This window comes from Leptonotus elevatus, chromosome 10, assembly GCF_054856555.1.
Source record: "Leptonotus elevatus isolate MCC_2025b chromosome 10, RoL_Lele_1.0, whole genome shotgun sequence".
Classification (NCBI taxonomy): domain Eukaryota; kingdom Metazoa; phylum Chordata; class Actinopteri; order Syngnathiformes; family Syngnathidae; genus Leptonotus; species Leptonotus elevatus.
This window is the reverse complement of record NC_141248.1, coordinates 1,735,634-1,802,407: the sequence shown is the minus strand read 5'-3', so window position 1 is coordinate 1,802,407 and position 66,774 is coordinate 1,735,634. Positions and strand designations below refer to the sequence as shown.

At 40.1% G+C, this 66,774-nt stretch overlaps 2 protein-coding genes across 4 annotated transcripts; both read right to left on the bottom strand.

Annotated features, from left to right (window-relative positions):
- Positions 1 to 6,504: 6,504 nt before the first annotated feature.
- On the bottom strand, positions 6,505 to 24,138 carry LOC147166727 (transcriptional repressor scratch 1-like). 3 transcript variants are annotated; one of them, XM_086086594.1, is made up of 4 exons: positions 23,008 to 24,138; positions 21,575 to 21,662; positions 14,124 to 14,288; positions 6,505 to 8,082 (listed from the first exon to the last, which is right to left on the bottom strand). In XM_086086594.1, exons 3-4 carry the CDS (start codon positions 14,278 to 14,280, stop codon positions 7,316 to 7,318), a joined length of 924 nt encoding a protein of 307 aa, XP_085942720.1. In that variant the 5' UTR covers positions 14,281 to 14,288; positions 21,575 to 21,662; positions 23,008 to 24,138; the 3' UTR covers positions 6,505 to 7,315. The 3 variants fall into 3 exon arrangements, 2 of the variants coding, with proteins under 2 accessions (XP_085942720.1, XP_085942721.1); XM_086086595.1 differs by lacking the exon at positions 21,575 to 21,662; XR_015096253.1 differs by lacking the exons at positions 6,505 to 8,082; positions 21,575 to 21,662; positions 23,008 to 24,138 and adding an exon at positions 11,613 to 11,756 and having other exon boundaries at positions 14,124 to 14,268.
- Positions 24,139 to 24,300: 162 nt separating this feature from the next.
- LOC147166726 (ubiquitin-conjugating enzyme E2 variant 2-like) lies at positions 24,301 to 38,946 on the bottom strand. The gene is made up of 4 exons (XM_086086597.1): positions 38,863 to 38,946; positions 35,079 to 35,227; positions 27,282 to 27,407; positions 24,301 to 25,615 (listed from the first exon to the last, which is right to left on the bottom strand). Exons 1-4 carry the CDS (start codon positions 38,882 to 38,884, stop codon positions 25,472 to 25,474), a joined length of 441 nt encoding a protein of 146 aa, XP_085942723.1. The 5' UTR covers positions 38,885 to 38,946; the 3' UTR covers positions 24,301 to 25,471.
- Between the last annotated feature and the right edge of the window lie 27,828 nt (positions 38,947 to 66,774).

Sequence of the window (66,774 nt, the reverse complement as noted above, 5' to 3'; positions counted from 1 at the left end):
CAAGACTAGTCAGCCGACATGTACAGCTCCAGTAGCAACGGTCCGTCTCTATGTCTGTCTGTCTGTCTCTCTCTCTCATCGTAAAAATTGTATTCCCCATTTTTAATAAATGTACCTGTAATCTGATTACATGTTTTTTTTCCTGTAACTGTAACGGAATACAGTTTTTACAAAAACGGTAATCTGATTACGGAACGGTGATACATGCATTCCGTTACTCCCCAAGCCTGCTGACTGCAAACATGTTTTTATTTCAATTAACGTAGCAGGCTTGGTGGCCCACTGCTAAGCACAGCCGTCTCACAGTTAAGCAGTCCAGGGTTCAAATACAACCTTCCTTCATACAGCCTTCCTGTGTGGAGCTTTCATGTTCTCCCTGTGCCCACGTACATTAATTGAACACTAAATTGTCCCTTGATGTGGTTGTGTGTATGTTCATCTATGTGTGCCCGACAATTGTCTGGCAACCAGCTCAGGTTATGCCCTGCAAAATTTGTTTCTACTGAATCAGAAATTCGATTTGGGGTAAAGTAATAAAATTGTCTTTAATAAGTTTATTCCAAAGTAAAAAGTTACTTGGATGTAACTTTTTTTATTTCGCTTGGGAAAAATAAATGTATTTGATTTGATGCTTTCAACAAAATCATGAATATAATTAGAAAAAGTAAAAAACAAATAGCTGTAACAAATTACAGCATTTTTTAAAATATAGTTTAGTCCAACGAATCATTATTTTCAGTGACTCCTGCTCTAGCGTAAGTTAGTAATAGACGACAGCGTCTTTAAGTATCTGAATAGATAGAAAAGCGCTATATAAATCCGATGCATTATTATTATTATTATTGACAGCAATAACTGAGCATGTTGTCTTGTGCTGCATAGCAATGTATTGTATTCTTACAAGTAATTCTGCTGTGTAAACTAGTCCATTTAAACGCACTATGTTGTCACCTTTGTAAACTAAAGACCCCCTGTTTACACCATGGGGCCACTATCTTGAACAAGCAGCTGCCTCTTGATCCTGGAGTCCTGGACTGTTGAACAAGTGTGTCATCATCTCCTATGGGAACCCAACCGACAGAACATCAAGTAATCCAGAAAGTCGACTCACACGCGACAATTCATTTAGTGAAACCCACTCTGCAGTCTTTGAATGTCCACAGGGCGTGCTTTTGGTGCTTCTCCAGCATCTGTCTGCTTCCTCTAAAGTCACCTGGGATGTCTGAGTGAAGGCTTTTTGCTGATAAAGAGTTTATCGCTTTCATGCAATCTTCAAATTGGTAATGAATCTCTGTCCGACATATTGTAGCAGACGTGCTTGAGGTCTGACAAAGGAGGCTATAAAAAGGCCATCCGCTGCCTGTTACGGACGTGACGGGTCATATCCTTTTTGTTAATTGGCAAACACCCAAAGAGGTGATCAGCTCCTTTGTCTGTGCACGCTGTTAGGGCATGAAGGGGTGAAGTCACACTGATTTTTCATTTTGTTATGTTGTCCCACTCTGGAAAATGCATCCATACTGTTGGAAGATGTCACTACATCTACAGAAACGAGGAGGGCAAAAACTAGCATTTTTTTACGGCAACTTTCCGCCCAAGCGGATTGACATTGACAGTCACTTTGATGAAAAGGACATGATATACATGCGCAAGGCGGACATGTTGGATTGGCGATGAAGTGTCAGGAGTGCTTTTTTTTCAACTCAGCGATGCTGCTACATGGAACCCTCTCTTGCCGGTAAGCGCTTTCAAATCTGATCATACAAAGACTTTACAAGTTTGTACAATCCGGATATATTTCCCCTTTATGTGTGGTCAAATTGCCCTCGAAGTTAACAGTTTCACGCAAGTCTTGCAGTGTTATTTATGTACGTTAGCAACTTAGCAGCTGCTAATTCGGCCGCGGTCGCTGTCATTTAAGCCGTAGAAAGTCTTCTTTATGGTGTTGGTCAGTTATTAAATTCAACTGTGTAATATCTATTAAACCGTAGCAGCACAAATGAACAAAACAGATTATTTCCCCCATATTTTGCGTGTGGTAACAGTTAACATCTGATTCAGCAACCATGTACAAAGCGCAACATTGGCTACGCATTGGTTCCTCTTTTGGTAGCCTGGAGCATGCTCAATCCTTTTTTTTTGTGTCTCTTCTTGTTGTGGCAGCTGATCCACAACAGCTGTCAATCATTGTTTAAAAGTGGCGTTTGCCGTTCATGCAAAGTGGCAGACGCGTTTTCTATGCTGTCAAAATGGCTTCACTAAATCCCATTTTGGGACACGTGACGTCAACTTCTGAATCTCTATTGTCCTGCTGCATTACCCAAGTGCACTTCAGTTTGAGGTCACAAACTTATGGCCAGTCCCAGACATTCTCCTTAAGTATTTACTGGTGAAAGGCAGCATTCATGGTTCCATTATTCACACCATAATTCAGGTCCTGAACTAGAAAAACATCCCCACACCATCACACTACCACGGATGCACCTTTTCTGAAATTCTGTCTTGCATTTGCATTTATTGCTTTAAAAAAAATATATCATTAGCCACAGTTAATGATTTAGGGGGGGGGGGGGCAGAAACATTTAAAAAAATGATTCTTAGGTTTACTTGAGCTTTGTCTGATATCTACTTTTGTTTGATAATCTTAAACAATAAAGAGGAAAACATATGGGGAAAAAAAGAATTTGAGAAGCGGGGAAATACTTTTTCATACTGTACATATACACTTTAGACTTTAGAGTAACCATTCCCAACTTAGTACACTTAGTACATGTATGTACTGTATGGATGTACTGTAAGTCTTCAGTGTTGACCATTGTGTCAAAAATAGCTGTATCCAGTCTGAGGTCTATTGAGACACATACTTCTTATTTCCCATGAGGCACCAGGGGCTGAGTTCACTCGGCTTTTGGTATAGGGCTTGGTCTGGGCCAGCAAGCTCAGTTCTCATGACTCCTGACCCAGCATGCTTCATGTGGTCAGGCTACAGCAGTTTCCAGACATGACTGAATGGAAGGTGATGCTTATATAAACTGCAGTAATGTTGAACTTATTAGTATTTCATCAAAACTGGTGCAACAATCCTAACTCCACCAGCACTGAGCAATTGAACGTTTACGAGGTGCTCCCTCTGCTGGCATGTACGTAGGAGGAACAAAATACAGAAACAGCTTGTAAATCTGGGTCAGGAGTCTCACCCAGCGATGTCAGAGGAGGGAGCCATCAGTTCACAAGCAGGATAAGAGGGGAAAACAATATCAACACATTTATGTAATTCTCTTATTCATGCTTTTTTTTGCTGTTGTTTGCTCTGCATTCTCCTTTGACATGATAACAATCATCGCTATGATGTCAATTGTGACTTAATTATGTGAAATGGCTGGTTAGTTTAGCTACCAATTTGTCCTACCTGATCCTACTTGATAGCTTGTTTTAAGCAATGCAGCTCAGGGTTCACTTACTTTTGCACCTACATGAATTGACCAAAAACTCTTTTTAATTCAGTTTTGACTACACAATTGATTAAAAAAAAGAACAATGCATTGAATTGATAAATCTACACCTGTCATTTCATATGAAATGTAATTGAACAACAAAATCAGGTTGAAACAATTGGAAAATCCAAATTGCTCAAGAAGTTCACAAACTTTTGAGCAGCACTGAGCACTGTATATATATATATGTGTATATATGTATATATATACAGGCTTGGGGAGTAATGGAATACATGTACCGCCGTTATGTAATCAGATAAAAAAAAAGTAACTGTATACCATTACAGTTACAGGAAAAAAACATGTAACCATATTACAGGTACATTTATTAAAAATGGGGATTACTTCGAGGGTTTACAATTTCTACGATGAGAGAGATTGCGAAAGAGGGCGAGAGAGAGAGAGAGAAGGACAGAGCAAGAGAGTGTTGAGGGTCTTCTGCCCAGATTTAGTTATAGCTGTTTTGATTTAGTTATAACTGTTTTAGTTTAATCATAACTGTTTTCATTTCCTCAGTAAAGCTTGGTGAGTGTTTGAATGATTTCTCCAGGTGACGTCATGTCTGAAGGGCCTCCTCTATTTCCACAACAATGGGCCATTTGTCTGGGGTTGAAGTCAATGTGTTAGTAAGATTTCTTTGTAAGTCTTATCTTATGCTCGGTGACGTCAGGTCTGAGACCTACTATATTTCCACATCAAAAGGCCATCTGTCAATGTATATTGAATGATGTATGTCTGTCGCTGGGGAAGAAGGGGGGGTTGGGGGCTGGGGGAAAGGGGGTTTGGTGGTACCGCCCTTCTAGACAGTATAAGAATGTTGTAAGTGTCAGCAATCTTGGCACTTGTGATGAGAAGCAGCCATTTGTCTGTCATTCATGAGTGACCGGAATATTCTGTAAAATAAATCCTTCGAAGGAACTGTTCACCGATCTCCAGTCTGTATTCAGAAAATCAACATTCTCTCTACCCGGAAAAAAACAAACACGCGGAAGATAAAGATGGTCTTCTAACAAGAGAGAAGGACAGAGCGAGAGAGAGCGCGTGCACGCTTCATGTTACTACATGGGAGGTGGGAACAAACTAACTGACCAGTCGTGTCCTCCACACGCGGGCAGTTTGAAAAAGCTTCACGGACGGGAGGAGGAAATGACGACCGGTATTCACTGGAACTTACTCGGAGCGAAAGTTTGAGCTGAGAGTCCAGCGGCATGCTACGCGCTGTAGCTTCTTGCTAGTTAGCCCGCTAGCCTACAACCATAATGTGAGTTACACCTTCCAAACAAATCTTCCTCCCACCAATTCACTATTTAAACATCATACCCAACATATACACAGCTAAACTTGTGACTGGAATAAAAGTTCATTTTGCAGTTGATGTCACACATCGTCATCCTCATTGGATGACCATCCATCCGTCCATCCGTCCGTCCGTCCGTCCGTAAAGTGATCCAGTGGCACAAGTGTATGTCTTAACAGGGAACACTTTTATTGTTGCTTAGAAAACAGTACAATCCAACACGAGCAGTAACGTCACTAACGGCTCTCAAGCCTGCGTGCGGGAGTTGCCCTAGTAACCCAGTAGCAGCGCTTTACTGCATGTCGGACTACTGTCGTAAAGTCCAGTGGATATAGTCCTTATATGACACTATCTATCTATCAAACTGTGAGGTGTTTGCTTTTAGTGACAGTGCGAAAACAGCATATGGCCTTCAATCAATCAAGCAATCAATCAGTCAATCAATTAATCAATCAATAGCCTACATGTTTTTTAATTACACAAGGATTTTTGCTATTTGTAGGCTGCCCGGGTCCCTATCACCCGCAAATAGAATATATATTGTGGTGATATTTATTTTTATTTTGTCTTCATGAGCAAACTCGATATTGGAGTAATCCAAAAGTAATCCAGTTACATTACTTTAACATTATGGTACTTGGATTATGTTACTAACAAAAAAATTTAGCAGGTAACTTGTAACTGTAATGGATTACATTTTAAAAGTAACCCTCCCAATATATATATATATATATAAATATATACACTGTATGTTTAAATTTGTCTCTATTTTAAAAAATCACTAGCAGTTTGTGAACCAAGGCGAGTGTGTTACTTTGTGGATTTTAAGCTTAACTCATTCAAAACCAAAAATTTATAAATACTTTTTTTTATATATACTGTCCTGCACTCCCAAAAATGTAATGTTTTTTATGGGTTTTTTTTATTTTATGCGAGAGCATACAGAAGGCTTTGATGCAGCTTCTCACATGAAGAGGTGGCTTAAAGCAATGGTAGTTATTACAAAAAAAACGGCCAGCAGGTGGCAGCAGAGTTTAAGAGATCAGCCAGGGCAATGTTACAACAAGCTCTTTTTCCCAGTGCTTTCAACAGGTTTGTGAATAATGATGAAACTTAGCTATATTTTAATGCTAATTGCTGCAAAACGGAAACAGACACACATGTACTTTTTTCCTGATGAAAGAAGAGACTCCAATCTTTCTTTTGGTAGGTTCCATGGTTTTTAAGGGTGTTAAAAAAATAATAATTCAGCAATATATGCAGCCGAATCGATGTTTAAACATAATTTTTTTAATGGAAATATTCAGCAAAATGTCTTACTTGGGGTTAGGGTTCACTCGTTAAGCATGGAAGAATGTTATATTAATGGAACATTAAGCCTTAATATTTTATTTCAATGCTGTTCAAACATGAAACAGATTGCAACAGATTGTTAAATACAGTGACTCAGAGTTATAAGCCTGAAGTTTCAGATAAACAAATACATTTTCATACAAATCTTACAGTGTGCATGTACAAGTTTACTAATTAGTATTTTTTGAATTTGAGTAAAAAAAAAAAAAAGTCGCAAAAATCAACCTAAAGATTCGTATCGGGATTAATTGGTATTAAATCGAATCATGACCTATGAACCGTGACACGGATCGAATCGCCAGGTACTAGGCAATTCAGCCGGGAGTGAAGGGGGTTGCTTCAGTGAAAATGGCTGGGAAAGGATGGGATGAACATTTGTTTGCATAATTTGACACCATAAACAAGAAGGATATTTATTAAGTATTCTATTTGATCATCTTTATTGTTTTCAACAATATAATCAGACAGAATAGATAATTTTTTATAGGAAATAATAAATTGTGGCTTTTGTTCACAACAAAACAGTTCATGGCTTTGAAATCAGCCCAACAATAAATTATAATAATAAGTACAAATAAATTGTCAAATAAATAAATCCATCCATCGATTTTTCTATACTGCGTATCCTCAGTGGGGTCGCTGCAGTTGGTGAGCTGGAACCTACAGTATCCCAACTGACTTTGGGCAAGAGGCAGACGAGATGCTGGACTATTCAGCAGCCAATCACAGGGCAAGGTCACATACATTACATACAAACAACCATTCACACTTAAAGAGATTTCATTTAATTTAAGAAGCGTGATTTTGGAATGTGGAAGGAAGGTGGAGTAACCCCCAACCTCAGAAGTGAGAGGCGGGCCTGCTAAACTCTTGTTCACTGTGCCACCCTGAATTTATAACACACAAATCATTATTCAATAAAACATTTTTTTTTACCTTATTGTTTAATAAGATGCTCATAAATAAATGTGCCATTTAAATACAATTCCTAAAACAAGACAATTCTGAGTTTATCTTCGCACGGAATTCCTGAAGAATTTGAGTGGTTATTTAAATGTTATTGCATGTATCAAAAGGCAGGATTAAGAACGCATGCATGTGATAAGCTTAAAAGGCCTAGCAAGCAGTATTACCCGTTGCAGGGATAATTTCATCGAAAGAATAAAGTCAGTCAGTCCTCTGAGCTGCACTCGTCCTCTGCTTGGTGCCCTTTGAAGCATGCAGATTCGTAGTGTTTGTTCAAGTAAGACTTGAGTGCAAAGCTTTTGTGGCAGCGCTTACACGAGTAGTGCTTGAATGCCGAATGCGTCTGCATGTGGGCGCGCAGGTTGGAGCGGTCCGCAAAGGCTTTCCCACAGTGGGCGCAGGCGAACGGTTTCTCACCGGTGTGGGACCTCATGTGGCCTTGCAGGAGCCACGGCCGGCTGAAGGCTTTACCGCACACTGTGCAGCCGTGCTTCAAGTCGTGGGTCAGCATGTGCATGGACATTGCAGGTATTGATACGTACAGCTTGTGGCAGGTGGGACACTTCCTGGCTTGCTGGCTGTCCAGGCTCCGATGAGTCTGCTTGTGTCTGCTCAGATTAGATGACGTTGCATAAGATTTGCCACACTCGTAGCACACGTGACGACCTTTGCTTTTGGATTTTGAACTGTGGCCCGCTGACCCATTACCCTTGCTGCTGTTTAATTGACACCTCTGGTTGGGTCTTCGGCTAGAGCGTCCATCAGAGATGAGTAAGGCATCGATGGCGCTCACTGCCATATCTGACTCGACTGAGGTGCTAGAGACTGGGCTGTCTGGATCATCTATGTCATGGTCAGAGAATTCGTCCCCGTTGCTACCACCATATCCTTGGGAGTACGACGTCACAGAGGCCATCTTGGACAGTTTTGTGTTTTGCACCACTGAGGGAATTATGTAATCATGGATGGAGCCTGTGGGGGGGGGGGAGATGATACATTTAAGGTCGGAAAGAGTTTTTCTAACTAGATGTGCAATTTCTGGAGAAATTGTGTTTGAAAGCTGAAAGCTAATATTTGAATGTATGTGGAATTCTTGTGTAACACTTTATTGTAATAATAATGTGGAATAAAATTGACTATAATGGATGTTAAATAACTGGACAATGATTATTATATGAAATTTGGATTTAAACCATAGTGTCTAACTCACCAGCCTCTTGCTTTAACCACTGGACGATTGTTGCCTTAGAAAAATCTGTGACATGGTATATAATTGTATTGAGTAATACGATATAATATTGAAAGCTCGTTGAATTTGAATGAGTGTATTTTGTCATTGAAAATATGGAAATTTAATGAATAAAACTTACAAATGTGAAATGACATTAAATATAATGGATGTGAAATAATTGGACAATGATTATTATATGAAAATGAAGTTGGACCAAAACCTGCTCCAACCGGGGTTTAAACGCTGGTCTCCCACGCAATTGGCATATACTTTAACCACTGAGCTAACTGACTTGTTAATACATTCGGGAACACTGCATAATTATATTGAATTAAGTGAAATAATACGAGATGGGAAAAGTACTGACATTCTGTACTTGAGTAAAAGTACAATTACTTGCATAAAAAATGACTTTGGTAAAAGTACTCATTCAAATAATTACTCAAGTAAAAGTAAAAAAGTAGAGGCTCTAAAATGTACTTTACGAGTAAAAGTAAAAAGTATTTTTACCGGATGTTCCTTAATTTGACAGCATGATTTATGATGTTTTAAATTTGTTGAACATAAACCAGATATTTTACAACTTGCATATATCAATAATAAAAATAAATATATAAGTGATAAAAAAAAACATGTATAAATTATATGCTTAATGATGTTTACAGGGGGAAACTTGTATATTTCTTATGAAAGAATTATAACTGCAATTCAACAAAAGATGCCTCTGCCAAATCTAATATTGGGGTTTAAGGAACTGAGCGATAAAGGAAAAAGGGGGTCTTCAAAGCAGCACATGCCGTCCACTTGTTCTTTTTTATTTTTAACTTGTTAAAAAATAGTGACCACCCGCCCCTATACTATGCCTACGAGCTGTATATGTCTAATCTGTATGTATGCCGGATAGTTGTATACAGTATTCTGCTCAGGCAATAGGCTATCCAGTCATATATTAAGATCAGTGCATTAACCAGGGCCAAGCGAACGAAAGGGTAATGACTATTTAGCTTTACTGTACCTTACCTCAATAAATTATTTCAGATTGGACAGGGAATTCTTGCAGGCGGCTAGCACGTGGACATTAGCTTTACACAAGACACAATGCATTCACCATGAATTGTTCTTTAAGCTGACAAAGGTGAACATTTCCCGCAGGTAAGACTATGGGTGAGCGGACTTGGTAGCCAGCCGACTCGCTATCTTCTTCTGAGTCGCGTCCATAATGTTGACAGTTTCAATCACGTTTCAACTTCAACACTCTCCACCGCTTCATCTCATATAGGTTGAGATAGAGCCTATCACAAGCGGGGGATGTCGGGACCGTGTGTAACGCTTCATATGATTGGCCGAGCCAGGAACATTGACCGGAGTTTTTGCACTCCTCTTTTTAATCGTTGTCGTGAACGTAAAACAAAAGTAACGGTTAACGACCCTGTTTTGAAAATGTATTGAGTAAAAAGTACAGCTACTGTTTTTAAAATGTAACAGATAAAAGTAAAAAGTATTCTAAAAAAATAAATACTCCGTGAATTACAAAGTATTGGAAAAAACGACCGAAGTACAGTAGTGAAGTACAAATACTTCGTTACAGTACTTTAGTAGTTTTTTTAAAGTAGCGAAGTACATATACTTCGTTACTTCCCATCTCTGAACAATACAGTTGCCATGGAAAATGAATGTGGATTTTATGGGTTTAAGCCACATTTATTTGATAATTACACATTTCATGATATACAAAGTACTGGAATAAACTACTGAAGTACAGTAACAAAGTATTTGTACTTCGTTACTTCCCATCTCTGAATAATACAGCTGCCATGGAAAAATAATATGGATTTTATGGGTTTAATCCACATTTATTTGATAATTAACGCATTTCATGATATATTTACTTATATTATATTTATATCAACTGTATGCATATCATCTAGTGTATTTTGTAAATTGACACATTTGCAACACACATTCAGAGTTGGGATTCAAACTAGGGATGTCCCGATCACACTTTTTTGGATCCGAATACGAGTAACCTCATTTTGAAATCGGCCAATTCTGAGTCCCGATTAGATACCTCGGCATTTTATTAAGAAGAAGAAAAAAGTGTTTTTTGTTTTTTTAAACAAAACCACTCCAACACCCTTTATATGGTGAGTGGAGCTGTGGTTAAACTAAGAAAACTGTCATGAAATGGTGCGCGTAGGAGAGGGTGGACCCAAAGGCGAGGAGACACATCAGGGACACAGGAATTGTAAACAAAAGGAGAAACTTTATTGGAACAAGTGGGGACAGGTGAGAGGACGAGGACTGGGGAAGACATGACTGGAGGAGACGGGGGCAGACAGTTCCCCATGAGAGGACGCTGGTCGCCGTGACGGGACTGGGCGAGAGGAGGCTGGTCGCCGTGACGGGACTGAGCGAGAGAAGGCTGGTTGCCGTGACGGGACTGAGCGAGCGGAGGCTGGTTGCCGTGACGGGACTGAGCGAGCGGAGGCTAGTTGCCGTGACGGGACTGAGCGAGAGGAGGCTGGTTGCCATGACGGGACTGAGCGAGAGGAGGCTGGTTGCCATTACGGGACTGAGCGAGAGGAGGCTGGTTGCCATGACGGGACTGAGCGAGAGGAGGCTGGTTGCCATGACGGGACTGGCTTGACCGGGGTTGACTTGGCAGAACTTGGGAAGCTTGGCTGGACGTGGAGAACTTAGCAGGAACGTGGAGAACTTAACTGTGACGAGGACAACTAGACTGTGAAGAGGACGACTAGACTGAGACGTAGACGACTAGACTGAGACGTAGACGACTAGACTGAGACGTAGACGACTAGACTGAGACGTAGACGACTAGACTGAGACGTAGACGACTAGATTAATACGTAGACAACTAGACTGAAACAAAGACGACCTAACTATGATGAGGCTTAGCTTGACGCGACGGGAAACACAGACTCCCAAACAGGACTTCGACACCTGACGTAGACAATGATCCCACACCGACTGGACAAACACAACAGGCTAAATACACCAACACTAATGAGACACACCTGGGGAACACAATAGAAAGAGGGCACCGATTGGTCAAACACACTGGGAAGGGAACATGCACACAGGTGGACGTAATCAGACATAACGAGACAGGGGAAACACTCAGAAACACAAGACAAACACCAATCACAGAAAGACACAACAAACACACCAAAATAAACAAAACCCTAACCCATACAAAACCAAAATGTTACAGTACAACATTCCCCCCCCCCCCCCCCCCCCCCCCCTGGCGCTGGGTCCGAGGGCGGCAGCAGTGCTCGCGCCGCCGGAAGGGGATCCGTGGGACTGGGCGAGAGGAGGCTGGTTGGAGGAAACAAAACACGTCCGCAGCCGGATCCGCGGGGAGGACCCGAAGCATGTCCAGAGTCACCAGCGCCTGTAAAGTGCAGCACAGCAGCGAGGAAGCATGCAACGCATCTAATGTATATCCTTTCTGCCAAGCGAAATGCTCACTTTGCACACAGTGCAAGTTGCACTGTCTCCGCTTTCCACATTAAAGATGATAACAAATTATCATCTACTTCGGCGTGATTTCCTTGTTTAGCCCCGCCGCTTGATGGCATTATGCAAATAGTGTCACTGTAGCAAAGTGACGCCATGCCGCACGCTAAGCTGTTTGGAAAAATGTAGTCTCACTCTGTGCCACCGCACAACTCCAGATCTATTAAAAAGTTATATAAAAAATTATTACATAAATTTAACCGAGTCCTGATCAGGAGACAACGTCCAATTCCGATCGAGTCAGCAACCACGTGATCGGGACATCCCTAATTCAAATTTACACCATCTTGGTTATTGGACGATGCCCTTTAACAACTGCGCCACCAGGCAGTATCAGACACCTGCAAATGAGGATGATTGGTATGTAAAGGAGTGGAATGCTGACTTAAGTCGAATGTCAGTCCCATTGAAAATAAATGGGAGAATTTTGATATTAAACGTTGAATTGTGCAAAAACTGTAAGCATGTTGAACAAGAAAAATATGAGCCCTGGTAGTGTGAGTTTTTGTAAATCGACTGTTGTATGTGAGAGTTGAATGACAACGAAAAAGTGAGGAGTTGAAAAATTAAGAATAAAGAATCAGAACTAGACTAAATGCAATTTCTGCAGAAATTGCGTGGGAATGCTGACCCAGGTGGGATTCAAACCCAACCAATCAACTGCGCCACTGAGCAGTATCAGAAAGCTGGTAATGATGAGAAGTTGTATGTATGGAAGTGGACATGGAAAGAGGGACTTAGAAAAAGTTCAATGTCTGTCCCATTGAAAGCCAATGGGGATAAGTTGATATTTAACTTTAAATTGTGTGAATACTGTAAGTAATGTGGAATCAGACAATATATTCACGCATTCCCAGAAAAACGTAAATTAATGCACCACTTGAATGAATGAATGCAACTCTTTATTACAAACATTCATCAATATGAAAACTAATACAGTAAGCGATTTGTGAGAGTCAGCTTCAGCAGGCTTTGAGTATGAAATATTAATTAGTCCTTTGGCGCAGTTGTCCCAATCAATACAACTTGTGACTTCAACAAGTGCTCTTAAATAAAAATTCTGAAAGGCCATCACGTCTGAATAGAAGTCAAACATATTGTGCTGACTTTGGCAAAAGATCCAGTGTGCAATCATTTGGCTCCCGATCGATCCACCTGTCGTCGCCTCGTAGCATCTCTAGTTTTCACCGTTAACTCAGTGCCTCAGTCTTAGCAGTGAAGTCGCTAAATCATTTTAATCAGATCATTGCCAATCTGTGACATTTTTAGGGGGTTCATGAGTATGGTAATGAGGCAACTGAGTGACAGGTGGTAAGCTGCATTTCGGCAAAGGAGGGTCTTTATCTGAGCGTATGAGAGGGAAGGAAGGGGGGAAAGTGTCTGATGTTGACAGCAGTGCATGGTTTTATTGAGCCCCTACCACGTCCATCATCGCACACAGCAAAACAAAGGCAAACAGACAGCTGGCACCCTGAATCTGGGGGGCAAATGATTCAACTCGAATGGGGTTGGTGATGAGAGGGTGCAAAATCTGTTCATGCATTTCTTTGGGTGCTCCCCATAGCCAAATATAGCCAAAGACAAAGCACAACGTGCTGTTATTATCACAAATACTACAGATTAAAATCTACTGCTTGCCAATGTAGTGCTCATGTTGCCCTTGATTGGATTACCTGCAGCACTTTCTATTTTCTGGTCAATAGCCATCCTCTAAAAACCCTGCTCCACATATGGATTGTGTTGCTGCAATCCTACTCCCTATGGCTATCTAACATCCTGCACGATCAGATGGAGAGATGAGGTGGGGAGGAGGGAAGTGGGGGACGATAAAAGGTGAGACTCAAGGGCACCTGCACCATCTAAGGATGACACGGTCCCATGTGGTTCTCTTTTCTTTTTTTTGAAAGTCAAAAGAGCATGTTGGATTTTGCCCTGCTCCCTACATACACATATCCCATCATTTAAGTTCAGAATTCAGCTTAAGCCAAAGACAGATGTTCAATCTAGTTTGGGTATTAACCTGATTGAGTTGGTGTGACTTGAATACTATTTAGTGTCCTGAGTTACAAAACAACTCTTTACGGATGGGGCCTGAGAGGTGAGGTGAGTGCTGTAGTAGCACACAAACAGTAGTAGTTTACTACTGTCATTTATCATTTTACAACGGAAAAACACTTTGAGTCCCAAATGAAGAAATGCTACTACACTAAAAATACTCTTAAAGAAGTGGAAATCAACTCACCATTTTCACTCAAACGGACAGCCAAGTTAGTAGCTGACTCTGTGATGGCATGTGTCAAAGAGTAGGAATCATCCCAGTGATGGTCATTCTGGTGATAGTAGTTTGAAGGCAGGGAATCGTGAACCTTGGGCTGCTTCACCAAAAATGAGCGTGGCATTTTGTACCCTAATTTAAAAAATAAATAATTTAATAAACAAAAATAAACTTATTCAGCCTCTCGTTTAATTTAAAAAAAGTGAAAAGATTGATGATTTTTTTAAAAGAAAATAATGGTAAAAATGCACTAATATTGCAGGTGGCTCAAATTCCAAAGTACAAAAAAAGCCTTAAAATGTCTGACAAGCTCAGCTTTTTCGGAAGGGAAGAGAAGAGGAAAAAACTGCAGAAAAAGAGGAAGCATAGACAGGATGGAGATGAAAATGGAAAGTGGTGTGTAGGAGACAGAGGCACAAGAGAGAGAGAGAGAGAGAGAGAGAGAGAGAGAGAGAGAGAGAGAGAGAGAGAGAGAGAGAGAGAGAGAGAGAGAGAGCTAGGGGGCCGGGGGGATGCTGAAAAAGCTGAGTTCAGCATTACTGCAGCCTTTTATATGTGGGGCACGAGCCCCAAAGATCAGGTGGCGATTCCGTGAAGGGGGCTGCTTAGCAATAATCCATCAAATACCCCAAGGGACGTACATCAAATTACCACCGTCTGTGCTTTCTTCCTCCTCCTACACACACACACACACACGATCAAACTACAACTAGCACCACCGCCTCTTCCAAGCATGTTCTCCTCCCCCTTCTTCACCTTCGAGTGGAGACAATAGTGGTGCAAGGAGCATGTGGGTGACACTACACAAAACATCTTGTCTGCCATTGTTTCTCAATGAAGTAGCTAACACAGTTGATACGGGTTGGCACGCCATCTTCCTGCTAACTCCTCCATCTTTGATAATTCATTATTACCACACTTATCTGTTGAAATCTCAATCTGCAAATCACAATCGAGATTTTGTTGTTGTTGCTGCTGCATTAATCTGCAATATTTGGTAACACTTTATAATAACGTTTGTTAGTTAACCATTTGTAATACATTAAAGATGAAGTCATGAGAACTCATATTGAACTAATAAATTGTAAAGATGAAAAGATTAGGAATAATTTACAAATTGTTAGCTAATAACTTGTTAATGCATTAACAAAAGATGATGTCATGATGAGCTATTATCTGAACTCATGATGAACTAATAATTTGCAACTATTGTTTTAGAATAATGAACTCATAACTTGCAAATATTAACTAATGTTTAACTCGTGATTAAGAAATAACCATTACGAATCATTAAAATGCATAAACAAAATATGAAGTCATGATGAGCAAATGTTAACTCATATTGAATGAACTAATGATTAACTCATGATTCAGAAATACTATTACTAATAATTAAAATGTATAAGTAAAAAGATGAAGTCATGATGGGCAATTATGAATTCATGTTGAAAAATGTGTATCTGTGGTAATGACTGTAATACAAACCTTTTTGCAGATTTATTCCAACGTTCAATATTGGGGATTCCGCCAATATTTGTAGACTGTTATCATTTACAACTTATATTTTAATTTAATTTATTTATATTTACTACCTTTTGTTATCATGAACAAACTATATTTTCATATCAACAATTCATTTACTCATCTTTTTCAACCCCTATTCTAAAGTGGCAAAACATTATCATGCTCATATGCTCATATGCTTACCATGTTAAGCCCAGACTCGATCTCACGTCCTCTACACTGGGAGGCGGACATGCTAACCAGTCACCCACCAAGCCGCCCTTATATATATACCTAAATGCCATTCTGCTAATTATTATTATCTTTTTGCAATATATAAATTGACTAAGTATGTTTTCAGGGTTGGGAGGGTTACTTTAAAAATGTATTCCGATAAAGGTGCTAAAATTTAATTAGTAACGTAATCCAAATACTATAATAATTAAAGTAATGTAACTTGAATATTTTAATTACTTTTGGATTACTCCTATGACATATATATATATATATAGAGAGAGAGAGAGAGAGAGAGAGAGACAGAGAGAGAGAGAGAGACAGAGAGAGACAGAGAGAGACAGAGAGAGAGATCGATCTAGAAGAATTGAATGAAACTGAAAATGAACTGTCTATTGAACAAGGGTGTGTTCTATGGGGCACCAGAGCGGTGGTATCAATGAAAATAAGGAAAGCAGTGTCATGTTTTTTAATTGAACAAATAAAACTTGTGGGACCACTGTGAGCTGGACGATAGCTTTTACTCAACAGACTCAACAACGTACATGTCAACAGCGTATGTGCAATACGTCACAGCGTCTAGTGCGTGACCAAAGATAATAACTTACCAACAAGATAGTACACTCAATTCGTTTACACCACAAGCAGTGCTAAGAGAGATGAATGATATTGGACACCCTGGCATTGTCAAAATGAAGACTATAGACCTTTTTCACAAAACCCGGAAGTTAAGAGATCTTTGTGCGCTTCCGGTGTCATTCACAGCGACTGGTGCAATGCCGCAGGCGAAAAATAAAAGCCACTGTATCGTACTGGGATGCTCTTCCTGCGTTTTAAACTTTATTAAAGCAGCCTTACCTTTTATTTCATTCGTTTCCCTGCGACACGGAACTAAAACAGAAGTGGATTCAAGCCATTTGGCAGGATTAAAGACCACATTTTATTATCAAGAAAGGGCAGCACACAAGTGTTCCGAGCCTATTTCCTTGGATTAACTTTACACCGCTGGACACGCCACACAAGAAGGCATAACAGACATTCTTCTGCTCTCTGAACAATTACAAATGACGCTGGTAGCGTGACTTTCCCCACCAGTGTGGCAATCGTCAGAGCATTCTGGGTAATCTGAAAAGATGTGAACACTATGGTCAACCACATTTCAATCTAGTCAGACTTCAATTTTGATCAAATGAATGTGTGCATCTCTCTCTTTTCTATTTAGCTGGCCATCAGTCACAAATGTCCAAATCTTAAGAGAACAGCAGGCTGCCAGCTTCATTCTGAAATTGAAGAACTAAAGTGATGACAGAGAAATACATAGAATAGAGAATGTGATGACCTGTGTGATAACAGATGAAGCAGGATTGCAACTACTAATGAGTACTGACAATTCCGAACATCCGGGCATTTCTAATATTTCTGCAATGCAATGCAATGCAAATGCTTACTATACACGGTGAAAACAAACGGCGTATTGTATTGCTTTTGCCTGTGACTACACAGTACATTCTGTAGAGTCAATTTGACTCTATTTAGATAAGGACCAAAAAGACTCAGTTTTAGAGTAATATTTACTCTTGGAAGAGAGTAAAATAAAGAATTAGAATGAATAAAAAATAAAAGTGACCCAACATAGGAACAAACTCACAAGCTCAAGCTTGGGAGACAGCCGTCCTACTCCCTGAGCCTCGCAGCTCCTGCTTTCTCCTAGTACAGTGGTATCTCGGAGTTTGAACATAATTCGTTCCTGCGAATTGTTCAAAGTCCGAGTTGTTCAACCTCCGAAACATTTTTTCCCCATAGGTTAATGTAAATGCAATTAATCCGTTCCCAAGCTTCAAAAACAAAAAAAATTATATTTTAATTTCTATTGATGTTTTGCGTGCGTTGTTTAATGTCAGGCACGTTGTTGAACAGCTAAGTGCCAGTATTTACATAAGTAGTCACAGTAGTTACAACTGCGTGATAATCTCCTTCCTAATTCCACTGTGGTTCGTAGCACTGTATGTTTTTCTTTGCTGCCACTGGCACTGTTGTCTTTCTTTGGGCCCATGGCGAAAAAAATTGTCGTGGAAAAATCAAAATGCACTCGCGAGTATGGAGCACCTCCAGGAGTAATCACGATCTGACTGGAAATGAGCAGTACATCGTCTCAACGACCACAATGCGAGCATTCAGCATTGCTCGGCTTCGCTCGGCTTCACTCGGGTACCCATTTTCAAGGTATGTTCGGCTTAGCTTGCTTTGCTTGGGTGTTCAAACTCCAAAAATGAGTCCAAACACAGAGGCATTTTTTATTCAGATTTTTGGTTGCAGTCCGAATTTGTACGAGTTCCGAGACGTTCAAACTCCGAGGTTCCACTGTATATCGTTCATGTCAGTTGCAGCTGATTTCATGATTTCATGGAATCTTCCTAACTCCAACAGACCAAAAACGATCTTTGGTCTCTTGGTGAAACGCAAACAGTAGGAGGGGCATAGCTCAAGTGGTAGTGTGGCAGTCTCTCAAACTGAAGGTCATCAGTTCAAACCTTAACCCTTGAGTGAGTTTTATACATTTTTTTCATAGTTTTTTTATTTTACTATTTTCTTAGTGTAAATCTTAATTTACTCTAAAACTGAGTCTATTTGGTCCCTATCTAAATAGAGTCAAAATTTACTCTTGAGTTAATTTTACATTACAGAATTTACTGTGTAGCATACAAACCAAGCACATTGTTATAGTAGTCAAACGATATTTCATCTCATTTCGAAATCAAAATAATGCTCACAAACCTTACAACGATCCAGAGACCAATGCTTTTCAATGAGCAGAGAGCTTCCTTTCACTGAGTTTTGACTTGTGATGTAAGCTTGCAATTGTCGATACTTAAAGGGACAATTGATTGGGACGCACATTGTATGTAAAAATGTCAGCACTAAAATTCACACCCTTGAAAAACTCAGCAGTGATTTATAGCGTTTTATTTGACTATATTTCAAACATTTTGTGCATCCCACATTATGGGCATGGCGCCCCTCCTACAGGTGGTGAGCCCATAGGAAGGGGGACCCACGTTGCCTTTTCAGGCTATGCCCCATGGGTGAAGGCCCGGCCACCAGACAATCACCTTCGAGCCCCACCTCCAGGCCTGGCTCCAGAAGGGGGCCCCGGTGACCCGCGTCTGGGCAAGGGAAACCACGATACAATATTTGTACTCGTCATAAGAGGTCAGCGAGCCATGTTTTGTCTGGTCCCTCACCTAGGACCTGTTTGCTGTGGGTGACCCTTCCAGGGGCATAAAGCCCCAGACAACAAAGCTCCTAGGATCATTGGGACACAAAACCCCTCTACCACTATAAAGTAATGACTCACGGAGGGGATGTAAAATTTAGTGTTACAAATTCAAAGTCTGATGGCACAGATTTACTTCCATACCCCTTGGCCAAATTATGCTCCAACGTGGACTGACTTTTTACTCAAATGTTGATAACACAGCTCTATATCTGCACACAATCTAACCCCCTCCCTTCACTTGCCTTGGATTTCACCCTGCTAATACTTTATATTTCTGCCCTGGAGCCTCCTTTCTGTTCAAATTCAATACATAATCAACTGATGGTGTCAGTGAGGGTGACATTGTCTCTACAAGTATCATTGACTGGCCTTGAGAGCACTTACACAAAATGGCTCTTTACCAAATAGCCCCTCAGTGTAAGCCAGTTCAATTGTACTGTCAAAAGGAGAATTACCTGCCAGGGGCCCCCAAATGTCAACTATTAACTAATTTAGGACAGCAGGAATCATTTAGGCTAATGTCACCATATTAAAAGCAGTCACGTTTAAAAGGATGACAAATCAAGGGGAAATTGCAATCTACATGAACGAGAAATTAAGCTGATGCTGTAGATGGAGGGTGGGGGTTTGGGGGGAGAATGTGTGTGTGTGTGCTAGCCAAGAGGCACAACAGATTGCCTTCTGGACAAGATGCACTTGTGCTGGTTGTTGGGGGGCTCATAAGAAAAAGTGAGGGGCAGAGTGTTGAGCGTGGGGAGGGGGGTGGGGGGGGGTTGCTCTCATCCTCACACACTCTTTGTCTCCAGGCCATCTGCTGGGTTTCTGTAATGCTGTGTGTGTGTGTGTGTGTGTGTGTGTGTGTGTGCGTGCGTGCGTGCGTGCGTGTGTGATTGCAAAGGACATTCCATCACCTTAAAACCATTCCTACTAAGGACCCATGAGATCAGCCAGCCCACAGGAGTCACATCTAGCCTAGAACAGAATTTACAGCCTTGGTGAATTGGCGCACTGTGATAAAAAAACAAAAACAAAAACAAAAAAATAATCACTTTGGGCCCCATCACTTTAATGCCGCAAATTGAAAATAATACTGTATTTTCGAAGGCCTTTGTCATCACTTTTTCTCCCACTTAATGCGCACAAGCTTATACATAGATCAATCTATCTCTCTCTCTCTCTAAAAGAAAAAGAAAAAGAAAAAAAGCTCAGATTCATCTGGATCCTATTCCGATCACTGTAGCATGTATTTGCACTTTTTGGGAGTGGAAAGCTTTAATAAGAGTAAAAGTAAATCTTTTGAAATGTAGCAATCACTCAAAATGAACACAGTATCATCACAATGGTTACATCGATCTGATGCATGACTTAGACCACTGAATTCCTATAAATGTGGAGGAGCATCAGTAGAAGGAAGCAAATAGTTAAATCACCACAGAGCTCAAAGGAGCATGTAACAGGCAATGGAGCTGGTCAGACTGGGTTAGCAAGATGTCACTCCTCTGAGATATACGGTTTAAAACTAGTGCTACTGGAACATTTGTGAATAAACACACCTAGTGTACATGAGTCTTGGCATTTACAGGACCTATTCATTCAAAAGCCGTGCATTCATTACATTACATACTACAGAAGGAATCATACATTTTCCCTTTTGTTTTGAACTGTAAACAGTACTTGGTTAAAAGGCTGAATGTCTTTCACTGTCAATTTTTGCTTATCTTAAGAATACAAGATGACGTGGACTGTTTCGTTTTTTTCTGTGAAGGAAGACAGATTACATTCTGTATTCATGATACAGTACATTCGGATCCCTAACTATACTTTTTGAGTCTGTCAAGTCTTTATTCTTGATCTGATCTTCAAAAAAGAGAGGCCAATAAATGTAATGAATGAATATTACTGGCCAACTGATCTAATTTGCACACATGTATGAATTCAAAACGAAACCATTCCAAAACACAATCTCAATAATCATTACTTTTCCATACAAATAATTTTGACACCTTTTGAAAGTAAATGTGGCCTCAATGGTTACACCATGAACAAAGACACACTCACCTGGGGCTGATGCAACTGTGTTCCAAGGTTATTATAGTTTTGGAATTTTCATTATAGGTAGTTTTAATTTTGTTTGTTTTAATTCGTTTTCAGGGCGGCTCTGTTAGTTTGTATTAGTTTTAGTTATTTCAAAAATGCTTATTTTTAGTTCAGTTTTAGTTAAGTTTTATTATTAGTTTTCGTTTTATTTATTTTTTGTGTATTACTTGTGTGCAATATTTAATAAATACCATGGTAAAAAGAAATAAGTAACACCCTTCTTAAGCATTGTGTTATGGCTGAATTAAATGAAAAAGCAGGTAAGGCAAGGCATTAAAGCCAAAAGTCAAACACGCAAAATTGGCACCTGCAGTGATGTCATCTGAAGGTGCTTTTACATTGGCTGCTGCTAGATGACGTCACTTCTGTACGACACACTGACAAACGTCCTTATTCTGGTTTTAAAAAAAAGAGGGTAAAAACACAAAGGAAAACAAACAAACAAAAAGTCTTTATTCAGGTTAATATTGAAATAAATATACTTCAATCACATTTAAAATCAACCCCAAAGGCTCATGTATTAATTACCAAAGACGAAAGGTAAGATTATAGTTTTAGTTAGTTTTGTAAATGTAAAATGTAGTTTCAGTTATTTTTAATTTTTTAAAAGGCATGTTCGTTTTTTATTTTATTTTGTTCACAAAAATGTTTTGGGAATTTTAGTTTTAGTTATTTGGTTAGTTTTAGTTAACTAAAATAACCTTGCTGTGTTCTTATTACAACAGGGAAAAGTCGTTTTTTGTATAAGTTTTGAAATGTGGTTTTAATTAATTTTTAATGCCATATAAAATATTTTAACAAAAATTCACTAAATTTTAAAATGGTATTAATTCCATGTAGTTTTCAGCTGAAAGTAACCCCATTTTAAAAACATTGCTACTTTCTTTAAGTAGTTGTTACCTCACTAATTCAAACCCGGTTTACATGTGGTTTGAGGGTCAGTGCATGAATGTCAGCAGCCCTGAACTTTTTCAATCATACCAATCTAATGTTAACAAACTCACGCTTTGGCATAGTTATAAAAAAGCCAGTATGTATAGGCTTACTGGCCTATAATGATGCTCTGCGAGTACTTTTAAGAAGGCCACGATGGACTAGTGTAACTGAGATGTTTGTCTCTGAGCGAGTGAACACTTTGCAAGCTGTACTAAGAACTTTAATGTATAGTTTTATTGGTAGACTGAAAAAGTCTCAAAATAAAATTTTGATGTCACTCACGAATATTGGATGGAGTGCAATTCGCTACGTCAAAAATATGTTAACACTGGTATGCCTGTCTTCTTAATGTGTAACTGTATTTTCTTAATCTTTGTATTTTTATTTTTTGCTTGTTTTGTTTGTTCTTAAGAGTGGACCCTGAGTCTGAAATAAAATTGGAAAAAATAAATAAATACATATATATATGTAGTGGCAATCCATTGTAAACAGGAAGTAGTACAGTGCACAGCAGCCATCCTTCCTGTTCAATCTGAACCATTACATTTTATATGAAATACCAGGTGTAGGTTTATCAATTCCATGCATTGTTCTTTATTTAAAATCAATTGTGTAGTCAAAACTAAATTAAAGAGTTTTTGGTCAATTCATGTAGGTGCAAAAGTAAGTGAACCCTGAGCTGCATTGCTTAAAACAAGCAGTCAAGTAGAATCAGGTAGGACAAATTGAAATGAGAGAGGTTTAGCGAATAAACTGTGCATCACTGACTGAAACAGAGACAAAACCACATCAATTTAGGCTTACCCAGGTGAACCCATACAGGTCAGTCATGCTGAGAGGAAGATAAATCTCAAGGCACCTCAGGAAGTGGGTAGTGACAGCACATCTGCCTGGGGAAAGCTATAAAGTAATCTAAAAAAAAAAAAGAGCTTCATCATTCCACTGTGAAGCAGATCATCTGAAACTAGAGAACACTGAAAATTACTACAATCCTGCCTAGAGTGGATGACCTTCTAAAATATCAGCAAGACCCACAAGACCCATGATAATTCAGGTGAAAGCCAACGTGTGCATCACATTGAGGGATTTGCAGACCTCTTTTGCTGCATCTAGGACACATGTGCATGCTTCAACAATCAGAAGAAAAGTCAATCGACAAGGCTTTCATGGAAGGCTTGCAAGGTAGAAGCCTCTGCTCACAATAAAGATCAAAGCTGCCCATCTCAATTTTGACAGAGTACACACATTAACAGAAGCCCAGAGGTGTTGATTGAGAAGGATTATATGTGTATACATCCAGTGTTTAAGAAGTGTTTATTTCTGAGTAAAAACTAAATACCTCACCTTTAACATAACCTTAAATTCATTTTATGTAAATGTATAAAATTCGTACTTTATGTGACAGCTAAGAATGTCAAAATGAATTACAAAAAATATTTGTAATGCATTTATTTGTTATGGGAAGAATTGTTGCAAATTGCAAATCAGAGGTTCCAGTGCAGCACAGCACACAAAATGGCATTAACATTCCATGGCTGTTTATATACATAATAGTCACTTGGTGAGTTTTGCCATTTAGTTTAAAGTGGTTAGTCAATCCCAAAAGTTTTTTTTTTTTTTTACAATGTTTTATACAACCCCACTAGTCTAACTAAACACAGCACTCTGATGAATATTGCATTTGTGGAATATCAATTAAAGCAGCAAGTTCTACTCGTTTTTACCCATCTCAGGGGGTAGCCATTTTGTCACTTGCTGTTACAGTTGCTCAGGGCTCACGTAACGAACAATCACGGCTCACTTATTTTCTGAAGTTGAGGTGTGATTGGTCATTACCTGAGCCCTGAGCATATATGATGTCATTTTTAGTCGACAGCAAATGGCAAATTTGACAAATGCATTTTGCTGTTTAACTCATCTTCCACAAACACAATATTAACAAGAATACCATGCTTAGACTAATGGGGCTTCATAGAACATATTGTAATAAAAAGTTTTGGGTTGACTTCCCCTTTAAAGAATTCTGAGTTTTGTTAAGACTTTGGTTGTTAAACACTTAACTCAGTATGGTTAAACCTTGTGACCATAAAGATGGGAGACAGAAAATAAAATGCTTTATTTAACTTTTTGTTTTTTTTAAAACCATGTGAATGATGCGTTTTCTTTGAGTTCATAGCATTTGCAGTCTGGTTATGGCCTTGGAAAATCACAGTACACAAAGTGCAAAAGTAACATTTAATTCAAATAAAAACCATGCAACAGGTCCCCATCACCCTGATTGAATTCTCCTGTTATAAAATAAACATCCAAAGCCATACATTGCTCATGGGCACTCACTACATGAGATAAAGTTGACTACTTCAGGATGCACACGCAGGTAAGAAACCAAAACACGAATCCCCAAAAATAACAATAAAATGTAAAGGAAAAAAATCAGCACAAGCCACTGTGAAGTGGCGATCAGGACAAGTTCCAGACACATACTCGGTTCTCTGCAGAGGTCTCCGGACCCAACCCTCTCCCGTCCTACAGGTTGCTCAAAATTAGTCACCACCAAAAAGCATTATGACCCAGAAATCTTCCAACATGAGTGATGAGCTTGCCGAGCTTTTGTTTATACACAACTTGGTGAAATGTCCCCTTGTAATATGCTCTTCAACCAGACATGCTTCTTCTTAAAAGAATGACCGACTAATTCACATCTTTGGGATTGCAGGAAGTTGGGATCTCATTCAAGATTAAAATATCCTATACGTCTACGTTTTAACTGGGAAATTTGAGTCTCAATCAGACAAACAGCAAAATAGTGTGGTTACTTAAAAAACAAAAAACAAAACAAAAACAAAAACAAAAACTTGGAATGGTCTGAAAACACTTGGATTTGTTCATCCCCATTATTGAGCGCCATGATTTAAATCCCTCACTGGTGGAACCATATAACAGTTTTACTCATGAAGAATTTAGCATTCCAACAAATAATCAGTATGCACATTAACAGGCCAAAAAACAAACAACCCAATACACAGTATTTTTGAGATTGCAACGTCTTCTTTGTGGACCAAAACGGGTGAGGAAGACACCGGTCTGTGATTCCTGCTGTCCAATGGGATGTTTCAGATGAATTAAGTGGTCGTCTGGGATCTTGGACAAAATTACAACTGTGTAGCCAAGTGGTGTAAGTGGTATAGCCCGTGTTGCGCATGTGGAATGTGATTTGCCTGTGTATTTGTGTATATGTAGATGACAGGAAGGGGTAGGGAAAGATGCATCAGTTGTACGTTTGGCCCTCAGGTGGCTGGGAAAGCTTGTAGTTATCTTTCATTGTCATTTGTTGTTTGAGCTCCGTGAGCACCTTACGCAATGTGTAAGTGTTTTTCCATCTGCTCAGGCAGGGCAGTGTCTTTGTGTCCACCTGCAAAGAAAAAAAAACACCGCAATTTAAGGATATGTTAGGTATAAGCCACTATAAACCCGAGAGGAAGGCAACATTCACATATAATAATCAGAAAGTTTGCTCAAAAAGACAAGAGATCCAACTCAATCTCTTCACTTCAAGGAGTGTGTTCACCACTTGCATCTGGAGTGCAAAATTGGGACATATGCAAATGAATTATGTATGAAATCGCCTGATGGTAATATTTTGTGGCAAATCCTTTTGAGGCATTTACTGCAAATCAAACGATGTAACTTTTAATGAGACTTCTGCACCTCTCAGCAGGTATTTTGGCCCGCTCCCCCATACAAACGGCTCCAGTTGTCTTAGATTTGAAGGTTGCTTTCTTCAGACAGAATGCTTCAAGCTCCATCCTCAGATGTTCCATAGGATTTAGAACAGGTCTCATATAGAAGGCCATTTTATAATTGTCCATTACTTTGCTTTTATGCTGGGCGTTTCCATATACAGGTGCTCGTCCAAAAAATAGAATATCGTCGAAAAGTTGAATAATTTCCATAATTCTATTCAAAAAGTCAAACTTTTATAGATTTTAGTTTCAGCGCCCACAATTTAAGTGATTTTAAGTATTTATTTGTTTATCTTTACATTATTTGGGCTTCCAGCTCATAAAAACCCACGAAAACAGGATTTCCAAAAATTTTAATACTGTGAAGAAATCACCATGCATACTTCACAGTGTTTTCCATGGGGAAAAAAGGATGGTATTTTCAAAACGATATGTCAATCTTCAGTAGTTGGTTGTGAATCCCTTTGCGTTATTCACTGCCTCGATGTGCCGTGGCATTGCCTGGGGCTCCTGGAAGCCCAGGATTTCTTGATGCTTGCTGTCTTTGTTTTTTGGTCTGGTGGCCCTCATTTTCCTCTTGATAATACTGTATTTTGGCCCTCATCTTCCTCTTGTAATACAGTACAGGCATTTTTTTCAATTTTGGGGGGAAACATTTTTACTATGGTATTTACTTGTTTAAGTTTCCATTTAACTTTAAGACGTACCGATAACCCTGGGAGCTGAACATTTTGTTAGAAATTTAAAAGGATGGCTATTGTCTAAAAAAAGAAGAAGAAAAACATTTTGAAAAGTCTAAAAAAATTGTTCAATAAACATGCTTCAAGACATTACAACAAAGTCAATATTGGCATTTGTATTTTAAAAACATTTGACGAAAGTTTCTTGTCCTAACGAGAATTTTTTTTCCGTTCAAACGAGAACGTTTCCTAATTATGACTCATTCGTCAAAAATGCTGCAATTAATTGGGGGATAGAGCTGAGCCAAGACGGCTTTCAGCAATGCTACGTCATGGCTTTCCTTGTTGTAGGCAAGTATGGCTGCGTGCATTAGCTGTCATGGCGTCTCGACAAATAGGTTCCACGAGGTATTATAAGATTGCCTTAATACGACCAGTGTGACAAAAAATGCGTTTGGATGTAATTTCTCTTGATAAGCCATATATATTTCTCCTGAGCACTACAAGTACATTTTATTTAAAATAAATTTAAGCGTTAACTCACTGTATTTTTTGTCTTCATACAATTGTATTCTACCATGATATAAACATTAGATTAGCAATCATTTAATTAATACATGACATGCTAGTGTGTTAATGATATCTGCATACTTACAACACCATTTGATGTATGTACTCCAACCATGTTGATCTTGTGCACAAAACGTACATTAGGAGGTTGATCTGGGTATCTGGGTCCACATTCGATTTTCAGACAGTATATTCTGCCTTCATAGACAGTCTAAAAAAAAAGAAGGGATTATTAGCTACGTTAGTAACTTGTGAGTACGCCTATCATGATACATTTCTCTTGATGATAAATTGCCCCCAAAAATATTGCATTACACGATAAGACGTTTTCATATAATTTTTCAACTAATATAATGACAATGAATACACCCTTTTAAAGATAAACTTATTTCTTGAGATTATTTAAAATTGAAATCATGTAAATGAAAAAAAATCATTGTAGATATATCCAAAATAAATAATCAAAACCACCAAAAACAACAAATACAATGGACTATTGGTCTCTGTTAACAAGAACTGCACATGAATAAAAAACACAAAACTGAAATAATAAAGTATAAACTATCTTTAAACAAAATTGCACTTTAATGTGCGTGTTGTGTGTGTGCTCCTCCAACGGGATCCAAGGCGTTCCGAGGCCAGCCACAAGAGAGTGTCCTGGGTCTTCCCTGGGGCCTCCCGCCGCAGGGACATGCACAGAACACCTCTCCAGGGAGGCGTCCAGGAGGCATCCAAACCAGATGCTCGAGCAACCTCAACTGGCTCATCTCCACGCAGAGGTGTAGCGGCTCGACCCTGTGTCCATCCTGGATGACCGAGCTTCTCATCCTTTCTCTAACAGAGAGCCCAGTCACCCTGCGTTAATTTCGCGCGCGTGTCCGGGATCTTATTCTTTCGGTCATGACCCACAGCTCGTGACCATAGGTGAGGGTGGGAACGTAGATTGACCTCTGTAGGAATACAGAGTCCGCATCACTGCAGACGCTGCACCGATCCGCCTGTCGACCGCTGAAGTTGCATTCCGCTTGTCTGGCATATACATACGTATACGTATACATACGTATACATACACATACACATATACATACGTATACATACACATATACATACGCATACGCACGCATACGCACGCATACGCACGCATACGCACGCATACGCATACGCACGCATACGCACGCATACGCACGCATACGCATACGCACGCATACGCATGCATACGCATGCATACGCATACGCACGCATACGCATGCATACGCACGCATACGCATACGCACGCATACGCATGCATACGCACGCATACGCACGCATACGCACGCATACGCATGCATACGCACGCATACGCACGCATACGCATGCATACGCACGCATACGCACGCATACGCACGCATACGCATGCATACGCACGCATACGCATGCATACGCATGCATACGCATGCATACGCATACGCATGCATACGCACGCATACGCACGCATACGCACGCATACGCACGCATACGCATACGCACGCATACGCACGCATACGCACGCATACGCACGCATACGCACGCATACGCACGCATACGTATACATGCGCATGCATACGTATACATACCTATACGTACACGTACACGCATGTACACACACGCACATATATATACGCGCACACGCACGCATATATATATATATATATATATATATATACGCGCACACGCACGCATATATATATATATACGCGCACACGCACTCATATATATATATATACGCGCACACGCACGCGTATATATATATATATATATATACGCGCACACGCACGCGTATATATATATATATATATATATATATGCGCACACGCACGCGTATATATATATATATATATATATATATATATGCGCACACGCACGCGTATATATATATATATATATATATATATATATATATGCGCACACGCACGCGTATATATATATATATATATATATATATATATACGCGTGCGTGTGCGCATATATATATATATATATATATATATATATATATATATATATATATATATATATATATATATATATATATATATATATATATATATATATATATATATGCGCACACGCACGCGTATATATATATATATATATATATATATATATATGCGCACACGCACGCGTATATATATATATATATATATATATATATATATATATGCGCACACGCACGCGTATATATATATATATATATATATATATATATATATGCGCACACGCACGCGTATATATATATATATATATATATATATGCGCACACGCACATATATATATATATATATATATACGCATACGCGCACACGTATATGCATATATATATATATATATATACATGCATCCTGATTTACGAGGTGGCCTGTAGGGCAACAATACTCCAGTAGATAGTGTTTTTTTGAATGTAATCATCACTTAAGTTAGGGCTGTGGAATTAATTGAAATTATGATTTTGATTATTTCCCTCCACAATTACAAAATTTGCATAATCGTACAAAAAAATACTAGCGCTGAAACGAGTCCTCATCTTTCTGCCTCGGATACCTGCAGAGATAGTCATAGTCAAGCTAACGGCAGTATGCATGACAGTAAACCCAATTTAAAAAGAGTATATGTAGATCAATGCAATGTAGCGCTTTTATTTTGAAGTTGTTTCCAGAAGCGTGTCGTCTTTTGCACGTGTCTCCGGGACGCTGGAATGGCAAAAGAGCCACTTGCCTGTATTGTAACCTTTGAATCTCGTATAGCGTTAAGTCCTTTATCTAATCGATTATCTTATAAAATGGTCATATCTTGCTGTGCGGTCGGTTGTACAGATAGACAAAGGAGTAAACCAAATGTTGCTTTTTATCGCATACCTACTAATGAAGACAAAAGACAGATTGATAGCAGCAATCAACAGAAAGGACTGGCAGCCCACAAAGTATTCACGGATTTGCAGCGATCATTTTTTGCGAGGTTAGTAGATAAATGTTGTAATTAGTAGATAAATGTTCCTACATTTTACTAGTAAACATACACTCTAACAAAGATTGTAACAGAGGTGTCGAATTGCGTGTTTCAAATCACATTAACGAGCCAGATAGTTAGCGTCCACTCCAACTGCACGAACACACAGCTTAGTTTTAAAATGTACCTTCTTCAAAACTATAGTGCATTTAACTCTTTGACTGCCAGACGTTTATGCATTGGACTCTGGGTACTCTCCATCGTCCGATCGAATGTCCGCTTGGGCAGAAGTGCTCGGTCGGTTGTGCTCCGCGTTTTCCGGCGTTAGCATCGCTAGCCGGTAAGGCTTTATGACGTGAGAAAAACGGCCGCGTCAACGCTTCCAACTTCGGCGTCAACCTCGGGAGTCACCATCATCATCATAATCAATGTGCATTGGTCGATGCTTTTCGACTACTCTCCATTGTCCGTTTGAATGTCCGCTTGTGCAGAAGTGCTCGGTCGGTTGTGCTGCGCGTTTTCCGGCGTTAGCATCGCTAGCCGGTGAGGCTTTATTACTACGTGATCATAACGGTTGCATCAACGCTTCCAACTTCGGCGTCAAGCTCGGAGTCACCATCATCATCATCGCCGACATGAATGCTCTTTTTAGTATTGATCGATGCTTTCCGTCTTTGAAAAAAATGCTTAAGCGTGAGCTGCTTGCAACCGGTCGCCATTGTTGCTTCATCAGCCATTGTCCCCTCAACACTCTAGCTCCGCCTCACGTCTTCTACTGGCGCCCACCCAATCTTGTCCAAAGAGTCATCGCTGCCATCTCGGGGCCAAAACGAGTCATTATACTAACTAGATCTGCTTGATACTTTCAGCACAGCTGCCCAAGGCTTTCCTCCACTCGTTTCCCCCCAAAAAAACAAAAAAAAACATAGTGAACGTCTTTTAACGTCTTTGGCGCCCCTCCGTAGGTTTTTATTAAACGTTATTTAACGTTTATGGCAGTCAAAGAGTTAATAGTGGGGGATTTCGTCTTTGTGCTTGGAATTTTTCACTCTGAAGCCGGACTCATATTCATGAAATTACTGCATAGCTTGCCACTACGATAGTCATTTGTTCCATGCTAGTAAACATAGTAACATAACATCATTACAGCGTTTCAATATAGAACGGACTGTGTAAAAATAAGTCAGTTAGCATGATAAACAAGTTTTACCTTTGCATTACGAGGTATGTCCCCCGGTGTGAGCGTAGCATCTCATCCCAGAGACTCAGCCAGCGACAAGCTTTTGAATCAGCCCCGGTGTAAGGAAGAGAGACGGCATTGACTACATAATGATATAGGTCGTGCGCTGTGAATTCTGGCAAAGTCGGAGATTTGATTAACTTGGTAAAAACAGCATGCAACAGAAAGTAAGGGCTGTTTTCAAACTAGCGATCTCCAACTTAAGTAAATATCGCACTCTGAGTCCCAACTAAATGTGCAACTTCGACTGACAGGCGAACTTCGAATGAAGTAGTAGATTCCATGGCTCTATGGACAATAGTAACTTTTAATTTGTAAAATAGCAGTCACTAAGTCACTCCGGGTCACGTCTACTTCCATTCAACAATTATTTCTTTCCGCCGTCCGTTATAGGGCAGTCACGTGATCACGTGACGCCGGTGTCAATGGTCAATAAGGGCTGATGACATGCTCGTCTATTAAGAGTTTGTGAACAACGGCAATATAAATTCCTAAAACTGTTGCGAACTTGCGACAGACATCAGTAACACAAAGTCCTGAAGTCACGTTCAAGCTCCAGTTAAGATTGCTAAAACAGAATTATGCTGACATTGTTTTGTATGGCGCCTGTTGCCAGCGTTTAGCGGCGACTGCTGGCTACCAGCGAGCTACCAGCACCAAGCAGCAAGCTAGCCGCGCTGGCTAGCAGCGTTAAAGTGCTCCAGCCGTCTGATTACTCTTCAAAGGCGTAAATACTACAGCCCGTAGACAGCTGATTGCTCATTGTTTGTTTTAGATAAAACACTGTGATTGTTATTTTTTCTTCTTTTTGGGGGGTTCTTCATTGTCCCCCTAATTTCTGAACACACTACTATCTGTTTCTTATTAGGACATTACTCTGACCGCAAACGCCCCAAATTCAGCTATCATTGAGTACATGCTACAAGTTGGAGTCTTCAGGAAGATTTTATGAAAATTCTGAGCTAGAGTTACAAATTCCGACAGATTCTGTGTACCTTAAACGCATCAGTAGTTGGAGCAGAAGCTCCATGCCCCGTACCAATGGAAGAGGAACGTTAGTTTTACCAGAGATTTTTGCCACGGCAAAAGTGGATGGGAAGGATCGTCTTTATGAAACTGAGGGGGACATCTTCCCTGCGTCCTCAGAACCAACCACGCCCAAATGTCAGACTTCATTGTAGTTGCGAGGCTGATTACAACTTGTGTCACTACATTTCAATTGAAGTTAGGCTAGCACGCAGCATGCTCTGTGATCATGTCTACAAGATCTATCAAATAGAGGCAGTTTTGGTTGAGTTTTCTGCATTCTATGACCTTGGCTTTTGTTTACTGGGAGTGAGACTACGTAAATACAAACGGAGAGACCAACTTACCGACCGCAGGTGTAGTGACGAGCGACCTGGCAAAATGGGGCGCGTCTCGTAGTATGACGTCATTCAAGGATAACAAAATAATAATTTGTGTATGTAAATTATGTTGGTGAATTTTTGTTTTGAAAGGCAACAAAACTACTTTCACAAACAAAAAAAACAAAAAAGGAAAATAGATAAATAAATAAATGGACAAGGGGCACTTTGGGCATCAGTGCCAAAAGGGCACCCCCCACCCCCTACACCCCCACCCCCTCTGCACGTGTCTGGTGAGCACATTGTTAAATACTTCAAGTACAACCAAACTCTGCTATTGGCTGGCAACCAGTTCAGGGTGTGCCCCGCCTACTGCCCGAAGCCAGCTGGGATAGGTTCCAGCGCCCCCACGACCCTTGTGAGGACAAGCGGTTAAGAAAATGGATGGATGGATGGATGGACAACTAAACTCACTTTTTACATGGTTAAATACTTCAATAAAGTACAACCAAACTTAGTTTTGCTCCACTGCCTTTTTAAAGACATACGCTAGCAAAGTGAAAGCATGCTACCATATGTTTTGATCTAGCATATGTTTAATCGTTAAGAAAATGGATGGATGGATGGACAACTAAACTCACTTTTTACATGGTTAAATACTTCAATAAAGTACAACCAAACTCAGTTTTGCTCCACTGCCTTTTTAAAAACATACGCTAGCAAAGTGAAAGCATGCTACCATATGTTTTGATCTAGCATATGTTTAATCGTTAAGAAAATGGATGGATGGATAACTAAACTCACTTTTTACATGGTTAAATACTTCAATAAAGTACAACCAAACTCAGTTTTGCTCCACTGCCTTTTTAAAAACATACGCTAGCAAAGTGAAAGCATGCTACCATATGTTTTGATCTCGCATATGTTTAATCGTGCCTGAATCCAATAGTGCGGTGCGCGCCTTGTGTGTGTTGAATACAGAAATAGCACCCGTAACTGAGACTGCGCCTTTTTATACGGTGCATTATTGTGTGTACCATGTAACTGTACCAAAAGTTTATTTTGTTTTTTTTAAGCATGTCGGTGGTTTGAGGAGGAATTAAATATTAAACATTTGTGCACATTAAAATTATCACCACAAAATTACTTCCTTTGGGTTCTTAGGAAAGATCTGTTCTGAAAGAGAAATCACCAACTTAATTTTAAATAAAGTTTTGAAATGTTTGACCTAGTATCACCGAACAGGCTGGGTCAAATAATTCTGCTATCGGGAAATTCAGGTCTTTAAGGACAATGAAATTGAATGGCCTACTGAATATAACATTTTATGAACTTACATTTTTCTGAAATATTTACATAATTTATCTTTTTTTTTTTTAAGGATGTTTGCATGGACACTACTTTTGAAATGTATTTTAAAATCTCACGTACCCCCATTTAAATGGGTGTCAATTACACTTGGATAGTGCATCAAATTGATGCTTTTATGTATGAAATATGTAAAAAATAATAATAATAATAAAAAATAATCCACATTCTTCCTGACCATCCTGGAGCAGTCGTGTACTTCTCACCTTGTCCACCCATGACCCGCTTTATTAATGCCTGAATGTTACTATTTAAAAATAAAAAGTGTGTATTCTACTGCACTTCAAAATTTGGATTAATTGACCGTAATTCAATTCAAGCATAAAAACAATTCTGTCAAATTAAATTGTTTTGCTTTAACCCATAATACCATCAGCCTCACCTGGAAACATTCATTCATTGTCTTCCATAAATAAACAATAAAAATAAATCCTATAATTGCTGTTAAATGTAATTCTTACTGCAACCTAGGGCTGGGTGATATGGCCAAAAAATTCAATCTCGCTTTTTCCAGACATTCAAGACGATTACGATTTTTATTTAATAAACCCAACAAACATTTATTTAAAGGTTTCATTTATTCAAAAATAATTCCTGCGCAAAATGTTAAGACAACAATAGTGTATACTGATTCTAAATTAGTTTTAACATAAATTTAACATTCAGTTTGTGCTTAAATGCCACAATTAAGTAGTTGGCAGCTATTGTAAACCACCCATCCAGCATTCTCTGCCACTTGTGCAAAATTGCAACTCACAAAAACATTTGAATGTAACAGAACATAAGAACAACATATTTAAATAATCCAGAAGACAAAATTCGATTTCACAATTTAGCAAATTTTCAACGATAGGATTTTTAAAATAATGATGTATTGAAATAATTAGATTTATTGCCCAGCCCTACTGCAACCCAATATAAAGCATGTATGACATACAGTACTCTAAGCGCTAAAGAAATGTCTCACCTTAGGGGGGCCAATGATGGTGGCATTCCAGTGGGTGAGGGTCATGTCGTCGTCGTTGGCAAGGCCCCAACTGACTGTGCCATCTCCGACTCCTTTCTGACCATCGTCCAGTTCTTCCAGCAGCCGGAAATTGCGGGGAACTACGACATCTTCACACACAGAAATATAGGTTGTACTAGTTCAGTATTCATTTAAGGGGTTTTCTGATTCACACAATGATTACCAAATATTAGTCAAACCATAAATGGCAAAGATAAAAAACACATTGGGCATTAGAGATTTAACAATATCCAAATGCCAAAATACAATATAAAAACAATATGAACCAATACGATAATTATTTATCACGATATTGTGGGGAGGTTGGCGTCAGGGCTGAAGTTGACAATTAATCGAAATGTTTCAATTTTGGCTTCTCTCGATCTTAAAAACGAAATCTAAGAAAACCATTCATGTGCAAAACGGCGCGGTACATTTACAAGTTCCCTACATTGTGAAAGTACCCTGAATGCACCATGTTGCTTGTAGCAAGCCCGGAGCGATTCAGTGAGATTCTGCCGTCCCTAAGCAGCATCCTTTAAGCTATTTCATGACAGCCCAGTTGGAGCTAACTGTAAAACTAAACACACAACAAGAAGAATTACATCCACTGTATATTTAAATGCAAAACATGCTTTGTTTTTAAAACATCGCTAGCCTAGCGCTAATGCTAAAATGAATGGAGGATCCCATTCAAACAGGAAATTGGCATCTACTTTGGGAGTGTTATTTCTTCAAATAACGAATATTCACACAGAAATGCTGTGGAAACACCCACCCACAGGTAAAATAACATTATTCAAAGGCGCATATTCATCCCAATCTGTGGAAAACTAGTTATTTTAATAGAATTCAAATGCAACTTTCTTTTGTTCTCATTGTAACTGTGCACACCATGGTTGCACAGCACCACACTACCCCTAAGTGGTTACAATGTGCAGAAACACCCAGCATTTGCTTTAAATTGCTATTTTAGTGTATACTGTATACTTATTTTCCATTCTTATTAATTTAATTTCTCGCTGACCTTTTAAGTCATATTAAAAGCGGAGTTTTAAAGGATTCTAGAAAATTTCCTTTTCTCAAAATTCCAAGGATACAAATATCCAAGGACCTTTTTTTTGTCATACCGACACACATTTCCACATGACATGGCATAAAATACAATCCCTGAGGTCTCAGGTTAGAGGGTAATGTAATGCTTTGAAAAAAGTTTGAAAATGAAGAATAAAAACGCAAGAGGCATGAATTTCACAAGATAGTTACAAGGTTATTTTATACTTGACAAAAAGAAGAGTGTTCAAGAATAAAGTGTTCAATGTGAAGGGATGAATGGCCGTAAGGCTATGGAATGGATCATAGTTTTGAGTAGTTGTTTCAGAAGTTGAAAAAAAATATTAGGTTTTGAAATCAATGAAAAATCATTTTATTCATCTTGATTTCTATCTCAATTAAAATAATCGTGATTTGTGATTATTTTTTCCATAATCGTCCAGCTCTCATTGGTGTATTAAAACACAGTAATGTAATAAAAACAAAACAAAACAAAAACATGAAAAAAGCACAATATTGTGTTTTTGCACATAATAATAATAACAACATTATATACATGGTGTTAAGTAAAAAAATAAAAATTAAATAATTGTGAGCCTGAACTGTATTCTGGAGAGCGGGGGTGCAGTGCCAGACGTTCTGATTCGTTTGAGGGTCCGCTCACCACGAAGTCGTGCATGTGAATGTGCACACACATATTTTGTAGTCACTTCTACTATTGGTGGAATTACTTGTTATTCCTTTGGTGGATTAAATATTTTTGATTCGCTATGGCGTGGACACATTTAAGCAGGACACACATATAGGGCGGGTCTTGTCCAAAAATATTTTACACCATTAATCCGGCACCGTGCCGGAGTACTGTAAACCCTGGGACTATGTAGTTCACAATGCTGTGTTCGGCTGAAGTGGACGAAATGTTATGTTTTTGGACAGAGATGTGCTACTTTGAATACAGGAAGTCCTTAAGTTAAAAATGAGTTTCATTCCTACGCTGGCGATGTAGCCCGAATTTCCGCACAAGTCGGATTTCACAGCTTAAGTTGAAAATTACGTCAAAATACTCTGTACAGTAATAAATAAAAAATTTAAAACATATTTGCAGCACCCGAAGTTGCTGGAATCAATATTTCGTGTTTCCGCACGGACATTTATTGCTGACGGACTGCAAAGAATCGCTTGGAAACAAACACGGAAATGTGACGCGGGACGCCAGTTGCTGGAGGTAACAACAACACAACTTTAAATAACTTTAAAATGGTGTGATTACTGTGGGAAATGTTAACGAAAAAGAAGGTGCTACGGACGAGGCATGGGCGTCGTAAAGTCGAAACATCATAGGATGAGTACGCCATAACTCAAGGACTCCCTGTATTGTCAGTTATTGTTACATCCCTATAGATGATATTTACATGGGTGCACAGAATGTCAAATATTAACTAACAAAAGAGTTTCCGGAGAGAATTGCAATGGCAAATCAAAAAGATTTCCAACCAAAATAGTCTACCAAAGTGTCAGAATCTGATCATTTTGATTAAGGTAAGAGTTTCGATTTTGAAATTTGTCCAAACACGCCCCTTAGAGCCTGTATTTTCCTTTCCCAGCAGCCCAAAAGTTCAAATTGGTCAAAAATAGCATTACTGTGCATCCCTATTTAATATTTGATATATTGAGTTGTATCCACTTAAATTGATCAATCATTATCTTTTACCACACTTTGAATAGTTTTGGGTTAGTCAGGTTAAATCCTTATGAAGATATAACACCCAGAAAATGTCAAATGTTAAATATTCAGGTAGCTTTTATACTATAAAACAAACACACTCACTCACTCAGGACATGTTAAAAAAAAATGAGGGGAAAAAAGTAACTAGACAGTAGTATATCTTAAAGGCTTAAAAATACAGTCATGTATAAAGGCGCCAAATATAAATTAATCATTACAATTTACCATAGCATAGCATAAATATACAGGGGGCCCAGTGCCGGTTCTGGCAGGGCCACCAGGCTACCACCCAAACAGGTTTAATGTAGAAGTTCCTTAATCTAAAAGCTGGATGTAAATGTCAATAAATGCCATAAATTCCCAAACGGAAATCAGATTTATTCGTTTATGTTAATGAATGCTAAACACGGTTTCGGACTCTGGCGGATCCTCTGGATTTAAAAGTTTGTGCTTGTTTGTGTTTTTCTTGGATAATAAATAGCTTTCACTGTCAAAATAGGCCCTACGACGACTCCGCCAACATTAGTTGTCAAGTTAAAAGAATCTTCGATTGAGTATCAAATGTGTTGAGAAACTAACACTTAATACAAGTGGACTCACTCGACTTACTCTCGTAGCTGTCCATTGCTAACTAAGCAGGGGTACGCTGCTCCATGATATCACGAGAAAATGATGACGACTGTAACTACGTTTAACTGCGTGTACGTTTTAAAAAGCGCGTCATTCTCTAATCTAGCAAACCTCATAATGGCACATAAAGGTTGGCGGCCAGTTTTGCTAGTCGCTAAGCTATCAAGTACCAATGCGGGTAGCATGTCAAGCACAGCTACAAAAGTCCAAAGCACCAAGATCTCATACTTCAGCTTGTTAAACTACCGTGTTGATAAAAGGGATACGTTGAGAAGCGCAACATCATAAAGTAAATAAAAAGATACTGGCTGGGCTATGGGAAAAAAATTTGCTTACTTGATACAGGGGGACACGCCATCTTTGTCACAGGTTCTCGGATACGCGCACGTACGATGTTGAGTACGCTGCGAAGCGCGCGCGTCCGCCCAAAAGGGAGGGGGGGGGGGGGCGTGCACATGAACGGGTTGTTATTCGAGCGCATACCTTTTCACTCTTCCTGTTACACGTGCAGTTCATTATGTATGTATTTTGTAGAAATGGCAGAAATGGAACATTGAAACGATCAAATCATTTGAAACGAGTGATTCACAAAAATAATCGATCATTTGGAACGTTTGAAACATCTCCCCACAGCGACGTCTGGTGGCCAAGTGAAACAGTAGATCAGTGTTGCCATATTTCCAGTAAGGAAACTAACTATTGGCTGGCTATGGCAAGCCCTTTGAGCATTTATTCCATATCCTTGATATCAGACAGTAGTGTTTCCTAACCAGTGCAGTCTTCGTCAGAACTAGGTGGACATAAATAAATAGGTTTTTAGTGAACTAACGCACGCACGCACGCACGCACGCACGCACGCACGCACGCACGCACGCACGCACGCACGCACGCACGCACGCACGCACGCACGCACGCACGCACGCCCTACATATACTCACCCACATACAAAATAATAAAAAAAAAAAAAGAGCAATGAGCAATCAAACTGATTAATCCAGGTGTGTCTGGCCATTGTCGTTGTGGTTACTGAGGTCAGGCACACCTGGATTAATCAGTTTGTCCAATCATGAAAGACAGGAAATGAAGGAGTGGTACTGAGTTCAGGAAGTACCGGTAGTGGATTTGTGCAAAGAGCCCATACTGTGCATTACAGTAACATACCGACAAGCCCCTGCGTTGGCCACCTTCAAAATAAAAGCTACCTGGTTTACAGTTAAAAAAAAAAAAAAACATAAAAAAGTCAAGGTTTGTGGCCAGGACCGGACCAGTTCTACAAGACACTGCACCACCCCAGGTGTTCAACTAAAAGCACTTTGACCAAAATCTGGTGTTGCATTTCAAAATAAAAGTCATTTGAAATGTAGACTATTACTGCTGATTTCAATAAATCATTAAAAATTCAAAGTTTGTTATCCCAGGACTGGACCAGTTCTACAGGACACTACACCAACCCAGGTATCCAACCAAATTTCTTTAATGTGATTTACTGGCGCCTAGTCTAGGATGAACCACAGCACTCGCTCAAAGCAGGTAGGATATACTCCAGCACACCTGCAACCATAAAGAAGTCAAGCTTGTCGAAATGTGATCAGTTAGCAACCAATTCCTGTTAGGATGACATTACATATATGACACAGGTATTTTAAAACATATATATACAGTACAGGCCAAAAGTTTGGACACACCTTCTCACTCAATACGTTTGATTATTTTTCATGACCATATATATTGTAGATTCTCACAACTAACGAACACATGTGGAGTTATGTACTTAAAAAAAAAAAGGTGAAAAGAATAAAATTAACATAAATAAAAAGCCACCCTTTTCTCTGACTACTTTTTTGCACGTTCTTGGCATTCTCTCGATGAGCTTCAAAAGGTAGTCACCTGAAAGGGTTTTTCAATAGTCTTTAAGGAGTTTCCAGAGGTAAGAATGCCAAGAGTATGCAGAAAAGTAACCAGAGCAAAGGATGGCTATTTGAAAGAATATCTAATATAAAACATGTTTTCAGTTATTTCACCCTTCTTTTTTGTTAAGTACATAACTCCACATCAGTTCATACATAGTTTTGATGCCTTCATTGAGAATCTACAAAGTAACCAGTCACGAGAATAAAGAAAATACATATATTCGAACAGAACGTGGCACATCCAAAATTATTCTTACCCTTCTCAAAAATCAATAGAAAAAGCCTTTATTGGCTATTACAACAAATGAAACACATCCTATAGTTGCTGATCAGCTTTTTGCATGACTCAGCTGATATTTTTGCCTATTCATTGTTAGCGATGAGCTCTTCTTATCCTCACACTGATTTTTAGTTCCCTTTACTATTTTTAACTGAATTCAAGTTTGGATTCTATGGGCAAAACGTTAATATTTGAGTCTGCAAACCATTTCTTAACCACTTTGCTGTGTGTTTTGGGATTTTGTCATGCTAAAATGTCCACATATTAAAGAGGGGTTTGAAAAATTATATATACACTACTCACAAAAAGTTAGGGATATTTGTCTTTCAGATTAAATTTATGGAAAATGTAAAAAGTTCACGCTATGATATCAATACATGAATGTAGGACATTTTGAGTGGTTCCCCACACTGGAATCCCTCTCCAAGTAGAACGATGCACTGGTGATTTCCTCATCTCAAACAATTGATTGAAACAAAAGTTAACAATAGTGGGTACCACACAACCAGAAATGTCAACGTCTCAATAATTCATCATGTGCCCTTGAGCATCAATTACAGCTTGACAACGACATCTCATGCTGTTCTCAAGTCGACTCATTGTCTGCTGAGGCATGGCATCCCACTCTAATTGAAGGGCATTGAGGTTTTGGAGTTTCCAGCCTCAATACGGCGACTCTGCTGATCCCACAGCTTTTCAATAGGATTCAGGTCTGGAGAAAGTGCAGGCCATTCCATTTGAGGTACACCAGTCCCAACAGCCGTTCCCTGATGATGCCACCTCCATGAGCTGGAGCAATGTCGTTTGTGAATTTTGCCATTAAGCTCCTTCTCAGAGAACAGCAACTTGTGCAAAAAGTACTGAAACATTTGACAGTTGAACATGTGCATTCAAAAGCATAGGGAAGGTCACATTAAGTTCACCTGTAAAGGTTTTGAATGCATTTTAGGCTTGTCCTGAAATTTTACCCAAAAGCCAAATATCCCAAACTTTTTGTGAGTAGTGTATATAATTTTGTGTAAAACATTATCCAATAGTTTTCTTTTTAATCCACTGTGATAACTTCCGACCTTTTGACAGATGCTAATTTGGGGGAAAGAAAGTATAATATTGTGACCTTTTTAAATCTTTATATCAGTCAATTTTATTTTTCTTGGGAGTTACTGTAGCTTTAATTAATGAATTTGACATTCCAGATTCATCAATCTGAAGAGCCCCTCCCTTTGGACCATGGCAGTGAACAGTGCACGGGATCATCGTATGTGCCATCCAATGCTCTTTGTCAGAGAAAAGACTTGCTGCACTACAGCAAATAAATCCAACCTCTTATTCCTTCAAATCTGGTCAGGACATCTTCTTGCAGGCTCTCAATGTTGCGGTCTAGTGGGCAATCAAGGAAGTTGCAGATTGGTCCAAATAGACATTACATTTGTTTATGTCACAAATGAAAATAAATTATTGTGCCAAGCAGTTAATTTTTTTATTTTAAAACTCCGCATATGAATTTTCCACAATTTTCCCATCAACAATAAAGCCTTTTGCAGCCGAGTTAAAAACAGTTAATGTGGAACCGACTCTGAGACAGATGCTTGTGGGCCTGCACCACCTCAGGAACGGAGGAGGCTCTTCCATTTTCATCTTCTGGTTTCACATCTTCAATAGTAAAGAAAATATAAGTAGCTTATAAGTGACAAACATACAAAGTAATTTTTTGTTTTTAATCAGGTAAGATGTGTTTGACATATGATTTGTAGAGTTAACAAACGAGCAATAAACAATATAACAAACACAGAATTAAGTTATTACAAAATATTTTAATTCCCAACTATCACGAATTTAATCTCTACTTCAAACAACAAGACGTAGGGGGAGCAGCTACTGTAAATAAATTTGTCTCCCAGTCCTGCTTGTTTGTGAAGCGAATGCAAAGGCTTATTTTATGAGTATAACAAACAAACAAAACTTATACTAACAGCCATCCCAGTGAGCAGTGTATTTGTAGCGTTTCGACTTGCCAACACATAGCTTCATGAATGAGTCAGGTGTCAGACTATCAAAGCTAGCTAGCTAGCATGGCTAAGCATTGCTGACAGTGATTACGCTAATTGTAATGGTTAGACCAAAGCACTGGATAAACGACGGATGAAGGGTTACTTTTAGATAAATATAAGATATAACTAAAACAGAAAAGTGAGAAAAAAATAGCAATATTTAACTCGATGCTGGCGGCGACTGTAGAATGAGCCAGGAAGAGTCAGACGAGTGATGTGTCGGTCGCGAACGAACCGTTTCTGAGAGCCGGATCTTTGACGTGAACGACGGGAGCCGGCTCCTGACTGGGCGTCTCCCAGTCAGGAGCCGGCTCCCGTCGTTTTTTTTTCTCTCTCTCTTTTTTTTCTCTCTAAAGCCGCATTTGATTGGTGAGTATGTGTGTGTGTGACGTATCTGTGTCTGCGCTCAACGCTGAGCAGCAGAGGGGGGAGGGGCACACGACAGCACGCTGCAAGCAGTCACCACACTCGAACGCGAACGGGAAGGAGGAGACATATGGAGGTAAATTTGGTGCAAAACTAACTTGTGCAAAAAAATTGTACCTGTAGAAAAAAGTCTAAATTTGTATCTGTAAAAGTCGTGATTTGTATCTGTAAAAAAAAATGTGTGCCTGTAAAAAAAAAATTGGTGTCTGTAAAAGAAATTTGTACCTGTAAAAAATAAATGTGTATGTGTAAAACAAATTTGTACCTGTAAAAGTCATGATTTGTATCTGTACAAAAAAAAATTTGTACCTGTACAAAAACTATAAATTTGTATCTGTAAAAGTTGTGATTTGTACCTGTAGAAATGACAACTTGTAGTCAAAGATGTCGCCACTAGGAGTCACAAGTGGGTTTTCTGCTGCTGTTCAGTGACGTGAGTTTTGCCCCATTTGTTGCGCTACAAATGGAGCAAAACTAATTTGTACTTGTAGAGCGCCGTGATTTGTACTCGTAGAAGAAGAGGGCGGGCTCTGGAGGATTTGGGCGGGCTAAAGCTCAACCTCATTGGTTGAGCGAACGACCGTGGGTTGAACTCAAATGACGCCCATAAATCCGCAATTCCAAACAGAGTAGCCACACTAGTTTACGCGTCATTTTGGAAGAAGAGGACGTCCCAGGCGTGAAAATTTCAACATGGTTCAATATACGAACACCGTGTGGAACAGCTTAAACATTGGTTGACATGCAGAGCACTCCAAGTGGGCAGAAAGAAAGAAGTTTTAGTATGAAGGTAAGATTTATTGTACGAACATAGCTCGTAATCCGGTGCTAGCTAGCTAGCTCATCTCATGTTGTTGTCGCGAAAACTGAACACATTGAAGTCACGATTTGTATTTCAAGATTTGAAGCCTACCAGTGTAAACATACGATCAATTTGACTAACATTATATTCAAGCATCTGTACTCTTACTATCATAATAAAATGAAAAAACATTTTTACTGCGAGTGGCTCTTTAAGCCGCTCCAGGTATTTCAACCTCAACCCTTTATCCTCTGTATTTAATCATTTTATTTCAAATATTATAATTTATTGATAAATGTCAGTATTTTTGCAATGTATGCTTTGCAAACAGTTAAAATAAAACGCTCTTACACTTTTAAACATACACATTTGCTTTCAACACTGAAGCCAAATAAAAATAATGCAAATGGGAATGTGTATAAACAATGTCTGTGTCTATCAGTATTACCACTATTTCTGATATTAAGATGTGACAAAATCTTTGTTTTTTTTCTGGCTAACAAGATAAAGCTAAACATTTAACTGATTACGTATAATGTCAGTGGCTGTGTTTTGATGACACAGCTAGGAAGCTATGATTATTATGGGCCTGCTAAGCGGAGCAAGCAGCAGCGAAGCTGCTGCTTGCGGAGCAAGCAGGCACATATTACTATCCTAGAAAAAAGGGTTTATTGTTGTTATTATGGGCCTGCTAAGCGGAGCAAGCAGGCACATATTACTATCCACCCTAGAAAAGTGTATATTATTATGGGCCTGCTAAGCGGAGCAAGCAGGCACATATTACTATCCTAGAAAAGGGGTTTATTATGGGCCTGCTGCGAAGCAGAAGGCACATATTACTATCCTAGAAAAAGGGAAAAAGGGTTTATTATTTTCCGCAAAAATGCGGCCCGTACCGTAGATCGCACCGGCACAAATGAGGTATCAAACGATGCGGCTCGATCTGACTCGCTGCGCTATTATTTTTATAAGAATTCCCAGTTACCATGGCGACGCTATTCCCAAAAAACTCCCAAAAAAAAGTCCCATAGGAATGAATGGGAAACCGAAAGAGATCAACTCCAATCAAGCACCTTTTTCAAAGACACGCTGCGCGCGCATACGTTGCCCGACCGATATGAATTTTAGCTCATTTTGTTGGAATTTTTGTCATCTTTAGCTCAGTGTCAAAAAAAAATTTAAGGAATGAAAGCTCTCCCCCCTGTGCGGGTTCAAAGACAGTGAGTGAAATATCCTTTATCCCATGTGTGTGTATTGCATGGGCTTGAGCGGACCAATTAAGAATCAGAGTGTAGACAGAGAAAAAATTGATTTCAAGTTTCACTTCAACTCGTCACCATGGCCACAATCTTTGCTCACTAGACATCAAATTCGCACATTTTGTAGCCACAAGCCTCTGCTTTCTGAAGAACTAAGTTTTATTTGGCTAAGGTGTCACTTAGTACCTTTATTTTCACTTTAAACGAGGAGAAGTCGCACAATTTTGATCTCTTTTCAATGTAATTTTCGCCGTTTTTCCCTCTTCATTTTCCATCAATCATAAGTTTTCAACCTGCTCTCATTTGGTCATTTTTCATCCCATTAAAAAACTGAGAACATGCTCGCGTTCCCCAAACCCTTGCCGTTCTAACGAGCCATTTCTGGAATCTGCATCTTCAACCGTTAAGTCGCGAGAGGCTTTTGTTTGAGGTGAGCGTAATCCTATACAAATCAATGGAGTGTTGGTGCGTGACGTCTCCTCACAACTTAAAATCAAATGTGTGTGCGTGAATGTGCATGTTTTGTAAAGGGGCAGTGAGATACTGTTAATTATGGTAGATTCCACATTTCTTGACCGATTTCAATGGTTTGAATTTTAAACTGTTCAGCTCATTGAAATGTTACTTAAAATCAAATGTGTGTGCGTGTATGTGCATGTTTTTTAAAGGGGCAGTAACATACTGTTGATTATGGTTAACTTTTACATTTCTTGAGCGATTTCAATGGTTGAAATTTTAAACTGTTCAGCTCATTGAAATGTTAGTTAAAATCAAATGTGTGTGCGTGAATGTGCATTTTTCTTAAAGGGGCAGTAATACTTTTAGTAGATTATGGTTAACTTGCACATTTCTTGAGCGATTTCAATGGTTTAAATGTTATTTTTATTGCGTGTTTCCACGCGAGTTAGCAGGCCCATTCAAAATTTCCGCGGGAATTTTTCTAGTTATTTTTTAATCTTCCGCGTTTTTTCTTCTAAAATGCGGCCCGTACCGTAGATCGCACCGGGACAAATGAGGTATCAAACGATGCGGCTCGATCTGACTCGGTGCGGCATTATTTTTCTAAGAATTCCCAGTTACCATGGCGACGCTATTCCCAAAAAACTCCCAAATAAAGTCCCATAGGAATGAATGGGAATCCAAAAGAGATCAACTCCAATCAAGCACCTTTTTCAAAGACACGCTGCGCGCGCATACGTTAACCGACCGATATGAAAATTAGCTCATTTTGTTGGAATTTTTGTCATCTTTAGCTCAGTGTCAAAAAAAATTTAAGGAATGAAAGCTCTCCCCCCTGTGCGGGTTCAAAGACAGTGAGCAAAGGGGTGAAAGTCGCCTTTCTTGCACCAGTTAGAGCGTGACTAATTAAGGTCTGAGTGCTGGGAACCAAAAAATATATTTCCAAAAGTTTCACTTCAACTCGTCACCATGGCCACAATCTTTGCTCACTAGACATCAAATTCGCACATTTTGTAGCCACAAGCCTCTGCTTTCTGAAGAACTAAGTTTTATTTGGCTACGGTGTCATTTAGTACCTTTATTTTCACTTTAAGCGAGGAGAAGTCGCACTATTTTGATCTCTTTTCAATGTAATTTTCGCCGTTTTTCCCTCTTCATTTTCGATCAATCATAAGTTTTCAACCTGCTCTCATTTGGTCATTTTTCATCCGATTAAAAAACTGAGAACATGCTCGCGTTCCCCAAACCCTTGCCGTTCTAACGAGCCATTTCTGGAATCTGCATCTTCAACCGTTAAGTCGCGAGAGGCTTTTGTTTGAGGTGAGCGTAATCCTATACAAATCAATGGAGTGTTGGTGCGTGACGTCTCCTCACAACTTAAAATCAAATGTGTGTGCGTGAATGTGCATGTTTTGTAAAGGGGCAGTGAGATACTGTTAATTATGGTAGATTCCACATTTCTTGACCGATTTCAATGGTTTGAATTTTAAACTGTTCAGCTCATTGAAATGTTACTCAAAATCAAATGTGTGTGCGTGAATGTGCATGTTTCTTAAAGGGGCAGTAAGATACTGTTGATTATGGTTAACTTTTACATTTCTTGAGCGATTTCAATGGTTTAAATTTTAAACTGTTTAGCTCATTGAAATGTTTGTTAAAATCAAATGTGTGTGCGTGAATGTGCATGTTTCTTAAAGGGGCAGTAACATACTGTTGATTATGGTTAACTTTTACATTTCTTGAGCGATTTCAATGGTTTAAATTTTAAACTGTTCAGCTCATTGAAATGTTGGTTAAAATCAAATGTGTGTGCGTGAATGTGCATGTTTCTTAAAGGGGCAGTAATACTTTTAGTAGATTATGGTTAACTTGCACATTTCTTGAGCGATTTCAATGGTTGAAAGTTTAAACTGTTCAGCTCATTGAAATGTTGGTTAAAATCAAATGTGTGTGCGTGAATGTGCATATTTCTTAAAGGGACAGTAAGATACTTTATTTGATCTTGATTATGGTTAACTTTTACATTTCTTGAGCGATTTCAATGGTTGAAATTTTAAACTGTTCAGCTCATTGAAATGTTAGTTAAAATCAAATGTATGTGCGTGAATGTGCATGTTTCTTAAAGGGGCAGTAATACTTTTAGTTGATTATAACTTCCACATTTCTTGAGCGATTTCAACGGTTGAAATTTTAAACTGTTCAGATCATTGAAATGTTACTTAAAATCAAATGTGTGTGCGTGAATGTGCATGTTTCTTAAAGGGGCAGTAACATACTGTTGATTATGGTTAACTTTTACATTTCTTGAGCGATTTCAATGGTTTAAATTTTAAACTGTTCAGCTCATTGAAATGTTGGTTAAAATCAAATGTGTGTGTGTGAATGTGCATATTTCTTAAAGGGACAGTAAGATACTTTATTTGATCTTGATTATGGTTAACTTCCACATTTCTTGAGCGATTTCAATGGTTGAAAGTTTAAACTGTTCAGCTCATTGAAAAGAGTTAGCAGGCCCATTCAAAATTTCCGCGGGAATTTTTCTAGTTATGGGCCTGCTAAGCGGAGCAAGCAGCAGCGAAGCTGCTGCTTGCGGAGCAAGCAGGCACATATTACTATCCTAGAAAAAGTGGTTTATTTTTTTTATTTTTTATTATTCCACAGATTTTTCACCAAAAATGCAGCCCGTACCGTAGATCGCACCGGGACAAATGAGGTATCAAACGATGCGGCTCGATCTGACTCGCTGCGCTATTATTTTTATAAGAATTCCCAGTTACCATGGCGACACAATTCCCCAAAATGTCCCCCAAAAAGTCCCATAGGAATGAATGGGAATCCGAAAATGATCACATCAAATCAAGCACCTTTTTCAAAGAGACGCTGCGCACGCATACGTTAACCGATTGATATGAAAATTAGCTCATTTTGTTGGAATTTTTGTCATCTTTAACTCAGTGTCAAAAAAAAAATTAAGGAATGAAAGCTCTTCCCCCTGTGCGGGTTCAAAGACAGTGAGTGTAATCGCCACTCTGATACCCAATTAAGGCTTCAGTGACGGGAACCAAAAAATCTATTTCCAAAAGTTTCACTTCAACTCGTCACCATGGCCACAATCTTTGCTCACTAGACATCAAATTCGCACATTTTGTAGCCACAAGCCTCTGCTTTCTGAAGAACTTAGTTTTATTTGGCTAAGGTGTCATTTAGTACCTTTATTTTCACTTTAAGCGAGGAGAAGTCGCACATTTTTGATCTCTTTTCAATGTAATTTTCGCCGTTTTTCCCTCTTCATTTTCGATCAATCATAAGTTTTCAACCTGCTCTCATTTGGTCATTTTTCATCCGATTAAAAAACTGAGAACATGCTCGCGTTCCCCAAACCCTTGCCGTTCTAACGAGCCATGTCTGGAATCTGCATCTTCAACAGTTAAGTCGCGAGAGGCTTTTGTTTGAGGTGAGCGTAATCCTATACAAATCAATGGAGTGTTGGTGCGTGACGTCTCCTCACAACTTAAAATCAAATGTGTGTGCGTGAATGTGCATGTTTTGTAAAGGGGCAGTGAGATACTGTTAATTATGGTAGATTCCACATTTCTTGACCGATTTCAATGGTTTGAATTTTAAACTGTTCAGCTCATTGAAATGTTGGTTAAAATCAAATGTGTGTGCGTGAATGTGCATATTTCTTAAAGGGACAGTAAGATACTTTATTTGATCTTGATTATGGTTAACTTGCACATTTCTTGAGCGATTTCAATGGTTGAAAGTTTAAACTGTTCAGCTCATTGAAAAGAGTTAGCAGGCCCATTCAAAATTTCCGCGGGAATTTTTCTAGTTATGGGCCTGCTAAGCGGAGCAAGCAGCAGCGAAGCTGCTGCTTGCGGAGCAAGCAGGCACATATTACTATCCTAGAAAAAAGGGTTTATTATTTTTTATTATTCCACGACTTTTCCGCAAAAATGCGGCCCGAACCGTAGATCGCACCGGGACAAATGAGGTATCAAACGATGCGGCTCGCTCTGACTCGCTGCGCTATTATTTTTATAAGAATTCCCAGTTACCATGGCGACGCTATTCCCAAAAAACTCCCCCAAAAAATCCCATAGGAATGAATGGGAAACCGGAAGACATCAACTCCAATCAAGCACCTTTTTCCAAGACACGCTGCGCGCGCATACGTTAACCGACCGATATGAATTTTAGCTCATTTTGTTGGAATTTTTGTCATCTTTAGCTCTGTGTCAAAAAAAAAATTAAGGAATGAAAGCTCTCCCCCCTGTGCGGGTTCAAAGACAGTGAGTGAAATATCCTTTATCCCATGTGTGTGTATTGCATGAGCTAGAGCGGACCAATTAAGAATCAGAGTGTAGACAGAGAAAAAATAGATTTCAAGTTTCACTTCAACTCGTCACCATGGCCACAATCTTTGCTCACTAGACATCAAATTCGCACATTTTGTAGCCACAAGCCTCTGCTTTCTGAAGAACTAAGTTTTATTTGGCTAAGGTGTCATTTAGTACCTTTATTTTCACTTTAAGCGAGGAGAAGTCGCACATTTTTGATCTCTTTTCAATGTAATTTTCGCCCTTTTTGCCTCTTCATTTTCGATCAATCATAAGTTTTCAACCTGCTCTCATTTGGTCATTTTTCATCCGATTAAAAATCTGAGAACATGCTCGCGTTCCCCAAACCCTTGCCGTTCTAACGAGCCATTTCTGGAATCTGCATCTTCAACCGTTAAGTCGCGAGAGGCTTTTGTTTGAGGTGAGCGTAATCCTATACAAATCAATGGAGTGTTGGTGCGTGACGTCTCCTCACAACTTAAAATCAAATGTGTGTGCGTGAATGTGCATGTTTTGTAAAGGGGCAGTGAGATACTGTTAATTATGGTAGATTCCACATTTCTTGACCGATTTCAATGGTTTGAATTTTAAACTGTTCAGCTCATTGAAATGTTACTTAAAATCAAATGTGTGTGCGTGAATGTGGATGTTTCTTAAAGGGGCAGTAACATACTGTACATTATGGTTAACTTGCACATTTCTTGAGCGATTTCAATGGTTGAAAGTTTAAACTGTTCAGCTCATTGAAATGTTGGTTAAAATCAAATGTGTGTGCGTGAATGTGCATATTTCTTAAAGGGACAGTAAGATACTTTATTTGATCTTGATTATGGTTAACTTCCACATTTCTTGACCGATTTCAATGGTTGAAAGTTTAAACTGTTCGGCTCATTGAAAAGAGTTAGCAGGCCCATTCAAAATTTCCGCGGGAATTTTTCTAGTATTATTTTTATATTATCTTCCAGCGACTTTTCCGCAAAAATAGGGCCCGAACCGTAGATCGCACCGGGACAAAAGAGGTATCAAACGATGCGGCTCGCTCTGACTCGCTGCGCTATTATTTTTATAAGAATTCCCAGTTACCATGGCGACGCTATTCCCAAAAAACTCCCAAATAAAGTCCCATAGGAATGAATGGGAATCCGAAAGAGATCAACTCCAATCAAGCACCTTTTTCAAAGACACGCTGCGCGCGCATACGTTAACCGACCGATATGAAAATTAGCTCATTTTGTTGGAATTTTTGTCATCTTTAGCTCAGTGTCAAAAAAAAATTTAAGGAATGAAAGCTCTCCCCCCTGTGCGGGTTCAAAGACAGTGAGCAAAGGGGTGAAAGTCGCCTTTCTTGCATCAGTTAGAGCGTGACTAATTAAGGTCTGAGTGCTGGGAACCAAAAAATATATTTCCAAAAGTTTCACTTCAACTCGTCACCATGGCCACAATCTTTGCTCACTAGACATCAAATTCGCACATTTTGTAGCCACAAGCCTCTGCTTTCTGAAGAACTAAGTTTTATTTGGCTAAGGTGTCATTTAGTACCTTTATTTTCACTTTAAGCGAGGAGAAGTCGCACATTTTTGATCTCTTTTCAATGTAATTTTCGCCCTTTTTGCCTCTTCATTTTCGATCAATCATAAGTTTTCAACCTGCTCTCATTTGGTCATTTTTCATCCGATTAAAAAACTGAGAACATGCTCGCGTTCCCCAAACCCTTGCCGTTCTAACGAGCCATTTCTGGAATCTGCATCTTCAACCGTTAAGTCGCGAGAGGCTTTTGTTTGAGGTGAGCGTAATCCTATACAAATCAATGGAGTGTTGGTGCGTGACGTCTCCTCACAACTTAAAATCAAATGTGTGTGCGTGAATGTGCATGTTTTGTAAAGGGGCAGTGAGATACTGTTAATTATGGTAGATTCCACATTTCTTGACCGATTTCAATGGTTTGAATTTTAAACTGTTCAGCTCATTGAAATGTTACTTAAAATCAAATGTGTGTGCGTGAATGTGCATGTTTCTTAAAGGGGCAGTAACATATTGTTGATTATGGTTAACTTTTACATTTCTTGAGCGATTTCAATGGTTTAAATTTTAAACTGTTCAGCTAATTCAAATGTTGGTTAAAATCAAATGTGTGTGCGTGAATGTGCATATTTCTTAAAGGGACAGTAAGATACTTTATTTGATCTTGATTATGGTTAACTTGCACATTTCTTGAGCGATTTCAATGGTTGAATTTTTAAACTGTTCAGCTCATTGAAATGTTGGTTAAAATCAAATGTGTGTGCGTGAATGTGCATATTTCTTAAAGGGACAGTAAGATACTTTATTTGATCTTGATTATGGTTAACTTGCACATTTCTTGAGCGATTTCAATGGTTGAAAGTTTAAACTGTTCAGCTCATTGAAAAGAGTTAGCAGGCCCATTCAAAATTTCCGCGGGAATTTTTCTAGTTTTAAATTGTTGTTGGTAATATATTTATTTAAGCGACAAAAAATCTAAAGAGCCATTTGGGAGCCGAAAGAGCCGGATCTTTTTAGTGAGCCGAACCAAAAGATTCCCTAAAAAGAGCCGGAATTCCCATCACTAAGTCGGACGGACATTGTCACACCCCCATTTCCTAGCTGACCAACGAACGTTGTCGCAGCAGCTTCCAAGCTGACCAATGAAAAGGCTTCTATCATCGGTTGAGCGGAGGACCCCGCCCACACAAGACAGAAAATAATTGCAACCCAAAAACTGATTTGCAACAAAAAGTCAGGAGTTGCAAACAAAACCTAAAAACTTTCTTGCAAAAGTAAAAAAAGAAAATAAAATAAAAAATCCGTTAATTTTGCTTGCAATAAAAAAAATTGTTGCAAATATTTGTTTTCAAATTTGAAATCCCTTTTTGTTTGATTGAAATTTATTTGAGCTTGCAAATCCCCTTTTTGTTTGAATTTTGTTGATTGCTGAAGGGAAAATAACCATGGTTTGATATGTCCTCATGTAACCTCTTATATAAGGATATGTTGTTGTCCTGAACTGTGGTACGAATCCAGGTACCCAACAATTTGTCAATAAAGGGCGGAATCAGCCTGGGAGTGAATACCTTGTTTATACTACAGTCTTCCCTGCTTCGCAAACATGTTTTCGAGAGTGTCTGGGAGAGGGCTTGGACAGCCCGGTTTCTCACGCTCGCAACTTTTTGTTAACGATTAAAAGACGGAGCGGCACACGGCCCGGGCGGAGTCAGCTGTGGAACACGTACGATTGCCCAGCCATTTTGCAGCTCGCTTCACCCGGACCGTAGGCTCTCCGGTCTAGTATCAAGGTAAGCGCTGATGATGATCATATTATGCTGCTTAACGTTGTAGTGTATTGATTGCTGTTTGCGGGGAATAAAAGGTACAATCATTCTAGCAAATCGAGTTGTGATTATTGCTGTTTGCGGGGAATAAAAGGTACAATCATTCTAGCAAAGCAAGTTGTGATTATTGCTGTTTGCGGGGAATAAAAGGTACAATCATTCTAGCAAAGCACAGGTGTTGATTACTGTCTGCGGGGAATAAAACGTGTGATTATTTTAGCACAGTATAAAAGTGTTTATTGCTGTTTGCGGGGAATAAAAAGCACAGTTATTCTAGCAAAGCATATCAGTCTCTGTGTATTCATTGTTGCCGCCGACCACTCACGATCCTGCATCAAAAATATAAAGGTGAAGTAGTGTTTTCCACAAAACATTTTGGCGTTGTCGGCTGGTTTCCTAACTTCTCGGTAAAGAGAAGTAGGTGAGTGGCTACGGTACAATGTTTCGGAGAAGAGAGAAAAAGTCGGAAGACTACACCAGTAGAACGAAAGGGCAAACGGGTCATACAGAAAGTATACCCGGTTGGGATGAATGTTCGCCCACGTATACAGTGGCTCAGGAGCTGCGTAAAGGGGGCGGGCGTATGGAGCCGTGGATTGAAGTGCTGAAAGACGGAGGTCCTACAGCGCTATACGCGGCTCTACAGCAAATTTCTGTAACTGGCAAAAAGCCGATAGACGCTCTGCAGAGACGGTTGTGACTAACGGCTTCTGCATGGCGAAAACAAACGGAACAAATTAAGCAATTGGAAAAACAGTTACATGAAAAGGAGGATGAGGTGATTAAGGAAAAAGGTGATAAGGCGGTAGCCCAAGCACAAGTGCAAGTCATACAAGTGCAGCTGGGGAAATACCGAGACATGGCTGAGCAATCTGTTCTACATGTGGCCAAAATAAATAAAGCGAGGAAAAAGAAACAACAACCATCCATGAAAAATGTGCGTGCCTTTGTAACCAAAGCTGCACTACAGGATGGGAGGTATGATCCCTCGTGGGAGGGTGACATTTGGAATAGTGATGAGGAAGACGACTGGCGTGATTATATCTGGAATTATGAGGAGTAAGTGATTTATTGGAAGCGTATGATTTGGCTATGTTGGAACAGCGGCCTTACGTGAGTGACTGGCCGGCTAAAACAAAACAATGTCACACGCTGTGCACGGTTGAGTCAGGAATTAATGCTGTGATACGCGTTGGTGTTACTGAGGGAGGAGAAAGGGATTTATTGGAAGCGTATGTTATGGCTATGTTGGAACAGCGGCCTTACGTGAGTGACTGGCCGGCAACAAACAATACAATGTCACACGCTGTTCATGAGCTTCAGGAACCTGACAGTTCCTTGTGTTCAACATTCTTACGATTGTAATGTAATTTAAGAAAAATTACGATGTGATCTTGTGGATTTGAAGGGGAAATAAACCAATATGTGATAAAATGCATATTGTGTAACACGATTTATAACTAGCTCTGTGTAAATTTGATGTTTAGACAAAAATGTCTGATGTTATCTTTTTAAATTTGCCACCCACCATCCATTTATTTATTTATTTTTTATTATTATTATTTTTTGTATTTTTATTTTTTTTCTCTTCCATTTTTTGGCGGCCCATGGCATGCACATGGGTGGAAATTACACGGGAATGAGGTATGGGGTGCAGAGCTATGGAAGGACATTTGGGACAAAGTACAGGGTGTGAAAATTACGGTGTCACATGTAGATGCACACACTAAAAATACAGATTCTGAAGCACTACACAATCAAGCGATAGACCAGTTAGTAAAAGCAATGATAGTGCAGAGGGAATCCACGGTGGGCCAAGCAAGATGGGTACATCTGAAAAGCGGACATTGGGGTATCCAGGGGACCCGACAGTGGGCCCTGGATCAAGGCATTGATCTAAAAATAGGTGATGTAAAAACAGCGGTCGAAAATTGTGAAAAATGCCAAAACGGGTGATAACAAAAGGGGAAAATTTGACCGACAAACCTGGAGCAATTATAGCGCAGGGGAAAGATAGCTCTGTGGCCGTAATGTATCCTGGAGACGAAAAGTGGGTGTATGTTCCCGTTAACAAATGTTATTTACGAGAAAACTAATCCAAGCGTGTGGTTGTCTATGTGTATGTGTACAGGTATGAATTCTCCTCGATTGGGGATCCAAATACAACGAGATGATGTATGCTGGCCGAAGACATGGTCGTGCCGGACGATAGGGCATCGGAGGCCTTGCAGGTGGTGTGCTCCTGATGGGGATGATCGTCCTTTGCTGGGAGCCGATTCAGACGGCCACCATTGGTCGAACGCTGGAGCACGTGTGGTGGTTTCGGTTGCGGTGGAGAAACGCCGCTGACAACCGCACCCAGGACGACTTTACTTGTCCAGGCGGGCAAGCCTGCCTGATTGCCAACGTAAGCAGTGATTGTCCGCTCCAGGTGTGTCGGAGGTGCTTCCGTGGCCAGGACATTCCTGTGATAGCCAGAGGGTGCCAACTGACGGTGGATGCCACGTGTTCTTTATATGGCACATGGACTGATTCGAACTGAGGTACGTTGGACAATCAAGTTCCCTATCTTACCAGAGTGTTATCGTGCTCGACGGGCGTGGTATGACACTCTTCTGGGGGGGACGGGAACGTTGCTGGGATTCGCCAACCTGATTGACAACCAGATTACTACAAGCAAGCTGCACTACACTGGACAATACACACATGATGCATTAGTAAAAGTGGCACGTTGGATGCCAACTGCGGGTGCAAGGTCAAGCACAGAATGTATTAATTTGGGAAAAACAAGTGCAGTTTCGAGAAAGAGTAAACAACTCCACTGATGAGGTATTGCAAAATATGACTGATTGGATGAATTGGACTGCGTGTTCATTGCAATACATACATGCCAAAGTACAAAGAAATCGATTTAAAGCAATTGTAATGACAAATAATTCCGAAAGTACCATTCTCTGGCTGCCTCTAGGATGTCTACCTGTGGACATGGAACAATCATACTTATCGGTTAACCAATTTCACTGATGCCACAGCTCTCACCTTGATCCAGTGGGAGGTGTTGCATGACAACCGTTTGGGTATTTCCTTGGAGAAGTACAGTTGCGCACTGAGCGACTCTAAGGTGCTAAAACAGATGGTGAAAGACCACCGTCATAACATTACTAAATTACAGATAATGACAGTGGTAGCCAGGGAACAGGTACTTGCAGTGGCAAAAACGGCGGAACAATCATCAGCGTCGCACTGGTATGATATATTCACAGGATTATCACCCTTTGCACAGAAAGTAACGACTCCTCCATTGATTGTACTTATTGTGGTATTATGTGCGATATCTTTACTTAATGTATGTACTTGCTTCTATGTAAAACAGGTAAAACGCGCCATGGATGACAAATTAATTAGAACACTTTTGGGATAAGGGGACGATATTTAGTAATAACATGTATGGATAATATCTATGGGAAACAATCACTTTCCATACTGGTCAATTATGGGAGGGTCATCAAACGACAAAACTATAACAGGGGTATGGGTCTATAATGAACCCATTTTTGATTTGGACAGATGTGCCAGAACCAATGCGTTATCTGAAAATATTATGAGGTTTCATGAGTCCAGGGGGTGGAATGAAGGGAAAATAACCATGGATTGATATGTCCTCATGTTACCTCTTATATAAGGATATGTTATTTTTTTATTTTTTTATTTTTTTCCCTAAGAAAATAAATAAATATATATATATATATATATATATAAGGATATGTTGTTGTCCTGAACTGTTGTACGAATCCAGGTGCCCAACAATTTGTAAATAAAGGGCGGAATCAGCCTGGGAGTGAATACCTTGTTTATACTACAGTCTTCCCTGCTTTGTAAACATGTTTTCGAGAGTGTCTGGGAGAGGGCTTGGACAGCCCGGTTTCTCACGCTCACAACTTTTTGTTAACGAATAAAAGACGGAGCGGCACACAGCCCGGGCGGAGTCAGCTGTGGAACACGTACGATTGCCCAGCCATTTTGCAGCTCGCTTCTCCCGGACCGTAGGCTCTCCGGTCTAGTGTCAAGGTAAGCGCTGATGATGATCATATTATGCTGCTTAACGTTGTAGTGTATTGATTGCTGTTTGCGGGGAATAAAATACACCATTATTCTAGCAAATCGAGTTGTGATTATTGCTGTTTGCGGGGAATAAAAGGTACAATCATTCGAGCAAAGCAAGTTGTGATTATTGCTGTTTGCGGGGAATAAAAGGTACAATCATTCTAGCAAAGCACAGGTGTTGATTACTGTCTGCGGGAAATAAAACGTACGATTATTCTAGCACAGTATAAAAGTGTTTATTGCTGTTTGCGGGGAATAAAAGGCACAGTTATTCTAGCAAAGCATATCAGTCTCTGTGCATTCATTGTTGCCGCCGACCACTCACGATCCTGCATCAAAATATAAAGGTGAAGTAGTGTTTTCCACAAAACAATTGCAAATGTCTTTTTTGTTTGATTGAAAATAAAAACACAAATTTCTCTCCATACATTTCTGCGTTTTAGAAAAACAAATATGGCGGACAGCGTCCTTAGGCGTATCAGGCGAAGGTGCAGATCAATAGAGAGAGTTTATCGTCAAGGGTCTGCAGGTGTAAATGAAGTACGCGCGATTAACATTTCAATTGCTAATTTAAGAAGAGTTTGTGACAGCATGAGTGGTGAGGCTATTCAAAATTTGATTCAGACTCTGACAGATCTCAGGACAGTCATCACTGCGGCTCCTGTTAAAAGACGTGTTTGTTTCCCTATGGCACCTCGTTTGAATCCAGGTATGTTATCTCTAATTCTTACTTAATTGCATTTTTTTTTGTCTTTTTCTTCGAACTGTTTGACTGACGACCTGCAGTTTATTCATTAAATAACCATTTCAAACATCGTAATTTCTACCGTGTAGGCTAACAGTAGGTTTCCTGTCCTTAAGTTGGCTAGCCACTTAAAACATATAAACTGTTCATCGATCTCCAGCCTGTATTCAGATAATCAACATTCTCACTATCCGAAAGAAAACGAACACGCGGAAGAAAAAGCTTATCTTCCAACAATTGGTGACTCCCAACGTGATTTCGGGCTGAGGTGTTGATCAACAGACAGAACATCTGGCGCCAAAGTAATTAAAGGTAAGAGGACATTTATCCTCCTAGTTGATTTTCTGTCTGTTGAATACTCCGAGACCTGTTTTCACGTCATTTAATTTGTGACTAAATTGTATATGAGATCTGAGTGAACAGATATTCGTAAATCTAAAACACAAGGTAGTTTCGTTCCATTATGGAATCCTAGAAATAAGAAATCCTTGTTTTTAGTTTTACTAAGACATTAAATATACAAGGTGGTATCGTTCTATTTTAGAATCCTAGAAACTGAAGTCCTTGTATATGGGGTAACGTTACAAAGAAATAAGCGCATAAGAAAGAAGAGAAATAAGAGAATAAGAAGTTCGAGTGGTTTTGATAAATTAAGGTTCGAGTGCTTTTGTTTGGTCCTAGTCAAGCACTCTTGAAATAAGAGGAATAGTTCAACCACTTCTGAGTAAAACACAAGGTAGTTTCGTTCCATTATGGAATCCTAGAAATAAGAAATCCTTGTTTTTGGTTTTACTCAGACATTAAATATACAAGGTGGTTTCGTTCTATTTTAGAATCCTAGAAACTGAAGTCCTTGTATATGGGGTAACGTTACGAAGAAATAAGCGCAAGCACTTTTGAAATAAGAGGAATAGTTCGACCACTTCTGAGAAATTAAGGCTCGGACACTTTTGTTTGGGAATAAGCAAGTGTCTTTGAATAAGGAAAAAAAAGGCCTATGTGTAACTGTGGTACCACAAAAAGACGTCAATGAAGTAACTAAAATATAATAATAAATAAATAAGAAAGTAAGTAAATAAATAAAAACAAAATGAAGGGAGAGTTTGATAGGGACAGTGAATGGTTCGATTTGCGGCAAATACCAAACCATTCTGAATAAGTGTGCTTGGTGAATAAATCAGGAATGCATGTGACTGTGCGTGGGGGTATTGAGTGAGAGAGAACAGTAAAAAAAAAGAAAAAAAAAAGAGTGGACGAGAAGTGTTGCGAGAATGGATGGTTTCCTACAATGTCTTTAACTGCGTGTTTGGTGATATTGAGAGAAATGGAAAAAAGCTTGTGTTGGAGGAGCAGCGGCTCTAAAATTGAAAAAAAAAAAAGAAGAAAAAGAAAGAAAAGATTAACAGGTTGTCTCCAAAAGAGAGGGTGAGAGAGAGTGATAAGAAAGTTGTGGAAATGAAAGCGAAAGCAAGAATGATGATGCTGCGGAATGCGCGGCTGGAGGCCCTTCGGGTGGGGAGGTGAAGAGCAGGTTGTACATTGCTCATTTACAGAATCAAGTAGCAGAATTAAAGTGTCAAGTGTCATGTCCAGAATCTTTCAGGTGCCCACCCTGACTCCGTCTTCCAAAGGTCCAGCTTTTCCTCCTCATCGGCCTGTGACTCGTTCCCAAATCTTACAGGCACCCATGTTAGCCAAAGTTGACCCGCCCACTGGTAACTCTGCTATGCTTTAAAACCTTTCTCTCCCACTGAAGTGAGTGTGTTGATGCAGAAACTTCCGCCTATGCAATCTGGTGGTGCCAATTGGCTTCAAGCAGTGCAGAGAGCGGTTACGGGACAAATGTTAATAGCAGGTGATATCCGTGTTCTTTTTATACAATTATGTCCGCTTTTATAGTTGAATATTTAAATGTAAAATGTATATATATATATATATATATATATTTTTTTTTTTTATTGTTTCTCTCTCCCTGATAATTAGGCTCTTACGCGAGAAAATTACTTAACCTTGTCGACTTAGACCTTTGTTTCCCCTCCCTGAGTATGTTATTTAAGGTCTGGTGTTCGCTCCGAAAGCAGATGAAGAGGCCGCGGCTTTTGTTGATCGGGCCCTCACTGATTACAATCTGAAAACAGGATACGCCCCTACGGCCTCCGCCTTACATTCGCAAGTGTTCCGAACAGCCATTTTGAAGGGCGTTCCCAAGTCTGTGGCACAGGCCATGGAGGCCAATCCGTATCTTCCCGGTGCTGAGGTTGACCGGTGGTTGTCACATCTTAAACATCATTTAAGGAGTGCTAAAGAAAAAGAGTCTAAGGAAGAAACCACTCTTGCTGTGATCTCCTCTCCCTTTGTCGATTCCGAGTGCATGATGTATCAAGCAGGTTCATTCATGGGTCAAGGTGCGCCCCCTGGTAGCCGTAACATGTGCTTCAATTGTGGACGGCCTTGTCATTGGGCCCGCGATTGCAGACAGCGACCTCAAGTGTCTGGGTGGAGAGGCAGAGGCCAACAAACTGCACGTGGCTACAATCGAGGAAAGAGAGCAACCGCAGCAGCAACAAGGATATTCCCTGAATCCACATGCTCAGTGACTGTTCACAGACTCTTTTGCATTCTTTTGTGTTTGCACCTAACTGTCCAGTCAATCTTTTGGGCAGAGATCTCCTCATCGCCACATGCCCTCGCCTTTTCGGTGTCCGACTCCTGAACAACTCCCACATGTCTCCTTGATGGTGTCATCCCAGCACACGGTGAAAGATGTGGGTCAGTTTGTCCTGGCATGCACACAGGCCACTGATTGGCAAAATTCATTTCCCGTCACTTGATGCTTATTGGATTTAGTCTAACACATTTTTACCCACTTCCGTTTTGGAGCACCAGCTTCTGGATAGGCACCATGGACGTGAAACAACCGACAGCGATTTTGCTGGATTTATAACTTGCGAGTGATTAATGCGGCCGTCTTAACTCCTACTTGGTTTGTCCCGAACCCTCACTCGGCATTGTCCCAAATTACATCAACCCACACTCATTTAATTTGCATTGATCTTGCTAATGCATTCTTTTGCATTCCTCTTGACCCGTCTATGCAGAAGTATTTTGCATTTAGGTGGAATAATGAATGTTACTCCTACACTCGTCTTCCTCAAGGCTTTGTGTTGTCTCCTGGACTTTTCAATGATTACCTTCGACAGTTGCTGTCACCTCTCCAACTTCCTCCGGATGTTCTTTTGGTGCAGTATGTGGATGACCTCTTGCTGGCAGCTCCATCTGAAACTTCTTTTCCTGAAGCCACCAGGTCTTTGCTTTCTCATTTGGCCTCTGTTGGACTGAAGTGTTCCAAGTCTAAACTCCAGATTGCCCGATCACTGGTTTCCTTTCTAGGACGTCTGATTACACGCCACGGAACAGGAATGTCTCCCTCTCACAAAGACAATATCCTCCATCACCCAAAACCAACAAATGTCAAAACAAATGTTGGCTTTTCTGGGTCTTTGCAACTATTTCAGACATCATGATCCGGATTTTGCGGAACTGACTCATTCTCTCAGACAATTATTTAATGAAAAAGGAATGAGAAACCTATCACATACTCTTTCTTGGACTCCAGCCGCTGAAAACTCTTTTGTTCTGCTTAAACAGTACTTGTCATCAGCTGCGGCTCTTGTCATCCCTGACTACAACAAGATGTTCTTTCTGGATGTTTCTGAAAATACCAGCAGTGTTTCTGCTGCCCTTTATCAGAAGGGGGAAGGAGGAAGTCGACAAGTTTGTCTGTATGCATCAACTCCACTGGAAAAATATGCACACATGACAGTTCATGTTGCATTAAAAGAATGGTTGCGAAACGATTTCCAAACTATAACCGGTACACCCATTAAACATCAGGATGATATTCTTAAATTGCGAGATGCTTTAATTCTCCCAACAGTGGTGGCAGTAAAAAAAAATAAAAAGGTTACTCTTGAACTAATGATTTTGTATCAGCAGGAAACGAATTAGCAGATCGAGCAGCAAAAAAGGTTGCGGGGTACCGACCTACACTCCAACTAACTGTAAGTGAGTCTGAATGTGACAATCCACAGGAGGTGATAATAGAAACAGTTAAGTTGTGGCAGGAAAAAGCAAGTCCAGAAGAAAAGAGTGTGTGGATGTCCAAAGGGGGACAAAAAGATGAAGCAGGTATATGGCGGAAAGAAGGTAAATGTATTCCACCTGAGAAACAACTTAAGGAACTGATAAGTGAAGCCCATGGAACATGCCATGCAAGTGTGGACGACTATACTCCTGGTGGCATCCTTTCATGAGACAAATTGTTAAAAGTGAACTGCAGGACTGCAGTGTTTGCAACAGGTATAACAGTATGCCTACATCTAAACCTCCCCAGGGCACTCACGATCCGGACGTGACTGCTCCTGGTCAGGTGGTTTCGATGGATTTCACTGACATGATAAAACCAGTGCCAGAATACAGATATTTGCTGGTAATAGTGGATTCCTTTTCAGGATGGCCAGAGGCATATCCTTGTAAAACAGAAACAGCAAATATCGTAGTAAAACATTTGATTAATCATTACATACCATCACATGGGTTTCCTAGAAAAATTTGATCAGACAATGGCACCCATTTAAAAAACAAACATCTACAAGCAGTAGAAAAGGCATTGGGATTAAAACACATTTGGTTCAGTGTATTATCCCCAATCCCAAGGACAGGTTGAGCGAATGAATAGAAATATTAAAGAAAAATTGGCTAAAGCACTGGCCTTATCAAATTTGAATTGGCTACAAGCTCTTCCTTTTTTGTTATTTTTTTATTTTTTATTTAAGAGCTCAGTATTGTTCATTCGGTAATGTCATCATCATTGCTCTCTTTTTTTTAATTTTTATTATTATGTTGTATGTGGGTGGGTATGTGTATGTGCGTGTGTGCGTGCGTGTGAGTGTGTGTGTATTCGTTAGTTCACCAAAAACCTATTAAAAAAATCCCATACCGTTCACCTAAACCGAACACCGCCGTCAGGAGACCCGAGGAAGGACCAAAGAAAAGAAAGGAAAGTGAAATCCAGCACCGACCAGACACCACCCACCGGGCCACCAACCAGAGTTCTTCACCAACCCCAGAAACCAATTCCAACAAATCAGGGAGACCTCAAGAGACCAAAGGAGAGACTGAGGAAAGGAAGGAAGGACAGACGAAGCAGAGTGAGATCCACAGACACCAGCCTCCACCGATTCAATGACCTGAGGAAGAAGCAGATTGTGTCTGAGTTTCGATAGATGCTGGTGTGGTGGATCTGGCATGCATGAAAATCTCCACCAAAGAGGGGAGCCGTTGACCCCTGCCAGGACACAGCAAGCGCAACACCTCAGGGCCCCCCAGGCCGCGGCAGCGCCAAAGGACGACCCCCGGGCCCCGCCAGGGCCACCGGCCGGAGAGCAAACCCAGGAGCAGGAGCGCCCCCCACCCCAACACGGCCCGCGCCCCCAACCCAATGCAGCAGGACGGGGCACTGCAGGCCCGCCAGGCACCCCACCGGTCCACAGCCCCCGCTCCCCCCACGACCCCCCCGCCCCTCATCCACCCCCGCCATCCACCCCAACCCAGCCCCAGCCGCCCCCAGGCATGTCAATGAGTGTATGTGGTGCATTAAAAAAATAAATAGGGGAGGGGGGGGGTGGTGGCGCGGCGGGGACGCGGACAGGGGACCGCAGCACTGCTCTATACTGCGGTCTGCCCCAACCGATGGCACCCCACCCTGACACCCCCCCCCCCCCACACACACACACACACAGTTGTGTGGTGCATTAAAATTGGAGGGGAGTTGTAGGGCAAAGACGGTGTTTCCACCCTACCCCTCCCCCCCAAAGTGTGTTATGTGCCCTATATGTCTATAAAAGTGTATTGTGCAAACCTAGTGCAGTGAGTTAAGAGGAGCGACCAGCGGGCCCCCCCCCCCCCAACCGGGCGGGGGAAGGAGGCGCACCCGGCCACCAAACCCCCACCCACTCCACGGGGACCCCGGCGGGTATATGGGACCAGCCCGGCGGGGCGATAGGGCTCGCCCCCCGGATACTGGGGCCCGCCCGAAGTGCCAGGAAGTCCACCGGAGCGGGGCGGGCACAACACCAAACACACCCACCCCCCCGGCCCCCGGAGCACCGAGACCCGGGCCACGGATGGACCCCCCGGCCCAGGGGAGGGGAAGGAAGGCATACAGGGGAGGGGGAAGGGAGGGGGGAAGGAGACAACAAGAAGGGCAAGGGGCAGCGGCAGGGCCGCAGAGAGAGGGGGAGAGGAGGAGGAGGGGTGACGAGGGAGAAGGAACAGGGAGGCGGAGGACGGGCGGGGAGAGGCGAGGAGGGAGATGCAGCAAGGGGGAGGAAGGGGAAGGGGAGAGGGAACCACGGGGCACCCCGGCGGCCCACAGGCCCCGAACCGCGTCGCCGGGCCCAGAGCGACGGACCGCGCCGGAGCGGCGCCGCCCCAGACACCTGGGAGAGCCCCGCAACGCAGCACCCCCCCAAGAGACCCAGGGAACGGCCAAGACGCAGCCGCCACCCAGCAGCCAACAGAGGGGCAGACCCGCCCACGCCCAGCCAGGGGGGAACAGCACCTATAGAATTAACCCACTGGCATGCAGTGAATCCGAATTTTAACCCTTAGTGCCCATTGGAGGTGAATCTGCTCGATTATGTTGGCAGCAGCTGGGTTCCTGACTATAAAAACACAACCATTAGTTACAAATTGCCAAATACAGAAACATCAATGTAAGTTATCGCGATGCGGTGGCTCTCGCTAAAAGGCAGAATTAAGTAACCAGATTTAGGTTAAAATTCTCTATATACGTAGACCATGTTTCTATAAATTTAGATATTTGGTTTTTATTTGAGGCAGATATTTTTTCCATTAAAATGTGATTTATGAGGAGGTTAGACCATTGGTCGATATTCAGAGTTTGTATATTTTTCCAGTTAACAAGGATTGGTTTTTTTTGCGATAGTAAGAGCTACAAGTGTAGATTGAAATTGTTTATGTGGTAAGTCAGTTGTTGTTAAGTCACCTAGCAAACACAAGTTTGGAGAGAACGGTATCCTACAGTCCAAGATAGCGGAAAGTTTTTCTAAGACTTTAGTCCAGAAATACATAACCGGAGTACATAACCATAAAGCATGAAAATAAGTGTCTGTAGTGTTTTGTAAACACTGGAGACAAATGTCGGAGTCTGAGAGTCCCATTTTCTTCATCATATATTGAGTAATGTATGTTCTATGAATAATTTTATATTGGATAAGTTGTAAATTTGTGTGTTTTGTCATTTTAAAAATGTTTTCACAAACTTGAATCCAAAAGTCAGATTCCGGAGCTATAGACAAGTCTGTTTCCCATTCGAAGATGGGTAAAGACGTTTTATTAGTATATGAAAGTAACTTATATATTTTTGAGAGTTTTTTTGTTGTTGTCGGAGAAAGCTTGGTAATATCTTTAGCTAAAACAGGCTTTTTTTTTATTCCAGTGAAATTTTGTAACGGCTGAGTCCAACAACTGGAACCAGTTAGCCGTAGGTTTAAATGGAATCATTGAGAAAAAATAGTTTATTTTGGGTAAAACTTTCATTTTAATAGTGGCTATTCGTCCTATTAGAGAAATAGGAAGATTATTCCAGCGCTCCAAGTCACTATAAATGCTATTCAGAAGTTGAGTAAAGTTTAAATGAATTAAATCAGTTAATTTAGATGAAATTTTTATGCCTAAGTATTTTAAAATACCTATAGGAAATGAGTAGTGTGGGTCCTGGCTTGCAGGGTTCCATGAATTTTCTGTAATAGGTAGAAGTGTTGATTTTGTCCAGTTAATAGAATAATCTGATAACTGTGAGAATTTAGTTATTAAGTTAAATACTTCCCCTAACGAAATAGCAGGCTTTTCTAAATAAAGCAAAATATCATCGGCATATAGATTAATTTTATGTTCTGTTACCCCAGAGTGAATTCCTTGAATCCTTCTTTCCTGGCGTATGGCTAATGCAAGCGGTTCAATAAATATTGCAAATAATAAAGGCGACAGTGGGCATCCCTGTCTTGTGCCTCTCTGTGGAGTAAAACTCTGAGATATAATCCCATTAGTAGTAACAGTAGCTTTAGGAGAATCATATAATACTGACACCCAGTGAATAAATGACTTCCCAAAGCCAAATTTATTTAAAACAACAAAGAGGAAGGACCAGTTAACTTTGTCAAAAGCTTTTTCTGCATCCAATGATATAATAACTGCCTTTTTATCATGCCGCTGTGACATGCTAATAAGGTTAAAGAGCCTTCTAATATTATTAGTAGAGTGACGCTCTTTAATAAAGCCTGTCGCTATGAATGATTGTCGGGATTACTGTTTCTAATCTAGATGTAAAAGCCTTAGTGATAATTTTAATATCAGTGTTAATTAGTGAAATCGGACGGTAACTTGATGGAAGGGTGGGGTCTTTTTCTGGCTTTAATAAAAGTTTAATTGCTGCTGTA

What these genes read in the sequence shown, in the direction of transcription:
- LOC147166727 (XM_086086594.1), bottom strand. Translation starts at nt 14,280, where the DNA reads ATGCCACGCTCATTTTTGGTGAAGCAGCCCAAGGTTCACGATTCCCTG. An exon ending in TGTCCGTTTGAGTGAAAATG is followed by an intron (nt 8,083 to 14,123) that starts GTGAGTTGATTT and finishes CCCCCCCCACAG; the next exon opens with GCTCCATCCATGATTACATA.
- LOC147166726 (XM_086086597.1), bottom strand. Translation starts at nt 38,884, where the DNA reads ATGGCGTGTCCCCCTGTATCAA. An exon ending in GGCGTGTCCCCCTGTATCAA is followed by an intron (nt 35,228 to 38,862) that starts GTAAGCAAATTT and finishes CTGTGTGTGAAG; the next exon opens with ATGTCGTAGTTCCCCGCAAT. An exon ending in CCATCATTGGCCCCCCTAAG is followed by an intron (nt 27,408 to 35,078) that starts GTGAGACATTTC and finishes CTTTTTTTTTAG; the next exon opens with ACTGTCTATGAAGGCAGAAT.